The sequence below is a fragment of the Colius striatus genome, chromosome 16 (assembly GCF_028858725.1).
Source record: "Colius striatus isolate bColStr4 chromosome 16, bColStr4.1.hap1, whole genome shotgun sequence".
In the NCBI taxonomy this organism is placed as follows: domain Eukaryota; kingdom Metazoa; phylum Chordata; class Aves; order Coliiformes; family Coliidae; genus Colius; species Colius striatus.
Genome location: NC_084774.1, coordinates 9,227,447 through 9,296,153, shown reverse-complemented (window position 1 = coordinate 9,296,153; position 68,707 = coordinate 9,227,447). Strand labels below are relative to the sequence as shown.

The 68,707-nt window shown below is 56.1% G+C and overlaps 4 protein-coding genes across 4 annotated transcripts; 2 read left to right on the top strand and 2 right to left on the bottom strand.

The window, feature by feature from the left end:
- The first annotated feature begins 6,965 nt into the window (after nt 1–6,965).
- Nucleotides 6,966–11,053, top strand: SOX18 (SRY-box transcription factor 18). Its single transcript, XM_062009331.1, has 2 exons — nt 6,966–7,595; nt 9,333–11,053. Exons 1-2 carry the CDS (start codon nt 7,193–7,195, stop codon nt 10,181–10,183), a joined length of 1,254 nt encoding a protein of 417 aa, XP_061865315.1. The 5' UTR covers nt 6,966–7,192; the 3' UTR covers nt 10,184–11,053.
- Nucleotides 11,054–28,527: 17,474 nt separating this feature from the next.
- Nucleotides 28,528–29,904, top strand: LOC104554921 (ammonium transporter Rh type B-like). Its single transcript, XM_062009447.1, has one exon. The coding sequence runs from the start codon at nt 28,528–28,530 to the stop codon at nt 29,902–29,904; it is 1,377 nt and encodes a 458-aa protein (XP_061865431.1).
- A 6,074-nt stretch (nt 29,905–35,978) lies between these two features.
- Nucleotides 35,979–41,399, bottom strand: C16H20orf204 (chromosome 16 C20orf204 homolog). Its single transcript, XM_062009446.1, has 5 exons — nt 41,220–41,399; nt 38,155–38,289; nt 37,936–37,998; nt 37,688–37,840; nt 35,979–36,822 (listed from the first exon to the last, which is right to left on the bottom strand). The coding sequence occupies exons 1-5, from the start codon at nt 41,397–41,399 to the stop codon at nt 36,667–36,669; spliced, it is 687 nt and encodes a 228-aa protein (XP_061865430.1). The 3' UTR covers nt 35,979–36,666.
- A 1,405-nt stretch (nt 41,400–42,804) lies between these two features.
- On the bottom strand, nt 42,805–65,982 carry PRPF6 (pre-mRNA processing factor 6). Its single transcript, XM_062009126.1, has 21 exons — nt 65,840–65,982; nt 63,899–64,067; nt 63,069–63,187; nt 62,230–62,308; nt 61,166–61,342; nt 60,228–60,383; nt 59,459–59,553; nt 58,576–58,732; nt 58,215–58,377; nt 57,607–57,725; nt 56,742–56,960; nt 55,076–55,198; nt 54,136–54,257; nt 52,789–52,927; nt 51,703–51,822; nt 50,338–50,514; nt 49,384–49,517; nt 48,873–48,964; nt 46,847–46,961; nt 44,748–44,874; nt 42,805–44,040 (listed from the first exon to the last, which is right to left on the bottom strand). Exons 1-21 carry the CDS (start codon nt 65,908–65,910, stop codon nt 43,888–43,890), a joined length of 2,826 nt encoding a protein of 941 aa, XP_061865110.1. The 5' UTR covers nt 65,911–65,982; the 3' UTR covers nt 42,805–43,887.
- Between the last annotated feature and the right edge of the window lie 2,725 nt (nt 65,983–68,707).

The window sequence follows — 68,707 nt, the reverse complement described above, 5'->3', positions numbered from 1 at the left end:
TGTTCAGGGCAGTTTGGGGAGGGGGTATGTCACAGTCCTCAGGGTCCTGAGCTGCAGATGCAGCACGTTCATGCTCATTTCCCTTCCTTTCACATCCCCAACACAGCACCAAAAAGCAAAAGTTGTTTCTCTTCTTGCAAGGAGGGAAATCTCTCAGGCCCTTCTCTTTATTCTTAGTATAATTGTTGTAATTATTGTTGTCATTATTATTATCCTTCTGTCTCAGGAAAGAAGCACTCTGTCAAAATTAGCCTGATACATCCTGCCCTTTGCCAGGGAGGCTGCTGTCTCTGAAGGGCTCAAGGAGATCTGAGTTGCCTCATGCTCTGCACAGCACATGGGGAAACTGGCACGGAGCCACAGCAGGGTCTACATCCCTCTGAGCCAAAAACCCTTTCACTTGGGTTTGGCACTGAGGGTTTCCCTGTCTATGTGATGGTGCCATTGATCTCAGCAACATCCTCACCCTTGCTGCTGAGTGCTGAAAGCCTTGGGGATGCAGAGAGGTGGCCACGAGACACCCCGTGCAAGCAGATGGGCTGTGTGCTTTGGTGAAGGTTAGTGCTTCCAGACATGCTGCAAAGGGCTTCTCTTCCTCCAGGTGTTCTGCAAAGGGTTCCTTTCCCTCCAGGAGCTCTGCAAATGGTTCCTTTTCCTTCAGGGATGCTGCAAACAGCTTCTCTTCCTCCAGGCCTGGCTGGGGTGATGCTCAGAAACCAGGCAACTGCCTCTCCAAGATCCTGTGAACAAATTGGCCAGCGTTTGGAAAATCCCAAGCAGAAAGCTCTGGGTTCAGAGGCTGCAGACAAAGGGAGGGGAGGAGAGAGAGGAGCATGGAGCAAGCAGCAGCCAGCAGCCAGCTGCCATCTGCAGCAGGCCGGTGAGGTAATGCCTCACTCTAACTTAAACCATGTCAGGAGCCACAGCAGCTCTTGAGAACGACAAAGCTTTCCCAGATGGAGATGTCCTGAGCTGCTGCATCAGCCCTCCCGAGGAGGGAGAGGATGGGAGACCCTCCTGCTGCAGCAGCAGGGCTCAGAGAGTGCAGCCAACCACCCCCTCTCCTGCTCACCTGCTGCTGCAGTTTCATTTATGGAGCAGAGAGGCAAGAACCAGCTCGGCTGTGTCTCATCATGTTGATGAGATCCTGAGGACTGAGATTCAAAGCAGTGGAGCTGTCACTGGTGTTGCCTCCCTTCATTCCCCTCCTCTCCCCTGCTTGCAAGCGAGTGTCCCCCGTGATGGAGCACAAGCCCCTGGATCTGTGGTACATTCTGACAAACGATGCCCAAAGAGCAAGGGGAGAGCAAACACCTCTCAGGGCCCAGAGGTTGGGAACTCACAGAGCAGAGTCTCAGCGAGAAAGGTTTCTGCAAAAGAGGGGTCTGTGCTTTCCCTGGGGGGCTCATTGGCTCCCAGCAGCCACCAGCACAGCCGTTGCTGTTGGAGGAAAGCGAGTGTCACAGCCACCAAGGCCACTGCAGAGCTGCTGCTGGCCACAGTGCTCATGGGCACACATGGCTGCAGGGCCACAGACGGGCAGCCCCAGCCCACCTCCCACAGCAGAGCCAGGCTGAGAAAGCCTCCTAACTGCAGTTATCCTTTCCCCAGCACCCCAGAGGAGGTGGGGAGCAGCGAGCCTGGGCACACTGGAAGAGCAGGATCCCGGTTCCTGGCTGCAGCTCCCGCACAGACACCAGCGAGCGGCTTTCGCTGCCAATTCGGGTGATGGAAGCAGCGAATAACCCCGGCGTGCCCGGGCTGTGCTGCCAGCCAGCTGCTGCTTCCTGGGAGGATGCAGTGCCACAGGCAGAGCACATTTTCTTGCTGTAGTTGAGAAGAGAAACGATGCCGATCAGAGCAGCTGAACGGCAGCCAAATCTGCTTCTCGGCGGCTTTTCTACACTCTGTGTTCATGTATTTGGCATGAGCAGTTCTGCATTGAGGTAATTCATTAATGCTGAACCAAAAAATGTGTTTATTGGAGTCTTGAAATAGTTGGTAGAAGTGTAAGACTTTCCTTCCTGAAAGCCTGGGCTCTCTCTGTGATGGGAATCGAGTCGGAAAGCGACGACCGCTGCCGGGGCAGCAGCTCCAGCCGTGTTCATCGGCATGCTCAGCCCTCCCTGGGTGCCTTCCACGGAATCACAGAAGCATTTGGGTTGGAAAAGACCTTTTAAGATCACCAAACCCAACCACAAGTTTGGTTGGACCACAAACCACTGAGGTTCCCAGCCTTAGCCTGGCCCTAAGCGCCACGAGCGGGACGTGCAGCAGCTTGGCTCACTCTTGGGATGTGAGGGCTGCACCCCAGGATTCACAGGGAGCAGCTTGGGGGGATGATGTGGCTGGAAATGCAGCCCCCCGAGCTGGTGGGCTCATCACCACAGAGCCAGGGGCGAAGGGAAGGGGAAAAGGAGGCAGGATGGCCTCGGTGAGGAGCAGGGGCTGCGGCCACTGGCCAGGAGGCTGCAATGGCTGTGCCTGCACTAACAGCTTTTTCGGGTTAGCTGTGGGTTTCGCTGCTCACACAATGGGGATTGCTGCTGTTGTTCCACTCACAACCCTGTATAAACAAGGCTGACCTCTGGTTATTGAAAAGAGCTGAAAAAGAAAGACAACTTTCCCTGCTTGCTGGGCTGCGGTGTCTGACCGCCGGGCTTGGCCGGCACCGCGCCTCTCAGGGACCTGCTGGCGTGGGTGGCACTGAGGCAGACAGCCACAGTGGCCTGGGGCACCTTGCCACTCTCCTCCGTGCCCTTCACTTGTCAGATGGAGCTGGAAGCCCAGAAAAAAGAGCAAATGAGCAGCAAACAGCTGAGTTGGCCGTTCCTGGGGCTGGGTGGGAAAGGCTCCGGTCCCTGGATGGGGACATGAGGGACGTGTCACCCTTGCACAGACACGTGGCTGCTGCTGGGATGCTCCTCACACCCATGCTGTGCCAGGTCCTGGCTGGCTTGCTCAGCTCTTGCCAGCTCTGCCTGACCCACTGAACTATTTGTGGAGGAGGAAGCCGGGTGCTGAGCTGTGCCCTGGTAACAGGGAGCATTTCCCAGCAGATGACTTCAGCCTCCTGCCGGGCTCACACACAGCCCCAGCCCCGGGGGCCTTTGCTCTTCAGGAAGCGCCTTTCTTTGGGAAGCCTTTGTTCCAGTGAGGCCACAGCCCCAGGGCAGCAAAGGGAGTCTCTCAGGGTGCCAGGGGAGCTGCCAGCCTGGGAGATGCACACAGGTGCCCCCACACTGCAGGAGGAACAGCCCTGCTCCCCTCAGCACCCCCTGCAAAGAGCCTGTGCTTCAGTGTGTGTAGGTCACATCCAGCCCACATTGTTCCAGGTCCCTCTGTGGTGTGGCCCAAAGGTAATTATTAGCTGTAATTAATAATGGGGACTGTCTCACTCAGCACAGCACAGCTCCAGCCCCACACTGGCAGCTGCACAGTGATTAATCCTCTAGCAGTGTGAGCACAAGGAGAAGGGAGGCTGGTGTGTGTGTGTGAGCGAGCACTGGCCACTGAGCGAGGGTCCAGCACCCACACCCAGGCCCAGGGTCAGATCCTGCTCCTGCCCCTGGCCCCCTTCCTGCTTTCCACCCTCTGCAAAACAAGAATAAAGGGCAATTTTCCCACCACAGCTCAGGGTTTGCTGTGGCTGTGCTGCAGGGACCCTGCCAGCACCCACCTCTGCAACCTGGATGCCACCTTTGGGGCTAAATCCCTTGGATTTGGTTGCAGGGGCTCCTGCCTCCACCCATAGCCCTCAGCAGCAGAGATAACCTTGGGGCTGAGCCAGCAACCCTCACTCTTACCTTCTTGCCACCCCCACCTCCCCCCTTGGAGCCCCCAAATCCCCGAGACCCCTCGGGACAGTCCAGAGGATGCCGCATCTATTTTTAGGCAGCTGGGAGCTCGGTGTCAGACCTGGCTGGGAGGAATAAGCTACAGCCAGAGGCACAGGCTGGGCACAGGGAGGGAAAATGCCTTTGTGCTGGGGACAGGCAGCAAAAATGCCTTTGTGCTGGGGAGCCGAGGCTGTCCCCGCCACGCTTCCTCTGCTAGGTGTGGTGCTGGGATGCAAGGAAGGGAAGCCGGGGGCCGGGGTGGGGGCAGCGAGCAGCCAGCCCAATAAAACTACAGAGGGGGGGTGAAAAAAAGGGAAAATGATGAAATACACAAGTGCTGAGGCTGTGTGACAAGCCAGGGTCCAGCTCACCCAACACCAGGCACAGCGAGGAGGGCACAGGGTCACTGGACTTACCCACCATGGGATGGCCAGCGGTTCCTCCCCACGCTGCTGCAGATGTGGCTGCTGAGGAGATGGGGCCAGGGTGTCACCAGCTCCCAGGGCCACATCCCCAGGTCCTCAGGGGAGTGGGGGAAAAGGAGGAGTTGTGCTGTGGGTATTTTGTGTGTGTCCCCTCTGGGAAAGCCAAGGTGGGCACAGAGCCCACCCAGTTCATCCCCACACCCTGGTGAGTGCTGGCAGTGGAGAGGGAGAGCAAAGGGATGTGGCACTGCCCACTCAAACAGGCAGTGTGGCCTCTCTGTCCTCCTCCTGAGCTTGTCCAGGCATTGTGGGGGCATGCACTCAGCTATATTTGCACTTGGGCATTTTGGGGTGCTTTACACACTGCTCCTTCCCCCCTCGCAGCTCCCCGTCCCCCCTCTCCCCACTTTGCATCTCTCATCCCTCCTCCATGCCCTTTCCTTTCCCCCTCCACCACCCTCCCCATCCTGGGACATGGCACCAACAGCAAATTCACTGCCAGGCAGTGTCCTGGGGTCAAAGCACCCAGCTTTGCTCCATGGGCAGAGGAGATCCCAAACTACCCCAGTGCCACAAGGAGAGCAGCTCTGCTCTGATCCCTGTTCCCAGACCAATCCTGCACAAGGAAAATGTCCCGAGCCCGCTGCCAGCCCCTGCAGAGGAGTCCTGTGCTCGGGGCACTTGCTCAGAGCACACATGGCTGGCACAAGGCTCTGCATCTGCCTGCCCCCAGGCAGGGTTTGCCCCAGCTCTTAGATTCGTTTCCAAGGCAGGGGAAATCTGAGCTGCCCCTGCTCATCCCCACCACATCCCAAATGCCAACTGGTGGCACCAGGTCCAGCTCTGAACCTGCCCAGAGGCCAAGGATGCTGCTGGGCCCCTGAGGGAGGCTGGGGAAAGCACCACGTGCTCGGACAAAGCCCGGGACAAGGGCCAGGATCAGGGACAGGGGGATATTCCTGGGATGTCCCCAGCAACTGCCCACACCAACTACCCCAAAAGCTGCCCATTTCACCCCATATGCAGCTGGGAGCCCCCCCAGTTCCCCCAGCACCCACCTCACTGCTCCCAGGGCTGGGGCACAGAGCCAAAGCCTCCGGCAGCTCAGAGGCTCAGCTCCGGGTGGCCACACACAGCTGCTCCTCCTGCTCAGCGATGCTGCAGCACCTTCCTCAGCTGCAGGGCCGGGGCAGGACGGGGCAGAGCTCAGAGGAGGCTCCTCACAGCCGTACAGGCTCTCCCAGGGACTGCTGCTGATCTGCTCTTGCAAAGTAATCCTGGGAGGCTCCAGGAACGTGGAGGAAATGCAGCCTGAAAGCTCTGTCACTCCTGAGTGCTGCCTGAAGAATAAGTGAGACAAGGGCTTTTTTGTGTTATATTATGATTATTTCTTTTTCTTTAGGCCTTTGTTTTGTTGAGGGTTAACAGCAGATCAGCTTTTGTCAAATCACTTCCAGACACACAGAAACCATGGCATGCAATACCCCACGGCTGCGAGGAGGCTGGGAGCTGGGCTCTTGCACAACCCGGTGCCCCAAGTCTTCCTAACGCTGAGCTTCACATTTCTTGGGCACATCCAGAGCTGGAGGGAGCTTGGAGGTTGAGACCCGGGGCTGGGGCATCTTTCACACATCAGCACACTGGCCCAGGGGGTGTCAGGGAGCAGGGACAGTGTGCAAACAGATCTCCCTGCTTGCAAACGGGTCCCACAGAGTTCCTAACTCCTCTGTGCCAAGGGCAGGAAGGACCTCCAGACCATCTAGCACGGCTCTTGGCACTGCCAGTCCGTGCTGGATGGCAGCTGGGTGAGCAGCACAGTGACCTGGCAGCAGGGGACGTGCTGCCCATGGCTGTGTGCTGCGGGGACACTGCTGTGCCCACAGCCCGTGCGGCAGTGCCACAGCCCTGCAGCCTCAGGGGCACAGCTCCCGAGGCAGGTTTTAGCCGTGACCACCCAGCTGCTGGTGAACCCACAGTATCCTCAACAGTCCCTTGAGCTCACAGGCTGGAAACACGTTTATTTTCATGTCAACAGTGCTTAAAATCATGGAGCCATTCTCTTCCCAGCACTGATATTCCCAGCAGAAAAAGGCTGGGGGAAGAGGGCTCACTCCTGCCTTCACTCCAGGGCTGCTCCTGACCCGGGACAGGGAACGCTGGCCAAAACTCTCACACACACACACACACACACACACGCACGAAATAAGCCACAAGGAAAATAAACGCAAAGCCCCAAGCATCCCTGTCCTCCTGCAAATGGGCAGCCTGACAGGCAAACCTAAACACTTCTCCGCCTCGGCTCCGGGGGGCTGCGGGAGGCACGGGCAGAGTGTAAGCAGCCAGAAAAGGGGACTGCAAAGAGCAGCGGGGAGGGGAAAGAAGAGGGGGAAAAGAAGGCAGCGGAAAAAAAACCTAACAACCCTCCTTTTTGGAAGGAAAAGAAGCGAGCAGCAAATACACCGGTCCCAGCCCGGCCCTCCCCGGGTGGCTCTTCCTGCTGGTGCCTGGGGACGCCCCCCCTTCCTCCTCCTCCTCCTCCCCCTCATCTTCTCCTCCTCCTCCCCCTCATCTCCTCCTCCTTCTCCTCCTCCTCCTCCTCTCCCTCTCGTCCTCCTCCTCCTCCTCCTCCCCTCCGCCCCGCTGATTGGTCCAGCCCGGCTATATTTTGCCCCTTCCAGCCCAGCATCATCCCAAAAGTTTTTTTTGGGGGGAAAGGGGAAAAAAAAAAATCTAAACAAAATAAAAGAGGAAAAAAAAACCCCAAGAAAAGAAACCAAAACAAAGGCAGGCGAGCCCGAATCCCCCCGAAGCGGAGGCGAGCGGAGGGGCTGCTGCTTGGCGGCTGCTGGACGCGGTGGGACGCGGCGGGACTCGGTTTTCTCTCTCCGGCACCCGGTCGGGTCGGACACAAAGTGCTGTCCAGCTGGAATGAATATATCTGAGTCTAACTACTGCCGAGAGGAGATATCGCAACCCCGGGGCGACTGTTCATGGGTCACCGCCGCCGTGCCGGCCGCTGAGCCCGGGCTCGCCTTCCCGCGCCCCCCGGGAGCCGCCTCCCCCGCCAGCCGCACGCCCAGCCCCGAGCCCGGCTTCGCCTTCGGCCCCGGCCCCGGCGGCGCGGCCCCCGGCGCGGCCCCCAGCCGCACGCCCAGCCCCGAGCCGGGCTATGGATACAGCCCCCCGGCCGGTCGCCCCGAGGGCAAGGGCGGCGAGGACTCCCGCATCCGCCGGCCCATGAACGCCTTCATGGTCTGGGCCAAGGACGAGCGCAAGCGGCTGGCGCAGCAGAACCCCGACCTGCACAACGCCGTGCTCAGCAAGATGCTGGGTGAGAGGGACGGGCTGCGGGAGGAAGGGGTGGCGGTGCGGGGATGCGAGCTGCACGAGCGCGGGGCTGGGGGGAAGCGGGACTATGGGGCTGGGGGTGCCGGGGGGCGAGGCTGGGGACGCGGGCTGCGAGAGAGGAGGGTTGGGGGATGCAGGTGTACAGGGATGTGGGAGTTATGGGGCAGGGGACGCGGGAATGCAGGGGTACGGGGCTGAGGATGAGGGCTGCAAGAGTGCAGGGCTGTAGGATGCAGGGCTACGAGGCTGGAGATGTGGGTGTGCAGGGCTGGCGGTGAGGGGATGCAGGGCTGCGTATGCGGGCTGCAGGACTACAGGGCTGTGGGATGCAGGATTATGGAGCTGGAAGTGCAGGGATGTGGGGGTTATGGGTCTGGGGATGTGGGGATGCGGGGATGCAGGTCTAGGGGTATGGGAATGCGGGGGTTCAGAGCTGAGGATGCAGGAATGTGGGAGTACAGGGCTGGGGACGTGGGCTGCAGGTTTGCAGGGCTGTGGGATGAGGGAGTAGGGAGCTGAGGATGAGGGGGTGTAGGGCTGGAGGTGTGGGCTGTGAGAGTGCAGGGCTGCAGGATGCTGGGGAATGGAGCTGAGGAGGCAAGGATGTCGGGGTACAGGGCTGGGGACATAGGGGTAGGTAGTTATGGGGCTGGAGATACGGGCTGCAAGAGTCTCAGGCAGCAGGATGCAGAGTTAGAGAGATGTGCTTCAGGGGAACAGGGTGTTGGGATACAGGGCAGGGAGTGTGGGATACAGGGGTATGGCACATTGGGATCTGCACTGCAAAGATACAGGGCTGCAGGTTGCAGCCTGCGAGGGTATGAGGATGGGGTTCCAAGGATGGGGTGCTGTGGGGTGCTGCGGGATGCAAGGCTGCAGGATGCTGAGGGATACGTGGCTGGGAGGTTAGAAAGCTGTGGGATTCAAGCTATGAGGATATGAGGTGCTGGCTGAAGGCTGCAAGGATACAGGGCTGTGGGACCAAGGGCTGTGGGATACGGTGTTAGGATGCGGGTATATGGGACTGTGGGATATGAGGATACAGAGCTTCACATCCACAACATGCAGGGAAAGGGGGCTGCAGGATGCAGAGACACAGGGCTGTGGAGGACACAGCTGCTGGGATGCAGGATATGGGGATACAGGGCTACAGGATGCGGGGTGCACGGCTGTAGGATGCGGGATGTGGGAACATGGGAAGCAGGATATGGGCAGACAGAGCCGCAGGATGCGGGACTACGGGAAGCAGGATATGGCCAGATGGGGCAGCAGGATGCAGAGCTGGGGGGCTGTGGGGTGCAGGGACATGGGATTCAGGATACAGGCTGTAGGAGTGGGTGACTGGGGCTGCAGAGGAGCGGGGCTGTGGGTGCAGGATGCAGGGAAGCAGGCACGGGGACGGGGCTGTGCCGAGGGGCAACGGGAGACAGAATGTCCAGTCCCGGCAGAAGGGTTTCCACAGCCCCCCGTGGCTTGGAATCTCCATTCTCCTGCTGCACCAAAACACTGGGCACAGCCTGAGCCTGTTGCTGGGACGTGGGAACAGCCCTGCTCAGGCTTCCATTCCCTAGTCCTTCCTCGTTCCAGCACCAGGAACTCGCTCAGGTGTCAAACCCTCCAAGCCCTTCCCAGCCCAAGGGCTCCTCTCCCCGGTGTCCCCACGCCCGGGCAGGGCCGGGTGGCCGAGCCGGTGTCACAGAGCTTTGCTTTCCCCTTCCAGGCCAGTCGTGGAAAGCGCTGAGCGCCAGCGACAAGCGTCCCTTTGTGGAAGAGGCAGAGAGGCTGCGAATCCAGCACCTCCAGGATCACCCCAACTACAAGTACCGCCCAAGGAGAAAGAAGCAAGCCAAGAAAATCAAGAGGATGGAACCCAATATCCTCCTGCATAACCTTTCCCAGCCTTGCAGTGACAACTTCAACATGAGTCACCATGGCGGCAGCCAGCCGGGCCACCCCCAGCCTCCCCCGCTTAACCACTTCAGAGAACTCCACTCCATGGGGTCGGATATTGAAAACTATGGCTTGCCAACTCCTGAGATGTCTCCCTTGGATGTCTTAGAACAGACCGAGCCGGCGTTTTTCCCCCCTCACATGCAGGATGACTGCAACATGATGCCCTTTCGTGGCTACCACCACCATCACCAGATGGAGTTTCCCCAGGAGAAGTGCATGGGGCGGGACGTGGCGGTGCCCTACGCGCAGACCCCCTCGCACTTGGCCGATGCCATGAGGACTCCCCATCCCTCCAGCATATACTACAACCAAATGTGCTCAGGAACTCAGAACGGGCTTTCAGCCCACCTGGGTCAGCTGTCTCCTCCCCCCGAAGCCCACCACATGGAGAGCGTGGATCACTTGAACCAAACCGAGCTCTGGACAGACGTTGACCGCAACGAGTTTGACCAGTATTTGAACATGAGCAGGACTCGTCCCGACGCCTCGGGACTCCCTTACCACGTCTCCCTGTCCAAAGTGACTCCTAGAAGCATCTCCTGTGAGGAGAGCAGCTTGATATCCGCCCTGTCCGACGCCAGCAGCGCCGTTTACTACAGCCCCTGCATCACGGGTTAGCTCGGCCCCACCGCCCGACGCTCGCACCGGGAGAGCCCCGACTCTCCTCTAACACCAAAAAAAAATAGAAGCCATCCTCCTTTTAACCACGAGCTCCATCGTATTTAGAGTATCTCATTAAATGCATCGCTTTCTTTGTCTTTGTTTGTTGTTGTTAACTTTGGGCTGAACTCACCGATATACCGTATAACCGTATAACACAGCTAGCCGCCTTTCCCGAGCGCTACCCCGCCTACTCCCCGCTCCAGCCCTGCCAGCCTGGAGCTCTAAGCTCCCAGCAGCTCCAAATGAGCATTTTGGGGGTCGTGTTGTTTGTTTTTAAACCAATCCTGCCTGAAACAACCACCAGCAGAACAGAGCCAAAGCAATCAGCTTCCCCTAACCCAAGGGCAGGCAAAGGGGTGGGGGAACCTTTAGGAAGGCTTTGCCATTAACGAGTCGGCGCCCATGAGGGGTGGGCTTTAGGACAGTTTTTACTGTATTCTCAGCAATATATTTTAATTGGGCAACAAAAGTATATTTTTACTAAGCATTTTTTTATATATATAAAATGGTATTTAATGTCTTTTCCTTTGTGGGGGTTTTTTATTTAGACTTTTTAAAGATACACCGAGGGACATCCACGAGATCGGAAGCATTTATGTAGCAAAGCTGGATTAAACAACAAAAAATGGGGGAGGGAGGGGAGGGAGGGGGGAAAAGGAAAAGGAGATATTTTGTGCAGACTAACGACAATGTAAATATTGTGGAACAATCGACTGGAATTTTGTACAAAGCAGAAAAATACGACTGCAAACACTTTTATTGTCTCGAGCTGTACGGAGAGCAAACTGTTTTATACTGGTTAATTATTAAAACATCTTCATATAATTGTTCCCATCTTCTGTGCTTGTTGTGTGAACACATATTTTCCGCAAATCCATGTTGCCCCAACCATTTCCAGATTGCTGTATCCGTTGATTAATGTTTTGACAACCTGGCAAATGTATTAATTTCCAGGCTGCCGCCCTCCCCGGCAGCCGCCTCGGGCCCCGCCAGCGGCTCCAGGGATGGATGGGATGGGACAGGAGGGGATGGGATGGCTGGAGGTTGCCCTGAGATGCTCGATGCACAACAACAACAACAGAAAAGCAGCTGTTCTCACATTGAAGTATAATAAACCATGAGATAATCCTCCCCCCAGACGAGCTTTGGTGTGGTTATTGTGCCAGCGCAATGGGGCTCGGTCCCCATGGCTCACCCCGTTTTCCCATGAAACACCTTCTCAAAAATAGAGCCCAGCTTTGCTGTGGTGCCTCTGCTCTGAGCTGGAAGAAAAACCATGTGCCACAACCCTTCTTCCACAGCCCTCCCTGGCTGCTCCAGCAGCCTCTTGCCAAAGCTGGACCTTGCTCGGAGCTGCCAGTGCTTTGCCAGAGCTTCACCCCCCTCCCCCCCACAACACACCCCAGGAATCACTTAATGATTTACAGTATTTGCTTTTTCTGTTCAATTTGAAAAGGCAAAGATGACAATGTGTTGCATAAAACCCTGGTGGCATCCGTTCCTTGAACGCTGGGTGATTTAAACCAGGCTGATATCACCAAAAAAGGCTGCTCAAAAAAAACCCCCCAGCAACTGAATAGAAGAAGAGGGGTGGGTGTATTTTTTTTCCCCTTGTTGTTGTTGGCAAAGAATTGCCTTTTAGGGGAAATGGATATTTAACAAATGACATTAATTTTCAAGCTTCTCCTAAATTAAACTCACATTAGTGTGAACAGGGCTCAATCCTGACTCACTTCTCTTTGGTTGGTGTCTAACGTGAAGCGCTAATAAACGGGACGGTTCTAGGGGCTGGCGACGTGCTCCCATGGAAGGGCCAGGAAGACACTCCATTGTCTGGCCATATACAGTATGTTAAAAAAGGGGGGGGGAATACATGGAAAAATGATCTCACTACCTACACGGGAGGGCTGGAGGGTGCCAGAACCCAACGCCACAGCAAACAAACACGCCACCAAATGAGAAGCATCCTGTGCCTGTGCTGCCGATGACTATGAAAGGAAGCAGCCATCTATAGGCTCCGTCCCGCTCCCCAAAGAGGGAGGAAGGAGGTAGAGGAGGAGGGTTGGGAGGAAGAAAAGAAAGCCCTGAGCTGTTTTCCAGCCCCTGGATTCCAGGTAGCTTGCAGGCGAGGATGCGATCGCTTCCTGCGCCGGCCCTCGCCCCGCCAGGCTGGGAGCACACCATGGAGGAAATGTGAAGTCATTTCTCTGCAGCACAAATTCTCCCCCTTTCCCCACAGCTCGGGCTGTGCCAGCTCGCCTCTGATCTCAGCACACGGCCAGAAATCCTCTGGCTGCTCCTTTGGCCGTGGTTCCTTGCTCCGGAGCGGTTTGGGTTGAGCGTGGCCTGGGTTGGGTTGTTCACCAGCACCGTCAGCATGGCTGGGCACGAACAGGAGCAAGCCCAGAGCTGCCACACTGCTGGGGTTGGGGGCAAGCTCTCATTTCATACCCAAAGCTGCCACCACAGGGCTGGGGAAGGTACAAGACTGAGAACCATGAGGTGATGGATGGTGGCTCCCACCTGCGGAAGCCTCACATTGAAGCCACAGCTTCACACAACCCACCCAGCCACAGGACACTCAGGAACCACATTCCAGCTCCCCTGGTCCCTCCATCACTGTGTGGCGTTTGCCAGCCAAGCCCTGGCTTGCCTCGACACAAAAGCAGGCAGGGCCCCGCCAGCCCTCCTGCCTCACTCAGCCCTGGGTGTTTTCAGTAATAATAAAGCCTAATTGCAGCTGAGGCAGCAAACAATGTGTGGCTGCCCCTTCTCACTGCCCAGCCCTGCCCTGGGTCACGGGGAAAGGAGAAAGAAGGGAAAGGAGAGAGGAAGAAAACAGGAGCGTGGGTTTGGGTCAGATAACAGGAGGTGGCAGCTGTGCCAGAGCCCAGGGCTGCAGCCTCTCCTCCCATCACTTGGTGTTTCATACAGCTTTCTTCAGCTCAACTTACTGTTTTGACAGCAAATTTGTCAAGAAGAGTCCCAAAACGGGGCCGTTGCTCCATCCTCACTGGTACCAGGCTGGCAGTGGTTTGGGCAGGAGCCTTCCCACAGTGTCAGAGCTGCAGCATCGTATTTATTCACGGCCAGGACAGGATTTGGACCTCTCCAAAGCCAAGGTTTGGCTGCTCTGGCTCTGTCAGGAGCTGGGCAGACCCAGGAAGGGGGGACTGGCTCCTTGACAAGCTTTTAAGCAAGCTGCTAATTAGCTGTGTTGCATTTGCTGCTAAATCAGGTATCTCCCAGTTTCACTGGGCTCTGGCAGTTCGTTTTGCTCAGCCTGAGGTTCATCAAGGCAAACCAGGGGTGGAGGTGGGATGGGCTGCTCCAGCTGTGCCCTGGCAGCTCAGCACTCCCTCAGAACACCTGGGACACATCCTGCTCTGCTCAGGCACCGGGGACCAAACAGCAATGTCAGTCCCTCGTTCTGGGAGAGCCCTTTTGTTTTGAACATCAGCTCCTTTCCCTGCCCCCATCCCCGTGCAGCCGCGCCGGGGCCAGGAAACCATCCACCCGCAGTTTATTTCTCTGCGTGCCGGTGGCTCAGGTGTGACGTGGGACTGGAAATGGACGGGGCTGGAATAGTTTGGGGATGATTTCACTGCCGTTATGGCTCAGGCTGGAGCTGTTACTACACAGCTCCTTCCGATTTTTATGACTTAATCTCTCCAAAGCTTGGGGCCTGATGGTTTTGGACTGGGGAGGAGGAGCAAGGGGCTCTTAGCAGGTCGTTACAGCAGAAATATGGAGAGGGGGTTTGACAGGTATATGTAAAAACTGACAGAGCCATCCTGCAGCTTTCCTGGGCTGGGAGAGGGGGGGTCACTGCCAGATCCTGCCCCCTCCATGCCACACACCATGGCTGCCAGGCTGGGAGAGGCTGGGGTGGCATGAAGAGAGCATGTGTGTGTATGTGTGTGTGTCCATCCATGTGTGTGTTACTCCATGTGTATGTCCATCCAAGTGTGTCCATCCATGTGTGTGTTACTCCATGTGTGTGTCCATCCAAGTGTGTGTCCATCCGTGTGTGTTACTCCATGTGTGTGTCCATCCATGTGTGTGTTACCCCATGTGTGTGTGCACATCTCTGTGTGTGTCCATCCATGTGTGTACATCCCAATGTACCTGTGTGCAAAGGTGTGTGTGTGTGTACATCCATTTGTGTGTGTGCATCTGTGTGTACATGCAGCACTGTGTGTATCCATGTCTGTGCATCCCTGGCTCTTCATGGGCACACATCTGAGTGTGTGTGTGTGTGTGTGTGCACCCCTGCCTGGGTAAACATGTGGGCATGTCCCTTTTTGTCTAGCAGCATGTCTGCATCCACATGTGTGTCTGTGTGTCCATGTGTGTGTCTGTGCATGCACATGTGTGAGGCTACATGTGCATCCCCATCTCTGTGTGTGCATCCCTGTGCCCACATCTCCATGCATGTGTGTGCACATATCCTTGTGTGTGTGTGTTTCACTGGAGGTTCACTGGTCAGGTTTATAGACATTCTGGAGGGGTTTAACAGCATTATAGAGTACTCAATGACATCACCCAGCTATTAGAACAGTGTGTGCCAGCTGCCTGGCTCACCAGGGGCAAGTGAGACCCATCAGGGTGGCCAGTGGCAGCCTCAGGGTAGCCCAAGCACACCAGATGTGGGGGGGAATGCCAACACCCACCCATGAACACACAGCCCTGATGAAATCATCCCACCTGGATGTTACAGAGGAACCAGAGCTTCTTGGTCCATTTTGGGTGCTCACCATCAACATCTCTGTGACGAGAACATTGGTGGGACCAGGAAGATGCTGCCAGTTCCTCCCCTGTGGCACCAGGCAGCTGCTCTAGAGCCAATGATGGGATGATTTTATCTTTTCTTTCCTCTTTTCCACCCCCCCCCAAAAAAAAGCAGCAAAATAAAAGAAGATTTATGAAAACCAAACCTGTTGGTGGGAAACAGCTCCAAAACATTTCCTGACTCGAGAAAGAGAGCGCTGGAAAAAAACAACTGTCCAGGTTTTTTTAGCTTGGGAGGAGAAGCATTTGGAGGTGTCACAGCTTTGTGTGGGGAGGTTAAGCGAGGGGAAAAGGTTGAAATGCAAAGAAAGCTTTTCAATGTTCCCAGCACGATCTTTCCTGCCCGAGCAGAAGAAAAGTTCCCAAACCTTCCCCAACTTTCTGTTTTGCCGCCCAGTTTGGGAAAGGAAATGGTTGGAAATCTCAGTGCTTCTTGCAGGACAGGAAAGGCACCATTTCCTCCAGGGCTGTGCAGAGGAGGGTAGGGGGGATGCTGGATGCTCTGCCCAGCTCTGCTCTCCCGTGGGTGCCCAGCAGCAGCAGCAGCAGCAAGCGCCGGGTGCTGCCAGGCACCGCTGTGCTGGCTGCCGTGGGCAGGGGAGGGCAGCTGCCTGCAGGGATTTGGGGCTGTGGGATCGTAAATATTACAAGTTTTGTGAAAGAAAAAAAGAAAAGAAGCCAGCAAGGGGTCCTTAATGTGCCCTGGAAAGTCTGCACAGCCTGGGACTGTTTTTTGTTTAACATTTCCCTTGATGGGAGGTTCAGGCTCTCCATCGCTGGCCGAGCTCTGGCTGTGGTCCCACAGCTCCTGGCATCGCCCACAGCAGCCTTGGGGCCTCCACCAGCCCCTGGCCCCACAGCCCCCGACCCCACACTGGCTATTCACTCACCCAGTGCCACAAGGGATGAGGGTTTGGTCCTCACTGCATGAGTTGTGGGGGTGTTTGAGGGCTTGTTGTCCCCACTGGCTCTCAGCAGAGCTGTGCCCCACAGATGTCCATCAGAGCCACTTCGTGCCAATCTTCTGAGCTGAGGCAGCAATGCTGTGGTGCATCCAGAAGCCAAAGGGTCATGGAAAGGTTTGAAGTGCTCTCCAGAGGTCAAACTCAACCCAACATAACCCAACACAACACACCACCACCAATATAATGGAAACTAACCCACCACAGCCAACACAACCCAACCCAGCACAGCCCTGTGTAACCCACCTCAGCTAACCCAACTCAAAACAAGCCAGCCCAACCAAAAGCAACCCAGCTCAGCCAGAGGCAACCCAATCTAACCTAATCGACCCAACCCATCCTAACCAACCTTACCCAACACGACCCAGCTGACACTTATCAGTACCTACAGGGTGGGTGTCAAGGGGATGGGGTGACACTTTTTTCTGTAGTGGCCAGCAACAGGACAAGGGGCAATGGACAAAAGCTGGAACACAAAAAGTTGCACTTAAGGAGAAACAACTTTGGTTTGAGGTGAGGGAGCCCTGGCCCAGGCTGCCCAGGGGGGTGTGGAGGCTTCTCCTTGGGAGGTTCCCAAACCCACCTGGACACATTCCTGTGCCCCCGATTGAGGAGAACCTGCTTTAGCAGGGACTGGGGCTGGATGATCTCTATGATTCTATCATTCTAACCTACCCCAACCCAACCCAACCAGCCTAATTCAACCTTCCACACAAAGCAAATCTCCCCATCACCTCCTGCTCAGCCCAGCTCATCTCTTCCAGGGCTCTCTGTGGAAATCTCTCCCTCCTCCTGTGCTCAGCAGCCCCAGGGGGGGACGAGGCCAGCAGGGAGCTGTACCACATCCCCCCCCCAGCAGCACAGGAGCGTCACAGAGCGAGGCTCGTGGGGAGAGCCAGGCCAGGCCGCGCGGGGCCGTTCTGGGAAGCCATCCAGCCATCCGCTGCAGAGACGAGGCTGCCTAAAAATGACTCTCCTGGCTCCTCTCCACACTCCGACCGTCCCATATGGAACAAATGTACATTTTCCATCAATTGTTTGTATTTTTCATTTAAAGAAAGAAAGGGGAGGTGGTGGGGAGGGAGAGGAGAGGGGGAGCTGGGGGAGGGAGAAACAAAAAGGCAGAAAGCAAGAGGGGCTATCCATATATCCGAGGCGTCGGTGACAGCAGATAGGCCCCAGCTCAGAGAGGGAGAAGCACTGGCCAGCGTTCAAGAGCCTCAAAAGTATGGTATGAAACAATAAATTTTCAGTGTGTTTTGACATATTTGGTGGTCTCTGCCTCACGGTTAATGAGCAGTTGGTCCACGGCACGGGGGAGCCGCACAGCTCGAGGTGGTTGGCAGGCTCTGTGTGTGTGTGTGTGAGGGATGGGGAGGGGGGTTGGTGGTGGCCAGCCAGGCTGGAGGTAAGACGTAGAGGTGGTCCCAGTATGTGTGTCCTGAGGGAGCAGGGGCATGGGGATGTGGCCCAGGGGATGCTCTGAGGATGGGATGCTGCGGGCACCGCGGCGCCTCGGCACCCGGGGGGGATGAGTGGAGATGCCAACTTACAGGAAGGAGCCTCAGGAGGTGGAGTTGGGATGAATTTGGTGGGGGGAGGACGTGCAACGCAGCAGCCGTGTCCCAGGGCAGCATCCCTCAGCGCCACAGACCTTGGGCAACCTGTGCTGGCATCTCCAGGCTGGGTCCCAGGTCCCGTTGGCTGTGGGAAGACTCACAAGCTCCCACCTCCCCATCACCACGGGGAAACAGCCCTAGGGGCCGGGAGCAGCGGCAGGAGAGGCGAGCACAGCCCTCCCACGTCCCACCCCCCGTCCCCAGCCGCTGTGCCAGGCTGCCCAGCTCCCCCCCCACCCGGCTGACAGGGTTTGATCAGAAAGATGGACATGAAAGTGGAGCTTGGCTCTGGTTTCTCTCTCATTCAGAACATTCAAAAACTATTAACTGTGGTGGGGGTAAGCGAGCAGCTGGTTTTAATATCGTGCTCTTCCAATTGTGTTGGGGTTTTTTTCCTCCTTCCCCCTGCTTTTCGCGAGCACTTTAAGTGACATGGTTACATGTATTTGATTAAGAAGCTGTAATTCAACGAGTGCGTTCCCTTGTACTGCACCAAACGCCTTAAAGACACAGCAGTTATTTACGGTGGTCTCCTGCTTTTCCAGCTCTGCCGAAAGACAAGACGACAGAGAGGAGGAGGGGGGAGGGTTTGGAGAGAGGCTGAGGGGGGAGGGTTTGGAGAGAGGCTGAGGGGGACATGAAATCCCTCTCGGCTTTCCCAGCGCAGGGACCACGACCGGATCCTTTCCTTGGCTGAGAGGCTCAGCCTGCTGTCACCAGCCTGGTCCTTGGGGCCATCCACTGGTCCTAACGCCACAAGCTCCTCTTCCAGGTCCCCGAGGTCGGGTCTCAGCTGCTGGGGGCTGGCAGAGAGGGGACAGAGCGAAAGGGGAGATCTGGCTTTGTCCCACATGTTGCCATCTCGCCGGCAGCAAGATGCTGCAGGACTCCCTGGGGTGGGGAGATGTTTTCTGCCCATGCCCACTCCCTGCCCACACGAGGATGCTGCCAGCCCCAAGGAGCCCATCCCAAGACAGCAACTCCTTTTCCTAAGGAGGAAAAAGCCTTTATGAGGTCCCAGTGAGGAGCCGTGGCTAGATGCCACCGAGAGCCCTGGTTCGTCTCACATTAACCCCAGCATCTCCCAGGGCACGGCTGCAGCCTGGAGCCACGCTCAGCTCCACCCTGACAGCTCCTCCACTTCAAAAATCATGCCTTTTACCCCAAAAAGGTAGGTTTTAAGCTGCAAAGAGGTGAAGAGAGGGCTGAGGGAGCTGCTCTGCACCCCCTCAAGCACCACAGTAACCCCATCTCCCTGCACCGCTGGTCCCAAGGGGCCATGGCACAGCTGTGGCACAGCCTCTGTGCCCCATCCCATGCCCAGCCCCGGGCTGGCTGCTCTGCTGTGGCTTCCCCCGGCCTCCCAGGCAGCCGTGTGCCCCTGTCTGTACGTGTGTGTGTAGGAAGCAAGGGAGAAGTCACTGAAAGCATCTCCACCCCGAGATACACGTGTATTATACACAGTAAAAACCAACCCAGCAACACCTGCACCTCACCTGCCCCAAAACCCCCGACGTTCAGCCCTAGGGACATGGACATCAAACCCCAGCATCACTCAGGACCACCCTGGGGCACCCAGGAGTGGGGGTCTGGGACCCCCGGCTGCCGGCGTTGCTGAGCTCTGGCTTTTCCTCGGCTCGCTCCTGCCCGGGGATCACCTGCAGTTCGCTTGATTTATGAACGGAGAATTTTTCAAGCTCCGTTTCCTTTCCATTGTTGTTTCAGTTGCTGCGCTCGCTTCCGCCCGCCTTTGACTAACTCCTGCCACGCTGCGAGCGGTGAGAAAGGCAGCGAGTAAACACTCACACTCGGCCAGGGAGCCGGGGGGCAACAGCCCCATCCCTTCCCCAGAAGCAGGGGGCTGCAGGGCTGCCCACCGGCCAGATCCCACCTACGGCGGGCGGGAGGATGCTGGAGCTCGGAGCGAGCGGAGCCCGAACGCGGATCCCTCTTTAGCCGCGGCTGCGGTTTGGGACGGGGGAGCAGCATCCCAAACCCTCCCCCCGCGGTACCGCCCCTGGGAGGTGGCGGTCCCGGGGGGATGCTGCTCTCCCACGCTGCAGCTTGAGGAGGGTTGAGGCGGGTGGTTTTACGGGAGGGACCCTAAGAAAAATGCCTGGGGGGTGGTGGGGTGGGAGGCAGGGTCCCCCCAGCCGGGGCTTTGCTGTGCCGCGGCGGTGCTGAGCTGTGGTACCCGGCTCCAGCCCCGTTCGTGTGCCAGGGTGATGCCCAGGTGGAAGGGAAGGGGAAGGCTCCTGTGGCCCACCGCAGCGCTGAGAGGATGCTCTGGAGGGAGCTCGGGCTGATTTATACCCTTAAAGAACGACAAAGAGTAAAAGGAAAGCAAACCCATCGGCAATCTCAGCTGAGCCCGGCACCCGCGTCCCCAGCGCTGCCACCTGCCAGCCCCCTCCCTCACAGCCCCATCGCGGGTCAAACCTCCCCAAAGCACAGCCCCCCGGCTCGGGCACTGCCTGCGCCCATTGTCCTGCCCTTCCTCCCCGCGCCCCGGGGCCGGGGGGAAAACAGGATGCTCTCGGCAGCGCGCTGCTGCGGAAATGAGACAAACGGGCTGGAGCGGCGGCGAGGACGGCGGGAGGAAGCGGACGGGATATTTGGAACCGACGGCGAATTCTTGGGCTTATCTCTGCGCCGCAGAGGCTCAGGAGTCCTTACAAAACATCGCCCAGCTGGAGTGAGGCCCGTGGGCAGGGATGCGGGCTCGTCCCCCTGCCGCCAGCCCCGGTACCCGGCTCGGCGGTGGGATGCTGGGGCTGGGATGGGGTGGGGGGAAGCCTGCCCGGTGGCATCTGTGTCCTCGGAAGGGACCTGGCGCCTTGCTGTGGGGTGGGGATGGAGATGAGCAGCACCTGGACTGAGTGGTCTCCAAGTTACACATCCCATCCTTCAGGGATTTGGGGACTGGGGCACCCCCCAGCATCCCTAAAGCCTGAGCAAATATCCTGCTGCTTTATGAGCCCCCAGGACACTAATCCCACCCCTTGCCCATGGAGAACATGCCCCATAGAATCATAGAACCCTTTTGGTTGGAAAAGCCCTTGAAGCTCCTGGAGTGCACCCCCTGCCCTCACCCTGCCCAGCCCAGTACTGACCCACAGGCCTCAGCACCTCAGCCCCACGGCTTTGGGATCCCTCCAGCTCCCTGGGCAGCCTGGCACAGGGGCTGACACCCCTCTCAGGGGAAAAGTTCTTCCCACCCCACAGTCTGCCCTCGGACACCTCCAGATCACCACCTCCCCTTCCACCCCCACAGGCAGAGCTGGGATGCAGGATGCTGTCCCACTCCTGTCATTCCCACCCCACAACCCCACGGCCCCCAAAAGCACATCACCCACCCACAAAGGGTTACAACCAACCCAGCTTGCTCCCACTTTGCCCCTCCAGCTGCAGCTGGCTGTTTTGTTGGGTTTTAATTCTTCTTCCTAACAATGTGGTACTTTGTATTCAGCACATTGGGAAAGTGGGTCTGGGCTGTGAGTGCCCAACCCAAAGGTGAAGGTTTCTGCAGCTCTTCCTAAAAGCAGGCAGGGGAGCATCATGCCAGGGGAGCTGGAGCTGCTGCCAACACCCAGGGACCCAGTTTGGGGTTTGGCTTGGTCACCCTTCGTTTGAGAATTAGTTGTGAGCCGTGGGGGCAGCTGGGGCAGCCCATGGTCAGCATCTGCATGGCATGTGGGGACCCTCAGGACGAGGGCACCCAGTGTGGTGGTATCTTTGGAGTCAGAGAGCACTGGTGATGCCCACGGCCAGGACCTGCCAGGGAGGGCTGCTATGGCCAGCAGAGATGAATTTGGTGTCTGGGAGGGGGCCAGAGTGTGACGGGTCACCCTGGCAGAGGCTGAGACTCCTCCTCTGCGGGGAGGAGGACAAAGGATGGAAGCGGCTGCCCAGTTGCAACACATCCCCGGCGAGCACAATGGAAATGCCATCCTCCAGTCTTGTGAAACAGGAACCTCATATGATCTCGCTGAAGGCTGAGGACACTCGTGTAGGTCTGAGCGTGATGCTCCCCGAGCTCCTTTCTCCACTGGCGGGGGGGGGGACGGCGACGGCAGGGACACCCCCAGCCCAAGCTGCCACCTCCCAACCCCGGGACACCCCTGCAGGAGGAAGGTGAAGCTCAGCAATCCACCCCAGGGCCAAAACACCCCCAGATTCCCCCCCTAGCCCACTCAAACAGCATCCCACCGAGGCACAGGCATCCCCAGCCCCACCGAGCATCCCCCTCCTACCCCACCAGCCCCTCTCCAGGACTCCTAAACAAACTTTGTTCTTGCTTTATGCTCTTGACCCCTGATTTAATTAGACCCCTGGTTTCCTGCCTGTATGAGAAATCACTTCCCCGGGCAGGTGGCTGCGACAGCGCCGGGGCTGTTGTTGTTTTCTTCACGGGCGAAGGGGGGGGTTGGGAAGGTGGTAAATGGGGGGAAAAGAGTTTGTTGTTTATTTTTATATTTACAAAGCGCAGCTTTTTCCTGGTGCCGGGCATCGGAAGAAGGGGCAGGATGTGACCTTCATCCACCTCCTCTTCGCTCACACAATGCAGCCGCGAGAGCCGCGGCCGCCGCCGCCCGCCCTCCTCATTGTCCCCCCGCGCCCGACGGGCACCTCCCGCGCCGCCACCTGGCGCCCGCTGCCCCCTCCTCGCTTCCAGCTGGATCCTTCATCCCCCAGCACCCCCCTCCCGGCTCCGCACACCGGGGAGATAAAGGAAAAATGGTTAAAAAATAAAAGGGGAAAAAAACCCACCCCACCGCAGGTCGGTTGTGGGTTTCCTCTTTGGAAAACAAACGGGACACGCAGCGTGGGAAGGAGGGAGAGGGGTCCCAGAGGGTCCCCCGGGAGCCTCCCCTTCTGTGGGGGGTGGCCAGGGTATGCTGCCCCCTCCTTCAATCCATGTGAGGGGCAAGTGAGCCCTTTGCCCCTGTGAGTGGGGCAAATGAGCCCTTTCCTCCTTGCACTGTGCAAATGAGCCCTTGTCCCCTGTGTGTTTGGCAAATGGGTCCTTTCCCTCAGTGCATGGGGCAGATGAGCCCTTTTCTTCTTTGAGTGGGGGAAAGGAGCCTTTTTCACCCCAGGTGTGTGGCAAACGAGTTCCTTTTCTCTGTGAGTGGGGCAAAGGTGTCTTTTTTCTTCATGCATGGGGCAAATGAGCCCTGTTCCCCTGTGAGTGGGACAAAGGAGACCCTTTCCTCTGTGAGAGGGGCAAATGAGCCCTTTTCTCGTTGTGAGTGAGACAAATGAGCCCTTTCCCTGCCATGTGTGTGGCAAATGAGCCCTTTCCCCTCTGTTCATGGGGCAAATGAGCCCTTTTTCCCCATGTATGGGGCAAACCAACCTTCCTCCCCATGCAGCTGCAGCCCTGGGCACTGCAGGCAAGGGGGAAAGCGCAGACCACCTCTGTTTCCCCCACTCTGGATCCTGGGGAGCAGGCAAGACCCCCCCAAACCCCAGCAGGGACTCTCACAGGGGTGCTGCTCCCCACCCCCATCTGATGCTCTGCTCCTGACTCCATTTGTTTCTGCAAATCAGCATCACAGGGGCAAACATCTGACATCCCCCCCAAACCAACGCTGGTACTGCTGGCATTACTGTCCCGAAGAAAGAGGAACTTGCTGTGGTGTTTTACAGGGACAAAGGGTCTGTCACCCAAGAGCATTGTCTCCAACTGGTCCCTCCCCTCTGCTCTGGAGCAGCTTGAGACCTCAGGCCAGCCTCGCCCAGGTGGGTTGAGCAGGGATTGGCACAGTCATTGTGAGCCTTGGGCACTCTCCATCACCACGGTGTGCCACAGCTCTGCTGCAGCCCCAAAGCCCAGCACAGCAGGCTGGTGTGAGGTTGGCATGTCCCAGTGCTCTGTGGCAATGAAACAGAGGCTGCTTCTGGAGCAGAGGATGGTGCCAGTGTGGGCTTGTGGCATGGCATGGCACAACAAGGTACCAGGACAAGCCTCACCCTTGCAGAAACACAACCCAGAGATGCCAACACCTCAGGACCACTTTGGTCTCAACCCACCCCTGCATGTGAGAGCAGAGCTGGGCAGTTCACCAAATGCTCCTTTCACTCACCAGCATCCTGCCAACCTCTGAGCCCCCCGGGCCCCATCCTGCTCAGGACCACAGGCAGGAGCAGGTGCAGCCTCTCCAGAGTCCAGCACCCATCACCCCAGCCCAGTGCCCTACCCCAGGACCCTCACCCAAGCCCCCCACTCCCCGTGGCTGCCCACCTGGGCAGGGGCCGTGGCAGCCACGCTGCTCGGGGCGGGCGGTTACGGCTCCGTTTGGCATCAGCCGCTTCCATCGGGCTCCGGAGGGGAGGGAGAGACCAAAAGGAAAACTCAGCTCAGGGCCATTTAATAAGTTCAGCGTTACGAGCTGGGGAAAAGCTGTGGAACACACAAGTGGTAACGCAGGATTAATCTTTCCTTTAGTCTTGGGAATTATGTTTTCATTAATCCTAATTTTTCCAGATGTTTCACTCCTTATACCCCGCTCTTCAAAGCCTCTGTGGCTGCAGATTCTAATGAAGCCATGAGAACATTTTAAAGAGAAAGATTCAAAGCTTCAATTGCTTCCTTTTTTTTTTCCCTCCCCCCCTCCTCCTTCTTCTTTTTCTTGGGGGTTTTTTGTTTTGTTTTGGGGTTTTTTCCCCCTCCCCTCCCTCTCTCCCTTCTCTTCCCCCCGGTTGGGCTGTCGGGGAGTTGCATGTGTGTGCGGTCCCAGCGCCTCCACATGTTGTGTTACACAATGTGCTAACAAGATGGAGAAGGCCACTCGGCCCATGTGATGCCTCGGTGACGTCTGTTCGTCTTTGTGTGTCCCCCCACCACCCCCCTTCCCTGTAGGACTCAGCTGTGAGGGGCTGGGGGGGAGTGTGGAACTGACCCCCCCCTCACTGCCTGACAGCCAGCACCGGGGTCAGGGCTGGACCGGGGTGTTTCAAATGCTCGTGGTGCTTCCTCCTGGCTGGCTCAGACACCAGGGCTTTAGGGAGGACCTACGGAGAGGAGCCAGATGAAGCTCCATGGGGCTCTTTCTTTAGGGAACAGGGAGTTTTGGGGTGGTCCAGGCTCAGGAGAGCAGTGGTGGGGAGATGAGCGATGCTGATGCTGAGGGGCGCTGCTGGGGGTCCCTCCCTACTGTGCAGAGCCTCGGCTGAGCAGCCTCTGGCAGCCCCAAGGAGACAAAGCCACAGCTCCCTTTCCCTCATGCCCAGTTTTTGGGTCCCCAGCACATCACCACAGGCTGGGGGCCCTCAGCCACCCCAAACCTCACACCTTCTTCTCTGGCCAACCCCAGCCCGGAACGGCTGCAGGATCTGGCTGAGCTGAGCTGAGCTGAGCTGAGCTGAGCTGAGCTGGGCTGAGCAGAGCTGAGCTGAGCAGAGCTGAGCAGAGCTGAGCTGAGCTGGGCTGAGCATCCCCTCCTCACCGGGAGCCCCGTCTGACGCAGGAGGCTCAGACCAGACGATCGGAACCATCCTCCCGCTCTGCAGCGCCCGGGCTTCAGCTCCATGGACTTATATGGCCTGTGAAACGCGGTGGGAGCACGACCAACGTCTGGAAATCCAGATATGACTAGATCCCTTCATTAGTAATTTCTTGTACATGACTTTCTAGACCATAGGGATTTGTTAAATTTGCAGGAGTGTTTTCTCACAGTGCCATGGGCTGGCTGCTGCCAGCATATATTGGCTCAGATCTGTCAGATCCTGTTGCCTTATATGACCCTCGGTTAATTCAGCTTTTTCTTTGTATCCAGCCCTCAGCGGGGAACTCCTCTAGCAGGCTCAGCGTGGATCATGCTAAAATGGTTCCCCCAGTTCTCCTGCCATAAAACTACTGCCCACACAGTGAAAGGGGGACGTGGGGGGTGGAATTCAATGCTCCCCTCCCTGCCGCCCCGGCCCTCGCCAGATGCTTCCTCCATCCGCGCTCCTTCGGTGCCCAGAGCAAACCCTCTGTGCCTGGAAAATGTTACTGGAGGGACACAGCAACTTCCCCCCACCCAGCCTCAAGTCCTGGCAGTGAGGGCAGCAGCATCCCACCAGCACACCCTGCACCCCAGGGTTAATGATTCGCTGCCCTCGGGGCTGCTCTGGGCCAGGATGGGGGGACTTTCACCTTCCCATCGACCTCTTGAAACTTTGACCTTATTTTATAGGTGCCATAAAGGTTGTTTTTTAATCTGCACCCAGGGCTGAGTTTCCCCCCTCTCTGCACTGGGGTCTTTGGTCCGGGGAAGCGCTTGGGCATGGCTGCTCTTTGCACCTCGTTGGGTTTGGGAAGTGGGAAGGCTGAGAGGGGTGGTTGTTCTCCCAGGGCAGGGGCTGGTGGTACCCAACAGCTCAGCACAGGAGCGTGCTGGGGGGTGTCCTGGTCCCTACCTGTGCCAACATGGCTCAGCCCCACGGTGGGAGAGATGTGAGGGGCTGCACGTGATGCCCTCCACTGGCTCCTGTCCCTCTGGAAGCCAGGATAAGCCTCCCAAATCCTCAGGTGCTGCAAGAGCAAGGTGCCCAGGTGGACAAAGAGCATGTGTCCAAGGACATCCCACTGAGCCTGCAACTCCCCATTGCCCCACAGCCATGATAAGGAGCTGTGGCACCTCCCAAAACACCCCCAAGCCCAGCAGCCCCAGTGTGCCCTCCCTGCCCTGACCTCCCTGTATCCCCACACCTCTGCCCTTTCCAGATCCAGCTGGATCCAGGAGAGGCTTTTGACATCCCAAACCTCCCAAGGTGACTCTTGTCCTCCACAGCAGATCTGGCGGTGCTGGGATGCTCCAGGAAGATGTATCTCCTCCAACATCTTCCTCCTCCTCCTCACAGGGGGCACTCAGCCAGAACCTGGCAGTCTTTGAAGCACTCTGCTTTTTTCTCTTTTAGCATTTGTTTTAACTTCACCTTAAAAAAACCCCTCAAACTGAAGCTGGAAGGGGAGTGCTGAACCTCTGTGGGAGCAGGAGGGGAGCCAGAGTGCAGCACCAAGCGAGCACACCGGTGTCCAGCACCTCAGGGTGAGCCCTACACTCACTCATGTGTGGTTCCCTTGCTCAGACCAGGCCAAAACGCTTCCTCCAGCTCTTTAAGACCTTCCCAGCTCCTCCATTTCAGATCTGCTCTGAGCATCACCCAGGGGTTTCATCTTGCCTGCCATCAGTCAAAGAGGTTTTACTGTGCCAGGCTGTCCCCTTGAAAATCCCTTTGGCAAAGGGCTTGGCATGAGGAGTTGAGGGACTGAAATCACCCTTTTTATACCAGTAAGGGGAAGGGGAGGCTTTGCCTGCAGCTCCTCATCCACCATCCTCACTGCTGGCAGAGGTGGGAGCTGGCAGAGGCTGTGGGAGGTGGGTCGGGCTGTGTTCCCAGTATGGGCACAGGCAGGAGCAATGGGAGTATCCCATCCCATTCATCCCATCCCATCCCATCCCATCCCATCCCATCCCATCCCATCCCATTCATCCCATCCCATCCCATCCCATCCCATCCCATCCCATCCCATCATCTCACCTCATCTCACGTCATCTCATCTATCTCACCCCATCCCATCCCATCCCATCCCATCCCACTCCATCCCATCCATCTCACCCCATCTCATCTATCCCAATCCATCCCATTCATCCCACCTCATCCCATCCCATCCCATCCCATCCCATCCCATCCCATCCCATCCCATCCCCAGCCACCCCTGGAACACCAGACAGAGCCGTATGGCACCGTGGAGACCTCAGCCCCACATTTCCTTGAGTGAAGGATCCCCGCAGGAGCATCCACCACCACTGCTACCACCAGCCACGTGTCATGGATGTGTTACACAGCCAGAGCCTTCCAGGTCCCACCCTGCACACTCCTGCAGCCCTCACCATCCCTCCAGTGCAACACAACCCTTCCTCAAACCCTTCCTCAACCTCCCCAAAGGCGCTGCCTCCCAAGCATCTCCCTCCCCCTATACGTTGCCTCCATTTCCAGCATCTTTGGGTTGCAAAGATGGCCGGGGAGGGTTTGGCAAGAGGAGCCAGGAGCAGATTATCCAACAATTGTTTCCCATTTTGCGCCCTCGCCTGCCTCATCCTCCAGTAACAATGACGAAGAGCGGCGCGGAGCCAGCGCCCGCGGCAGGGGTGTTGAGATCAGGGACAGCACAAAAATATCTTCTCTCTGGAACAAATATTTACCAACCCTTCTGCCTTTTGTTCTTGTGGTTCTCATATATTATTTCTGCCTTTATTTTTTTTTTTTTTGCTTCCAGACATTCACTGGCAAAATGTCACAGTGAAGCAGCAAACCCAGAAACCTCGGGGTAGCTGCTTGGCTGCTCTGGGCTTTGTTTTTCTCGTGTGCTAATTGTTAATGAGTTTCCAGCCATGGAAGCCAACGCTAAACCTGTGAGAAAAAGGAGTTTCGTGGCCCTGATGGTGAAGCTTCATCTAAATCCAAGGTCTTGCCGGGCAAAAAGTGCATCATCTCACCAAGGTGGGGGAGTGATGGAGTCTGAGCCATCGCTGGGTGGGCTGTGGCAGAGAGGGCGATGGAAGGGTCTGAGCTCCCAGTATGGTGCTGAGGCCTGGTGGGGTGGTCCCCACTCGCAGGTGGGGATGGGTTAAAGGGAGGTGTGTGCCCTCCAGTTCATCCTTCTCCCCTCTCAGCCTCATGGCAGGTTTTTCATGTTTCCCTTCAAAATCACCCCCATCCCCACATCCACTTTTTATGGCGGCCAAACAAGAGCACGTGGGTAATCGATGGGCGTTGTGTTTAAAGAAGGGAGAGAGGGGGGAAAAAAATCCCTCCTCTTCTGGCACATGGACTTCTATCTTTGGTTAAAAATTAACTGTGGCCATAAACCCTTGTTTTCAGGAGCAAGTGGAGCTCAGCCCAGGAGCTGCCTCCTCCGCTGCTCCGCTCAACGATGGCCACGCCGCCCCCCGCACGGCCCCACCGCCTCCTGCCCCTCTCCCTGGGGTTCTTCCAGGGTGCCCTACTCCTCTTCTTCGCCTTCTTCGTCACCTATGATGGGCCCTCAGCACGGCTGGAGGACGCCAGCGTGGTGGCCAACCAACTCTACGGCACGTTCCCCTTCTTCCAGGACATCCAGGTGATGCTGGTGGTGGGGTTGGGGCTCCTGCTGACGTTCCTGCCTCGCTATGGGCTCAGTGTCCTCACCCACAACTTCATCCTCTTTAACTTCTCCACTCAATGGGCTCTGGTGCTGCAGGGTTTGCTCCATCACTTCCACCATGGCCAAGCCCACCTGGACCTCCACAATGTCCTCGCCGCCGAGTTTGCTGCCGTGACGGTGCTCATCTCTGTGGGGGCCGTCCTGGGGAGGACCAGCCTCTGCCAGCTCCTCGTCGTGGCCACCTCTGAAGTTGCCTTCTACCTCATCAGTGAGTGGGTCATCATCACCCAGCTGGGGGTCCTGGACGTGGGGGGGACCATCACAATCCACGTCTTCTCCTGCTACTTCGGCCTCGGCGTGTCCAAAGCCGTGTTCGGGGCGGCGCGGCAGCCGGCGCACCCCAAGGAGACCCCGACCCCCCACTCTGACCTCCAGTCCCTCGTGGGGATGCTCATCCTCTGGGTTTTCTGGCCCAGCTTCGTGGCTGTCCTCTGCCAACCAGGAGATGCCCAGCACCGTGCCATCCTGAACACCCTCCTGGCCATGAGTGCCAGCGCTGTGACCACCGTGGTGGCCTCTGGGCTGCTGGAAGGCGACGGCAAGCTCAGCGCCAGCCACCTGCAGAACGGCAGCCTGGCTGGCGGCGTGGCCATCGGCGCGGTGGCCAACATGGCTGTGCCACCCGTGGCCGCCCTGGCCCTGGGCAGCCTCTCAGCCGTGGCCTGTGTCCTTGGCTTCAGGTTCCTCACCCCGCTGCTGATGAGGAAGCTCACGCTCCAGGACCAGTGCGGCATCCACAACCTCCACGGCTTGCCCGGTATCCTCGGTGCCGTGGCCAGCGCCGTGGCTGTGCTGGTGGCACCCGGGGATGCCTCCAGGTCCCACTTCTCCCCCGTGTCCCCCACTGGGGCCAACGCCAGCCAGGTGGGCAGGGGGCAGGGCAGGCAGGCGCTGTGCCAGGCTGGGGGGCTGGCAGTGGCTGTCGGTGCCTCGCTGCTGGCCGGGCTGCTCACCGGCACCGCGCTGCGGCTGCCCTGCCTGGCCCGGCCGCCCGAGCGGCTCTGCTTCGATGACTCGCTGTATTTTAAGAGCCAGGCTCAGGCTGAGAGCCCAGGGCTGTGTGGCACCACTGAGGAAGGAGCTCTGGCTCTGAAGGAGAGGGTTTAGGCATCAGCACATGTGCAGCCATGGCAAGGGCTGAGGGACTGGCTTGGGTTGGTCCTTTCTGCCCTCATCACCCATGGAGAGCAGCAGGCAGGAGGTGCTGCCTGTGCCCACTCCCTGCCCCATGCTCAGCTCTGACTGCCAAGGACATTGCTGGGGCCAGGGCAGTACCATGGCACCGCTGCCTCCTCTGTCCTCCCAACCCTCCAGCTGTGAACCCCTCTCTGCCTCCAGCATCCCTCCATCCTGGCAGGAACCAGACACACTTGCTCAGGGTGTCTTCCCAAGGATGGCTACTAACTGGGACCAGGGGCACTGGCACCAGCTCATCACCACCCACAGTGTCTTCCCTGACCCACGGCTCCCACTCCTGTTCAGGACTCCCCTGCCCACGATGGGCAGCACCCAGTGAGGGCACCCAACTCGCTCCAGCCACAGCATCAGGCTGAGGACTCAGCAGCCACTGCCTGGAGGGTGAAAATGCAGCGGTGTGGTGAGCTGAGCTGAGCTGAGCTGAGGTGGCCCCAGGCGAGGGATGTCACAGGCAGCTGATAACCTTCTGTGGACGATCTGCTCTCCAGGACCATTTGCAAAGGGAGGTGCCGCCTGTTTTTCCACCAGCACATCGAGCAGCGATGAGGACGCAGCTTGAGCACAGCCAGGAGCCCCGGGGAGAGCCGGGATGCAGCAGGGACCCACATCCCTCAGCACCCTCATGCCACCCGAGGCTGAGGCTGAGAAAGCTGCGCCGGCGTCCCGAGATGCTGCAGGGCCCCAAGGAAGAGCAACGGCTCCATCCCATCCATCCCACCCCACCCCAGGCATCGAGCTGCTTCCATCCCACAGAGGACAAAGCCTGCGGTCCATCCCCGGCATGTGGCAAGCTGCGCGCGCGGGGCCGCATCCTGCCCGGAGAGAGGGGCTGTGATTCACATCCCCCCCCCCGGTGCCGTGAGTCAGCGCTGCCCCTGCACCGCCCCAGCCCGCTGCTGCCACACAATGGCAGCGATGCTGGGGGGCTCCCGCGGGGGTCCGGCCAACCAACCCTCCCCCCAGGGTTGATGGGGCTCTCAGCCAGCCTGGGGGTCCCCGAGCCCGAGCAGCGGGAGGGGGCTGGACCCCCTGTGCCCTGCACGGCCCCAGGCGGAGCCGCCACGGGGAAGGGAGCGAGGCTGGGGAATTCACCCTCCAATAATCACAACCAGGCCCAGGGGCCCGGCGGGACTGGGGAGCTGTTGGAATAAAATCTCACCGAGCTGTGACAAAGGAATCCTGCCCCACAGCCCGGCACAGCCCGGTGTGGGATGCCATGAGCTGAGCAGCCCTGTGCAGGATGCCATGATCTGAGCAGCCCGGTGCAGGATGCCATGGGCTGAGCAGCCCGGTGCAGGATGCCATGAGCTGAGCAGCCCTGTGCAGGATGCCATGAGCTGAGCAGCCTGATGCAGGATACCATGGGCGGAGCAGCCCTGTGCAGGATGCCATGGGCTGAGCAGCCCTGTGCAGGATGCCATGGGCTGAGCAGCCCGGTGCAGGATGCCATGGGCGGAGCAGCCCTGTGCAGGATGCCATGGGCGGAGCAGCCCGGTGCAGGATGCCATGAGCTGAGCAGCCCGATGCAGGATGCCATGGGCTGAGCAGCCCGGTGCAGGATGCCATGGGCTGAGCAGCCCGGTGCAGGATGCCATGATCTGAGCAGCCCGGTGCAGGATGCCATGGGCTGAGCAGCCCTGTGCAGGATGCCATGAGCTGAGCAGCCTGATGCAGGATACCATGGGCGGAGCAGCCCTGTGCAGGATGCCATGGGCTGAGCAGCCCTGTGCAGGATGCCATGGGCTGAGCAGCCCGGTGCAGGATGCCATGGGCGGAGCAGCCCTGTGCAGGATGCCATGGGCGGAGCAGCCCGGTGCAGGATGCCATGAGCTGAGCAGCCCGATGCAGGATGCCATGGGCTGAGCAGCCCGGTGCAGGATGCCATGGGCTGAGCAGCCCGGTGCAGGATGCCATGATCTGAGCAGCCCGGTGCAGGATGCCATGGGCTGAGCAGCCCTGTGCAGGATGCCATGGGCTGAGCAGCCCGGTGCAGGATGCCATGGGCGGAGCAGCCCTGTGCAGGATGCCATGGGCTGAGCAGCCCGGTGCAGGATGCCATGGGCTGAGCAGCCCGGTGCAGGATGCCGTGAGCTGAGCAGCCCGGTGCAGGATGCCATGGGCTGAGCAGCCTGGTGCAGCCCAGTGCAGGATGTCACAGGCTGAGCAGTCCATGGGGCTGGGAGCCAGCTTGGGCCCCCATTCCCAGCCCCCCCAGGAGAGCCTCGGTGTCCCCTCGTTGGAGCCGTGGTGCAGCCGGTGCTGAGCCGGGGTCCAGCCCGGCCTCTGGCCGCTGCCGGGCTCCTGCTGGGCACTGAGAGCTGCCGGAGCCGGCACCCGCCTGGAGAGCTGCGATACCATCAAGGCCTGGACGGGCACATCCAGCCTCGGTGCGAGCTGAGGCTCCTGCTGAGCCAGGCATCCCAGCCCCGCTGGCAGCCCCCCGTGCCAAGGCCTGTCAGCTCCCATGCACAGCCCCGGCTCCGGCGTCTGCTCCAGCTCCGGGGACGAGGGCATCCGGGGCCAGACGTGGGGGCTGCAGCCACCCCCTGGGGAAGCAGCTGGGGATGGGGCTCATGGGCACAGACCCACAGTCACATGCACAGACACGTCCTCAGGGGCGTGTGCCCGTGCACACACACGTGCCCATGCACAGGGACGCGCCCAAGCGCTCACACACACTCACGAGGCTGCAACCGTCTCGCTGGGGCTGGAGGTGGAGGAGTGGGGCCTGAGCTGCCTTCCAGCAGCCCCCAGCCCTCCCTGGCACAGACACAGCCTCCTGCCACGCAGCTCACAGCACCCACGGGCAGCGGGAGCACCCGGAGCCGGGGCTTGGCGCATCCTGCCTCTCGATTGGCACGTCCTGGCACGGGCACCCTGGCACAGGGCCGCACAATCTGCTCTGCAGATGCCTCCAAAGGACCCAGGAAGAGGGAGGCTCAGCTCTTTCCCTCTGCCCAGACTCAAGCACACAGGACCCCAAGGCTGGGGGTGCCAGGACCCACCCTGGGCCGTGCCACAGCTCCGTGCAGCCCCACTCCCACCGTCCCCATCCCCTGGGACCCGCCGCGCTCCATCCGGAGCCGGGCAGCGATGCCGCTGGGTGTGCCACCCCAGCCCGGCTCTGCCGCTCCTCCAAACCAGCCTCTCTCCAAAGGAGGGAGCAGTAAAATATTCAGCAGAGCCCCCAGCGTTTATCACACCATAAATCTGAGCTTTCAACAGCTTTATGATGCTGCAGGGAGACGGGAGAGAACAAAACACTGCTCTGCTTCTTCAGGCACAGCCTGCGTGTGCCAGTGCCCCCAGCCCCGCTGTCCAGGGGGATGGGGACCCAAGCAGGGGGATTGTGTGGCTGAGGACCCCCCAGATAGTGTCCAGGGGGGTTGCTGACAGCCTGAGATGGTGACAGCTTTGCTGCAGCCCAGGGGCAGCTGCGTTTCAGTGGGTCAACGATGATGGAAAGGGGTGAAACAGGCATCTGGCATCGGCTCTGAGGGATTCTGGTGGCCACTGTCCCCTGGGCAAGGTCCCTGGGCATATGGTACCCCAATACGGTGCCCTGTCACGTCCCTTGGGCACAGCCCCGCGGTCCAGAGCCTCGGCAGGCTGGGCTCTGCTGCTGCCTCGGAGCTCAGCCCTCAGCCGGGCTGGGATGCAGCACAGCGGCCCTGGCAAGCATCACCGGCGCCCATCCTCATCCCATCCCCATCCCCGTGCCCCCGCAGCCCTCACCGCCGCCCCCCGGCTCCCGGCGGGCCCTGCCGGGACTGCAGCACCCGCGGGGACCGGAGGAAGCCGCGATCGTGCCGTTTGCCCGGCGCTCGGCTGCAGCCGGCAAAGCACCAGCCGGGGGCACACGGCCCGGCGCGGGGGGCGAGGGCATGGCGGGCGACCCCCACCCCACGCACCCCACCCCTGTGTGCTCTCACACACGCGTCTGCAGCCTTTCCCACACGCCTCGTCCTTCCCCACACCACATCCCCGCGGCCACGGGCCGGGCGGGCTCGGGCAGGGACCCCGCGTGAGGTGGGGGCTGGCGGGGGGCTGGCACGGCGCGGGGAAGAGCGGGGAGCACGGTGGCAGCAGCTGCTGGAGCCACATCAGAGCAGCCCCCCCCGGAGCAGGCAGGAGCTGCCCTCGAAGGAAATGCGCTCACTCCATGTGCTGCACACTTGGGTTCACCGCGCTGCTATTTTTATGTGACTTTTCAGGGCCCGTTTCCTTTTTCCGGCTGTTTTCGCTGTGATTCCACCATCGCTTCGACCTCGCTCTTCCCCCCTCCCTCCTCCTTTTTGCCTCTTCCTTCACTCTTTCCTTCCTTTCCATGCGCTCATTCCTACCATCCCCACCGGCATCCCTCTCCCCCCCCATCCTTCCTCCCTCCTGGGGAGCTCACGGGACGTGTGCCAGTGCCCAAAAACCCCCAGGAACACCAGCACTCGCCTCCCACCGCCACTCAGGTGCCAAACTGGCAGCACTGGGCACAAGCTCCCCCTATTCCCTGCGGCTGGGGCGGGCGCTGGGGCAGCAGCACACGGTGATTCCCTCCCCTGCCGCTGCCCCTGAGGGGAAGGGTGAGGTTATTGCTCGGGTTTATCTGGGAAGGTGCTGATGGGTGGGTGGAGGGAAGGGGGGGACTTTGCTCCAGCCTCGCTGCAGAGAAAGGCAGGGAGTGAGTCACCCTGTCCCCAGCCACCGTCCTGCTCCTGCCCGGGCACAGGCTGCCAGGGCGTTGGGGTCACCCCGATGGGATCCTCAGGCCTGTGTGCAGTGTATCGAGCACCAACAGAGCTATTTTGGGATGCTGGGGGGATGTAGGGGGGGTGTTGTAATATTTGGGGTTGGTGGTTGGGTTGGGGAAGGGAATAAGAAGCAAAACCTGAATCTAAACCGGTGCAAATGCCATTGTGGAGGCAAAAGGGCAAGAGGAGGAGGATGGACGTGGGAGGAAGGAGCCCAGGCATGCTGAAGATGGTCTGGGAGGTACATGATGGCAGCACAGTGCAGCTCCAGGAGGGCACTGGCACGTGAGGAACCGTGGCTGCTGCCCTATGCCATGCAGACAGCATCTCCTGAGGCCCACGGGCCTGATCATGCTCAACGCCCACCCCCGCAGCTGGCGGGACCCCCCAAGAGCAGCATCCCCAGCCTGCACCCCCTTCCTCTCACCCCCAAACCAAAGCACCCGTCCTGATCCACCCAACCAAGGATCCATCCTGCCCCCTGTTAAACACCACTGGCCCCAGGGCGTGTGTGTGGGTGGGTGGGTTTGGGAGTCCCTCTCCTACACCCCTCCACAAGCCGCTTCCCACCTAGGGCTGATCACAGCTCCCTGAGCGCCCCCTGCCCTCCCCTCCCGGCACCTCCCCGCCTCCGGCACCCGCGGAGAACCGTCCCCTCCATCCCCACCAACGCGCAGGGGTGGGGGTCCCGCTCTGCAGCGGCCCCTCCTGCTCCCCCCGCCTCGGGACGCGGGAGGGGCCGGGGCTGGGGGCTGCTGGCGTGGCCGCGGCCGCGTCCCTGCCCGCGGGTCCCGCTCCGCTCAGCGCACACAGCCCGCTGCTGCCACCTCGTGTCCTCCGCAGCCGTCCCCCGGCCACGCCTGGCCCCGCTCACGGCCGTGACAGCGCCCGTCTGCGTGGAGACGGGATGGGGACACTGAGGCAGGGGCACAGCGCCAGCCCCTTCCCTGCCCGGCTGCTGCTGCAGCGCTGCCCGCGGCTCGGGGAGTGGGGATGGTCCCCCAGAAAAGCAGCTCCTGCAGCACTGCCCCATCCTAAGCACCAGCAGAAGTGTGCAGGATGGGGCCCCGTGGGGTGATGCGGGCCCAGGATGCCACGATGCCCACCGCTGCTGCCCACTCCTCCCCAGGCTTGCCCAGCCCCTGTGCCACACCAGCCACCTCCATGGCACAAGAGGCCCTGGGTCACCAGATAAAGCTTCCAGGGAAGGAGATGGTTTATTTCTGGCTTCCCAGAGACTGTTTGCCACCCCGCAGGGGAGCAGGGACCCCGGCTGAGGCAGTGGCAGAGCACGGTGATGGGGGAGGATGCTCCTTACTTCACCAAACCCCACGTCCCTTGGGGCCCAGCTCACCAGGGCTTCTGAGGCACAAGCAGGGCATAGTCTCTCTGCAGCACTGCCCACCCCCGAGCCTTCAGCCTGGCATTTTGGCCCCTATCCCCAGGTGCCCAGTGATGCACCCCGGCTTCCCCATCCACATGTGCTCTGCGTGTCCCAGCGCTGCACCAGGGACATGTGTCCCTCTCTGCAGCCCGACCGCCCTCAGGGCCTTACAGATGCACATCAGTCCCTGTTCCAGCAGAGCCCTTCGAGCCACAGCCCTACGTGTCCTCTTTCCTGCCCCCCAAAAAGCAACCGTTTGTCCCTCAGACAGCAGCCGGAGAGGCGGAGCCGGGAGCACCGCGGCAACCCAACGCCTCGCCTCCTCCTTTGGCACCTCCCTTCCGTCTCCGCCGGCTTTCTCTGCTGTTCGCATCCATCCCACGGCCAACCGAGCTCTCCAGCCCCCAAACGCATGCACCAGGGCTGGAAGGTGAGGATGAGGAGGTGAGGATGAGTCCAGCTCGGGCATCCTCCCGCAGCCGCTCCGCCGCTTCCCGCCGTGCGTTCGGCTCAGGTTTCCCCGGGCTGGGGAGGGCAATGTCCCTAAGAGGCCCGGGGGGCACGGCGGGGCGAGTGCAGGGCGTAGAGCTTCTCCCAGCAGGTCACCAGCCTCTCAGCCTTCCTCCCGATCTCCCGCAGCTGCTTCCTCCTGCGGCCGGGGCCCCCGCGCCGGGGCTGCGCCGGGCTGTGCGCTGGGCTCTGCGCTCGGAGCACAAACACCCGCCCTCAGCACCACACCGGCCTTAGCGGGGACAAAGCCAGCGCCCGTGGGGCTTGTGCGGGCAAAGCTGCAGCCTGGGCTGGCCAAACTGCCCGTGGATGAGCTGCTCTCCAGGACATCTCTCTAGCATGTGCTGTTGGGTTCCCAGAGCTGACCTTTCCTCCTCGAGCTGGCAGCATGCACCCCACAGCACCCACAGCCAAGGCAGATGGCCAGGTCATGTCTGCAGGCACCTTTCCAGAGCAGCAGCACCTCCATCCCACATCAGCAGACCCCAGGCAGGATTAGCCCCGGCAGTGAGGGAGGGGATGACCCCAGTACCGTCCAGGGCCAGGCAGGGCCAGGAGCCTCTTTGCTGCCCAGGGTTTTCCCCGCTGGTTAATGAGCTGCTGATGGCCACAGCAGGGAAACCTCCCAGCTGGGGTTTCCCCAGCACAGCCCCAGGGATGCTGGGGGAGCCCAGACCAACCCTGTGGGAAGAAACCCCAGTTCTTGTCTAAGAGCACCCAGGAGCAAGAGCAAGACTGGGAGAGCATCCCGTTGGGATGGGGCTCTCTGTTCCCATCAGCTGTGGCAGTGTGGCACAGATGGACCAACCCACTTGGGGGCTGGTGGTAAAAACCAGACAGCTTGTCCTGTGATGCCACAGCTGGATTCCCCTCCCTGGATGATTTAATGCTCACAGGGATGTGCCATCAGCATCCTCCAGCCACAAACCCAGCGTGGACCTTCATCTCTCCCAGGATGCTGCAGACAGGCAAGCAGGAGAATGCACAACAGGGCAGGCTCTGCAGGCAGAGCCCCTGGGCTACTGGGGTGACTGGGAAGGGGCAGGGCTCCCACCTTGCTGAGTTTCCTGCAGTTCTCCCTGAGCACAAAGTCAGTGTTCCTGGCCACCTTCCACACCGCCAGCTCCTCGGGGCCGCGCAGGGTGCCGGCCGCCACCTCCCGCAGGGACATGCTGATGTTGTAGATGGAGAGCAGGATCTTCTGGTCCTGGAGAGGAGAAAAGCACGTGGGGAAAGAGGCTCAACAGCTTCCCGGGGACTCAGCCCACACGATGGCCCAGCCCCTGGTCCCTTGGTGCTCACCTTGTCCGAGCGACAGGCCGGCCCGGCCCTTCTGCTCCTGTGTGCCGACCCACTCAGGTTTTTCTGGAGAGATACAGCAAGATGAGGCACCCCAAAGCATCCCTGACTCCTACACGAGGCAGGAATCCCTCCCCACATCCCCAGCAGGGCCACATCCAGCTCAGCAGCGTCCCCTGGGGTGTGGAGCCGGGGCCTCGTGCTGCCCCAGCCCCTGCTCACCAGGTTCTGGATCTCGTGGAAGAGGACGGCGCGGTACTGCCGCAGGATCCTGGCGATGCTGCACCTCTTGCCTCTGCTGAGCACAGCCACGAGCAGCAGCAGCACAACAGCACAGGACAGCGCCCGTGGGAGAATCTGCATAGAAGGGCTCAGTGTCAGCCAGGGATGAAGGGATGCTCCGGGCTCTGCCACAAAGCCCCATCAGGCCTGTCCACTGTCCCTGAAGACGTGGCATGAGCAGGAGGGGGCTCCACTGTGACCTCTGGCAGAGGACATTCTCCCAGCCAAGCTCTGAGAGCAAAGCCCTTGAGAAAGCGCTCCAGCTTCAGTCCAGACAGTGCTGCCCGTGGCACACTCCGAGCTCTTTCCAGCGCCAGCAGCTGGGTACGTGGCACAGAGGTCTGCAGGGTCTGTCCCAGAGCTCTCTGTCCCAACAGGGTCCCCACGAGCTCCTCAGCTTGGGGCATCTCAAGGCCATACCCTCACCAACCAAAACCCAAGAGGAGCAGAAACAGATGTGCCCGGCTCTTGGGAAAGGAGCTAGAGATGGGGAGCCACCCAGTTCCCCACCACCAACTCCCCCCTCCCAACCTCCACACAAAGGGCTCTCAGCACCCTCTGCAGGATGCTCACCGCGGCCCCCGCAGCACAGACGCACTGATGCAGCGTTTTAGCAGGTCCCGTGCAGCCCCCGCCCGTCCCGGGCTCGGGTGCCCTCCCCCAGGAGCAGCACAAGCGTCTGCTCTCACCAGCGCGTCCCGGCTGCCTCCGACCCTTCCCGGCAGCGCCGGACCGGCCCCGGCGACGCGGGGAAACCCGAGCGCTGACATCCGAGCTGGCGGCGAGCAGGGGAGGGGGCGGCCGGAGCTTCCGCGGGATGAGTCCCGGGGCTTTGAAGAAAAGCCAGAATCACCTCAGGTGACCGGGGCTGGGGATATTCGAGCAGCCTCACAGCAGCGGGCTGAGGATGGGAAGGCTGATGCAGGCACAGCATCTGCCAGGAAAGGAGCCCGATGGCGCAGCGCTGGGGCCTCATCCTGGCACCGCGGCATTTCCATCACCTCCCGTTTGCACAAGTCCCCCAAAAATCCCCCCTCCCCTCCTAACCCTCCCCCCGTGCCGGGTGTCAGGTCTGGGCAGGCAGAAAGCAGCTCAGCTCCTTCCAAATATGTAACCCCCATGTCGTGGTGTGAGCAAGGAGGAAGGGACAGGCAGCTCTGCTCCGAGCCCCAGCTCCCAGCTTCACTGCCATCCCAGCCACGGCTGGCTCTCAGGCTTGGCCTTTTGCTCAGAGAAGCCAGAATGCAGAAGTTCCCTTGCTGAAGCCCAAGCCTGGGCAGACACTGTCCATCCTGCCCTTGGGTGGGTACATGGAAGGTTTGTTTGGCGTCTGCTCCATGCTCCCTGATCTTCAAAGGGTTGGTCCTGGCCTCAAAAGGACAAGGAAACCTTTCCTCACCTTCCCACTCCTGCAGCTCAACAGGAGCAATGAGGGTTTAACACGAGGTGTCACCTGGGAGCAGGAGCACGTGTGAGGAGATGAACAGATCCACGTGCAGCCCATACAAATCCCACCGGGCTCTGCAGCTTCCTCAATCACCTCACGCCTTCCCTGCTGGGAAGAGCCCTCCTGGGCTTGCTTTGCTCTCTGCAAAGCCCCAGAGAGATCTCTCCCCAGAGGTGATCCAGCAGAGAGCAGGGGTACAATCCTCAGGGACACCAAGGGAGAGCACAGCTTCCATGGGGACACCCTGGCCAAAGTCTAAGGGTTGCCCTCAGGAAGCCTCCCCAGCCAGGAAGAACAGGCCCTGCAATTTTGCCATTAAACTGGGAATGACTTCCCTGAAGTGCTAATTAAACAACTGGGACCAAATTCCAGGAGAAAGCACACCATTTACAGCATTTCCAGGCAGCCAAGTCTGGCACTGGCCTCTCAGCCCTTAGCATGGAGGAAGCACTGCCTGCAGCTAAAACAGCTCAAGGAGCAGCAGGGTCAGGAGCTCAAGGGGTGCAGGGAGAGCTTCCCACCATTCCCCCCAAAGGGTGCAGGGAGAGCGTCTCACCATTCCCTCCAAGGGAGCAGGGAGAGCTTCTCACCATCCTCCCCAAGGGAGTGCTGAAGCTGCAGTGACAAGACAGTGATGTGGGAAGAGATGAAGCTGGCAAGTCCCTGGCTGGGAAGCTGCTTCCCACCCTTCACGATGGAGGAAGAGGAGTTCAGTGGATGATTTGGGGTTATTCCTCCTGGCCTTGCTCCCATCCCTGCAGCAGCAAGCTCTAGGGCTTGGCTTGTCCCTGGGGAGGGCTGGCAAGCAAGGAGCAGCCTGGGGAGCGTAGGTGCAGGATGGTCAGAGCCTGCACTGCCTGGCAGGGAAAGCTAATCTCTTCCTCAGCTCTAATCCTCCAGCAAATACCAGGAGATAAGGGAAATCACCATTATTGATAGAGCAGCTCCTGGTGACACTCACACTGGCCCCAGTCACCCAGTGGCGATGCCAGCCACCTGCCCAGCAGCCACACTGGGATCCTCGGGTCCTTCCAGCCAGCCAGACTCTGTCCCCAACACCCTCCAACCCAGAGGGACCCTGTCACCACCCCCAGAGTCACAGCACCCACCGCAGCCCGGGCAGGGACAGACCCTCTGTGCTCCAGGGGACCAGCCCCAGACCGCCCAGGTCGCAGGTCCCAGCCCCAAGCCCCATCCCAGCCGCAGCAGCCCGGCCCCTCTGGCCCAGCCCAGCCGCACCGAAGCCCCTTCCCCATCCTGACCCAGCCCAGCCCCGTTCCGACTGGTCCGAGCGCCCTTCCCGGCTGGACCAGCCCCTTCCCCGCCGGACCGGCCCCTCTCCCTCCCCGGCCCAGGACCAGCAGCCGCGTCCCGACGGTTCCCCAGCCCCATCCCGGCCGCGGCCGGCCCGTCCCCCCGGCAGAGCTCGGCCCATGCCGGCGCTGCGGGACGCGGCGGGGTCCCGGGGGAGGAGGGAGCGGGGGAGAACCAGAGCACCCTGCCCGCAGCACCCCCCAAGCCCCGGGCGGCGAAGGGGCAGCGGCCCCGGCGCACTCACCATGAGCCCCGCGGGAGCCGAGGGCCGCCGGCCCGGCCCCTGCGCCGCGTCCCGCTCCGCCGGGGCCCGCGGTTTGAACTTGGCTCCACGGTGGGAGGGGACGGGCCCGGCCGCCGCGGAAGGCGAAGGCAGCGACGGGGGGTGGGAACGAGCCACGGCGGGGGAGCGCGGCCCCGGCATCGCCGCCCGGCTCCCCCCCGCAAAGCCCGGCGGCACGGGAGGCGCACCGAGCAGCCGCGGGGCAGAGGCTGCAGGGGGAAGGCAGGAGGGGCTGCCTCAGCCCCCAAGAACCCGGCCCCCCGCCTCGCTCTGGCGGAACCGCGGCGCGGGAGCGGGGCAGGAGCTGCTGTAGGAGCCCAGTTGCAACGTGTGGTGGTGGCTGCAAGCACCCTGGATTCACCCACCTGCACGCTGCCTGCCTGCAGCACAAGGGACCTTGCAGAGCACAACCCCACAGATGACCCACGGCCCCCTGGCAGCAGCCAAAGCTCCCCTCTTGCTTCCCCTGTGAGTTTGGATCAGGCTCATCAACCCCAACCCAAGCCCAGAAAACAGCGCTGACACCCTTTCAGCTGCAATGGGAAAAAAATGAACCGTGTGTGTGTGTGAGGAGGAGCTGAAGGAAAGGGCTGGATGACCCAGCTCTCCTCAGCTCAGCAAGAACATTCCTCCCTGGGAAGTCCACAGCACCATACCCCTGCAGCCACTGCCCCTAGAACTTGTGTATCGAGCTGTATATAAGGCTGGTAGGTGCCACATCCCATTGGTGCCACATCCCATTGAACCAACATAGCAGCTCCAACTGCCCTTCCCCAGCTCAGCTCCACAGCCAGTGCAGGAGTGAGGGCAGGAGTTTGGGTACAAGGGGCACAGCCCTCCCCAGCACTCTGCCACACCAGGGACACCCTGTTCCCTGCCCCAGGCTGGGGGATACAGAGCCCAGGAGAGAGGGAGAGGAGAGCAGAGTGAGAAGAGCAGGGGCCTGAAGGGTATCACACACTGAAAAGCACTTGGTAACAGTCTTTTCCTGCAGCTTTTGGCTCAGTCTTGAAACCCTTGTGCAGCCATGTTCCCTGCCCACATCCTCCCTCTCTCTCCTGCCCACTGCAGGGATGGCTCCATTCTCCTCCTCACTCCCCTCTGCACAAGCCCACACACACAGAGGACCCCAGCAATGGCAAGAAACCCCTGAGCAAGACTCTGAGCTCCCCAACACTTCTCACTCACCTCGGGGAAACTACAACTCCAGGGGCCAGGCGTGCTCTACACCCTCCTTAACGAGCTCCAAGCTTCAAGCACAATCACCAGCTATTTGAGAGAAAGGACAAGAGCTGCTGTTACAAACCCAACACAAAAAGCAGGCTTTTGCTTCAACACCAACCCTTTGTCCTTCAGTGTTAAAGGCCAGACTGGCTTTTTGGCAAAGGTTGTGGCACTCCTTGGCACAGCCACCACTGGCAGATGCCTTCCCTGAGTGCTGGGAGCCTGATAAACTCAGAGGTTTCTGCTATCACACCCAACTCTTGCCAGCCAAAAGGCAAGACCACACTCAAAAAAGAATGAAAGGAAATAAAACAAACCAAGCTGTATTTTATACATATATATATTGTCTAAACAAGTGGGGTAAGGGCTTTTCTCCTCCAACTAAGCACATCATGGAAAGCACACAGAGACCCAGGTACTGTTGCTAGAGCCTACCACATCAGATGACCACTCTGCATCCAGTGATCACAACAAAGTCAGGGTCTGAGGGGTCAACAAACAGCTCACAAGTGTAGAAGACTGAAGACAGCTTACAAAGGGTCCCAAACACATAGCTTCTCCTCTCATGGATTTGGGTTTTTTCCACCCTGCACTTGACAAGAGTCATCTTCAACATCCCAGCCAGGAGCTGTGGCCACTGCACAACAGCAGAGTCTCTCAGTGGCTCTAAAGAAAGGTTCTTCTTTCAAAAGGGCCTTCAGGGGTTGCTGGAGCCTGCTTTGTTGCTTTTAAATACTGCTGTGCTTAACGAAATCAGACACCTGGAAGAGTGAGGTTCCACCATGTACATCTAAAAAATGGAGGACAAGGCCTGTAAAAATATGCTCTTGGATGTCACAAACTGCTGGAGCTGCTCAGCTTTGAGGAAGTTTCCAGGCTGGGCTGCAGGCTGTGGCAGAGAAGGGCAAGCTAAACCAGCCTTGGGGCACAAAACCAAAGAAGAGGCCAGCCCTTCCCTTTGGCTGCTGGTCCCACACAGCTCCACTCCTTCCCTTCAAGGACATTCAGCACCAGCAACAAACCAGGGAACCAGGTGGGTGAAACACTACAGAAACAGCAGGACAGGGAGGCATGCTGGGGAAGAAACCCAAGGAAGTGCTCAGGGCCAGACTTCCCCACAAGCACTAATTAAAGCCTGTATGTACAGGAGGGGTTCAGGCACCAAGATGGAAAGGACAGCAGAGCTTCACGAGGCCACTGGTGCCTGTGTGACAGCAACAACGATGCCTGGACGTGCTGTGCAGGAGGAGGAGGAGGCAGCTCTTCTGTTTGGAAGGAAGATTTTTCACATCACCAACCCGTCTCTTGTCCTCCAAAATCCACATCACCCGAAGGGCAGGTGCACCAGAAGCAGGTAAGTAGCCAAGTCCTAAGGGGTGACTTCTGCAGCTGAAGCCAGAAGACTCTAGAAGGTATTTTTAAGCTTGGCAGCCACAAGCATGAGAATCTCCCCAATCTTCTTCTGCCAGTTCTGTATGTCCTTGGAGACATCACACCAGAGCTCCCCATGGCGAGGCTCTGCGTTCTCACAGCGCTTCCTCACCTCCTCTTGTTGTTCCTAGGGGGAAAAGACAATTTGCAAGTCTCTTAATGGCCTGGTTTGTTCCAGCAGAAAGCCAATAATCAAACTACTCACTCCCTGATTCAAAGACCAGAGTTTATGGTGGGGTTTTTGTTTGGGTTTTACAAGGCAGTACAGAAGCCTGGGTGAAAATTCAGAGGCAGCAACTCTTTGGCCTTGCTGACCAAAGTGGCTGAATTACTCAGGGCATGTTTTAGCTGCACTAGGGAAGCTGCATTCCTTCACATTACCACCTGCACAAGGTTTGTCAAGTGAGAGGTCTCTCTGAAGTCAGGAGATAAACACTTCCATCATTTCAGTAACACCAGGCAGTAAAAACTGCCGTAAGAGATTAGAAGAGGCTGTTGTGGCAGCTGTGTACACGTGCAACCTGGACTCCATGCTGTGAAGAAACAGGAGTAGCTCCCAAACCAGTGCTTCAGCTGCAGGGAAACCTCCTGTGAGACAACTTGCACTGGACACAAGATTGATTTCACACATTTTTTGCATGAACTAGCATGACTGGGGACAGCAAAGCAGCCTGAAAGACAGCTTAGCTAATGACAGAGCTTTTTAACCCCCCCTCCACAGGCCTGTGTGTGCTCAGTCATCAGCAGGCGTGACGCTGCAGCCTCAGCCATGGGCCGTGCAGGCCAGTGAATCCTGCTGCTTCCCCTGCTCCCTGTTCCCAGAGACACACTCACCTCTGTGCCATGCTGGAGCTCAAACTTGTAAAAGAAAGCCCAGGCATCCCCCAGGTCAGAATCTATCTTCACTGTTCGGTGGAACCATTCTCTGGCCTTGGTTATCTTACGCTCGCTCCAGAAGAGCCTGTTGAGGAAAGCAAAAGTGAGTCACCAACAGCCTCTTCAGAGGCAGATGTCCATCTGCAAGCACTTCAACTTAAAAGCTCTACAGACACATCAACTCTTGGTTCTCCCAAGAAGGAAGCAGCAGATTTTGGAGACATTTGCTGACTGTCCTTCCCCTGGAAAGGGAAGAGAGAGGAGAGGGTCAGAAAGCACATCCACCGCTTCCTCTGCGCTCTCCCTGCAGAGAAGCAGGTTGGTTTGGCCCCAGGAAGAGGCAGACCCTCCTGAGGAGGGAAGCATTTACTCTCCAGCTCAGCCTTTGCTGATTGCTTCATTTTCCTGTGCCAGATTTGGTATAGAAGGAGACAAGATCATGTGCCTACACCTATTTCCCCTCCTCCAATTTCTCCCTATTCCAAGTCGATTTTAGCATTTCACAATTAAACAACCGACAACTGCAGGAAGCCAGAGCTGCATGTGGCCAGGGCTTCACCTCTCCAGCCCCACCTGATGAGGAAAAGCAACACAGAAGCTTCCAAGCTCCAACCCCAGCCTGGCAGCAGCCCTACTGCTGCCATTTCACAGAGGTACTCGTGGATTCGGAGATTTCTCCCCAGTATTTAACCAGCTGAGTCAACAGCCTCTTGGTTTCACTCCTTTGCATTAAAGAGTTCATTTGAGCTAGTGAGGTCTTTATCAAATCAGACAGCCATCCCTCATAAAGAGCTTAGCCAGTCATAAAATTATACAGCTTATGTGATTGTTTTTAAGCCCTATAATACCCTTGATTGTTCCATGTTAAATAAACTGTGATTGAGAAGAGCACGAACGACGAGAGCAGGGGCTCAACACCTGCACCGTCTGTTTGCAGCAACACACTCCAACACAAGTTTGTCACAGATGTGTGACCCCCATGGTGTTCCTGCACCTCCATGTCAGCTGTGACAGGAGGTGGAAGCTGTTTGTGTTGGGATTAGCTGCTAAACTCTCCGAGGTTGCAGCACAAGGGGCCTGGAAGCAGGTTCCACGAAGCAAAAGGGAGCGTTTCCCTCACTTGCTGCTGAAGCTGATCAAGGCAGCTGTCATTATCTGGCAAGACCCAGCGTGGCAGTCACTGGAGTGTATCCTACAGTTTTCTTTGGCTTATAAAAGGGTTGTGAAAGAATTGGGCAACTGTTTGGGCAAAACGCTTCCTGCATTAACCTCTTCTGGTATTCAGGAGGGAAAAACCAGTTTGTTCCAACCCTGGCTGCTGTACAGCTCCTCAGATCAGAAAGGATCTGCCCTGACTCAAGGCCAATAGTGACTTTCCATTGCTTGAAGCCTCAGCACTGGATCTCGATGATAATCCCTAGTAGATTATGTTCCCATTTCAGAGAAGCAAACTCCAGTGTGACTGGTGGTCTGCATTCCAGGAAGGGCCACAAGAGAACTGACATAGTAGGAATTCACTGGGGTGGGGAGGAAAAAGACCACAGCAGCACAGAATCTAGCTCAGGATTAAAACCAAATCTGACAGGATCTAACATGGAGAGTAAAGATGGAAGAACACACAGCCAGCCACATCAGAACTTAACCAGCAAAAAAAGGTCATTATCTTCACAAATACCCAAAACACAGCCCATGAAACTTCATTAAGGCAAGTTCATCTGAAAGAACACTGAAATCCCCTTCAAGGGACAAGAAGATGGCAATTCTCTGTGCCAAAAGCCAGCACTGGAACAGGACTGTGTGTAACTGGCTTGTCTGTGCTGCAGTCCCAGACCCACCAGAACAACTGGAGGGCAGGGTGACACCCCCTGCTTTGAATCAAGGGAGAGATTTGCACAGTTACTAGGAGACAGCTTGAAAGCTGTTCCTTGCTTTTGGGCTTATTAGAGCTGCTGCAGCCAGAGTCACACAGTCATGCTGGAGTGCACTAATTCACCATGGGTGCAGCCACACAGAGAAAAAGGGGGTATTTTTAACTTTCATCAAGAGCAGGAACTCACTTGGCCACAGCCAACAAGACATGTGGGTCATGTTCACACTTCTTGAGAGCATCCACACTCTTGGTCTTCCGTTGCGGTCGTGCTTCCAGGAAAATGGCCTCTGACCACAGGATTCCTTCAACAGGACAAGCAGGAAGGTTGTTTAGTGTCATTTCTGTGATCAATCCTCCCCATCCCACGAGGGCCAGCACCCCTTAACCCATGCAGCCCTACTGCCCTCAGCTCAGTGGCTCTCCATGCCCCACATCACCCCTCCTGCATGGATACTTCATTCTGCACTCTCTGCTTGTTCCACGCTGGACCCTCAGCTCTGGTTGTCCCTGTAGGGTAATGTGGCTGCAGCCCCAGTGCTCCCAGAGCTTGTGAGGAGACACTGCCAGCAGTGGAAATGGGGAGGGTAACTCAGTGTTTCAAAAGGGAAAGGTATCTGTTGGTTAGGGTGGGAAACTGCAGTGGTAGAAGCTCCAGAAGGTGCAAAATACACCTTGGAAGCAGTTTGAAGGGTGCCAGAGAGTACCGAGGTCGTATTGATGCTGGCTCTCCACACTGACGATGAAGGACAGAGTATGTCCAGAAAAGCTGGGCTTAATCCCTAGTTCCTTTTGCTGCCAAAAGCAAGAAAGGAAACATGCTCTAAGGAGCATGAAATCCTCCTGTCAGACAACCCTACCTGCTGCTCACTTCAAAGCCAAGCCCAAGAGCTGGTGTGTCTGCCAGGACTCGAGAAAGCGCTCTGGCTTCCCACAACCCGCCATGGGAGCACACGGGAGCTTTGAGGACTGCAGCAGGACCCTTCTCCTCTTGCTCTATACATATAGGGTCAAACCACAACATTCAGACCTCTGTATTTCAGTTTGGCTCTGTGCAGCCTGCCTACATCAGCCATAAGCAAGCAGGGATTGATTCACAAGGGGTGAATGCAAGTCTCTGGTGTGCAGGATCCGAGTGAGTCCCTGCAGGCTTTTATTCTGGTGTGGAGAGTTTTAAGATAAGAGCTGGAAGGGATTTTACTTGAAAACTGAGATCTTGCTGCCTATTTCCATAGCAACAGGCAGATTCTGTGGTGGCAAACATTAAGCATGAAGTCATTCACCAAACCAAGTGGGACTTGGGTGGTATTGCTTTGGTGACCCACTCGCAAGGGGAGCAGCTTGCAGGGAGTTTGTCCTCTCATAAAAGTCACTTCATTCCTAATTATTTCACTGAGACTTAAGCAGCCACCAATTAAACACCTTTCAAAACCTAGCCTGAAGGCAAGCTGAAAAGGACTACTACACTTTGTAGTTCTGTGACATCCTCTGTCCAAAGATGTCAACATGTTGAAATAATTAAGGCTTCCCACAATTCTGCACAAAAATAGGGAAGCATTCTGCACTTTCTCCTCCCATCCCAAGAGGCAAATGTTTCCACTGCTGGTTAGAACCAACTGACTTCCATTCTACCAACTATTTGCCTTTTCTTAAATGAGTTAAAATAACCAGACTCCAGATTTATGGTATACCATCCCCTAATCCCAACTGCAACTGAAATTTGCTGCCAGCACAAGTTCTTAAGCACACAGTTGGTCTGCACAGGCAAACCACCAGGAAGTCTCCTATCTCCAGCTGTATTCTGATGACAGAGGGGAAAAAAAACCCCACTCTTTCTCCTGAACTTCCAAACTACCAACCCTTGAGAGTCTTTCTTCAGTCTTAAAGCTTGGCAGACTTCTACTAGCTTCAGAGAAAAGCCTCCCATAACCAAGGTGCTTTCCCAGGAAAGCTGTGAACAAACCATGGACAACAGAGCTAGTAATACAATGGGCAGTGCAGTAAAACAAAGACCAACCCAGGGCCTCTGTGGTGTGAGGCAGCACAAAGCAACTGGGATTATTCACCAAGACTCTCAACACTTCATTTGCAGAAGGACGACTGATCCCTCTCCGAAACATGGTGTTCCCAGAAAGGACACCTTGGAAAAAGATGTGTCTGCATCATCTGGGCAAAACAACTGTGTTTAAGATAGAAAGGAGATGCAGCTTGCTTACCTGAATTGGGGCATTCCTGCAAGGCCTTGGCCATCAGAGTATTTGCAATATTCTTTAGCCCAGCTCTGTACTCCAAGCGCACAGACTCCAGCCTGTAAGGAAGGGATGCAGAGATTTATGGCAACACATTCACTGTGCAGGAACAACCAGCCAAAGCACATGAAGGTCAGTGGAAACTGCAGCCATGTGCCCATAGTCTCAGTGTGTGTAGGTGACTGACAACCTCCCATTCTTCTCTGGATCCAAAGCAATCAGAGGGACTGTAACAGCAGTCCCTGGGTTTTCATGCTCTGGGCATTACAACTGTTGGTCAGGAAATAATTAGTCCTCAGCTCCTCAGAGCAGCTACAGATTAGTCAGGATCACCAAAGCCTTTCTACTAGCCAGATAAAAGTTGTTAATCCAGGAGAAGCTCTAGGACAGGCACTTCAGTTCCAGAAGATGTGAAAGAGCAGGTCTGAAGCATGCAATGGCTTTGTAGCCCAAATTCAGTCACCTCCACACAACTCACCAGAGGTCTGGATTCTTTGGATTCTTTAGGCGAGACTTCTCCAAGATGGCTCTTGCTCTAGTCAGCTGCCCAACCTTCTCCTCCAGCCTGGACAGCAGAAGCCACAGGGGGATGGAATGGGGGCACTTCTTCAACTGTTTGAATGAATACAGTAATATGTGCATTTGAAAAAAAGCCCCTTGGAACCACTATGGAAAACAACTTCCCTCCCCAAATCCCTCTGGAGAGTTGAGAAAAAGAGATACAAGTTGATGACGTTGCCCAAACTTCTCCTAATCAGTCTTAGAGGACAAAGTGTCTCCTGCATCCAAAACAGTCCAGTACATCAACTACAACTGAGCTATCCCAGCAGCAAGAGAAAAAATACTACCCCCCCTTAAAAATCCATCTAGAATCTGTGCTCCATCTGAGGATGGAAGCCCCCTGTACATACCCAAACCACAGCCAACAGTGTGGAGAACAGGCTGCCTTCAAAGCCTCAGGGGTGACCAGGTGACTCCATGGCTGGTTACTTTCAGCAGCATTCATACCCAAGGACACCAATTACCATTAAAGAGAGGCACGAGTGCCACCTCCTTTTACAGCGTGTATCCAAGAGCTCCTCAGGAGGCTTTTGTTTTAAGAGTTCTGCTGTAATCTTTTATAGCTCTTAGAGAATCCTTGTGTAAGTTCTGTCCTGCCAGTGAGGAGTCAGGCACACAGCAAACTCTCTCAGGTTTGCCTGGGTCAAACTCTCTCTCAAGCACCATTTACACGTGGATACTAGGGAAGAGAAGTCCCTGCTGCTTATTTCAAGTTCCTCATTTTTGGGGGGGTTGTTACTGTTTTAACCCATAACAAGAAGAGAAATCACCTCTTGGGTTAGTCTGGGACAGAGCTCTCTCCATTTTGATTCCAAGACAGCCACGTGTCCACACCAGCAGGATAAAGCAAACATGCCATAACACATCTTACCCCTTGGTTATAAGCCTCTCGTGCTCTCTCTACCAGCTCCTTTTGTTCTTCAATCTGTCCTTTCATCATCCACAGTTTGGGGAAGTCCTCATAGTGCCTCAGAGCTTCCTCACAAAGCTCCTGGGCTGCAGCAATGTTCCCAAGCACCCATTCTAACTTCACAGACTTCATGAAGACCTGGAGAAGGAACCCAAGCAGTTTATCACCACCAGCCATTGAAAAAGCCATTACTCTGTCAAGGCAGTGGGTTTCCACTGTCAGATATTCATCAGTGTTATTGATTAGCCAGTTTCAAGTGAAACAAATTAAAAAACAATACCAGGGTTAAATAATAGTGAGAACAGATAACTCTGAGAAAGGTAAATGCAAATATCAGAGGAGTTGGAACAGTGTTATTAACCTCCATCTCAGCTGTTAGAACACTGTTTCAGCTTTAAGGGCCCAACCAATTAACAAACTTGAGCCTGCACAAGCTGATCTCCTCAGAGCCAAACTACCAAGACCACCTGATTCTTTCTTACAACCTCAAGTGGCAACTGTTGTCCAGCTGATTGCAAACTGGTACATCTATTTTTCTGCCCCAAATGCCTTTCTTTGGGCTACATGTGGAAGTTACAGCTGTGAGAAATACATTACAGATCAAAGGCTCTTTGATCCCCGTCCTTCCCATTCCCAAACTCCCTTCACCATGACTTCACAAGAGAGGTATCAAGTCTGAGAGCAGAGCTTCAGCCCCAGCTGCCAGCTGGAGACAAACTCCCTGACTAAAGAGGAAGAGGACAGTTTAAATGATTGAGGATGAAGCACGAATTGGCTGAAGGGCAGGGGACGGACAGCAAATCAACTTCTCCTTTGACTTGGATGAGTTAAATTGGTTCTGTATGAAGAGCTACAAACTGACAAAGTTTATCATAGCAGAAGCAGCTCGAGAGATAAACACAGGAGTGTAACTTCAAAGAACAAGCTGGACCAGAGCTGTCTTTAGCACAGGAAGCACAAGTGAGCCTTCTGTGAAAGTATTTTCTCTCTCTTTTTTGTTCCAAGGCGTGCTTTTATGCAACATCAACATTATACAAACAGCTGTAAAATGGGAATTTCCTGACTTTTGCCATTTGTGTGAAAAAAAAAAAACAAACTGAAAGCCTTCACTTGATCCTGCCCCTTTTTATTCCCTCCCCCCATCACGCCGTGACTTTGTGTCGCAATTGGCTGGAGGAGCCGCAGCCAAGCGGCCACACGGCCGTGTGCCAGGGAGCCCTCCAGGCCACCACGGAGCCCACAGAACCCAAGGAACATCTCCTTCCATCTCAACTCCCCCGTGGCCCAGAGGTCTCACAGCCTCTCCCACCCCTCACACAGCCCTACCCTTGCAGTGGGAGCACTGCTGCGAGCTTTTGCCAGCAGCCTCCTCGCTCGTTCGTATTCATTGTTCTCCGACTCGAGCTTGACGGCAGCCAGCCAGATCTCCTCGCTGTTGGGGTTGGCCTGCAAGAACACAGTGACAGACAAATGCATACAGTGAATCAACAGCAGATTTAATCCTTCGTTTGATCCAGATTAAAACTGAACTCAGAGCTTTGTCAATCCACACTGGGGGTTTTTTTTCTCCCCCAGTTGAAGCTCCTCCCGATCCTCTTTGACCTTTGAAGTTTATAGAAGTTCTCCAAAACAGATGCACAACACAAAGATAGATGCCAGTTTAGAAGTTGGATGCTTCTCAGTTGTTGAAAAGCATTCCTGCTTGATCTTCTGAACTTCCAGTTTAAGTACTGAAAAGATCCTAGGGCCTGCCACAACGAGACCCTCCTTTTATTACCCCTCAGCAACAAAACCTGAAGCTTCAATTCCCAGCTGAGGTCTGTGAGCACTCCTCCAAGGAAAGCCATTCCAGTGGCAACCACGTCAAGAAACTATTCAGGATGGTAATAAAAAGAATCAAGAACAGATTTAGGAAGTCAATATCTTTCACCTTCCATCTCAGGACCTGTAATTTGGTTTTGACACCTCTTAGCTCTGAAGCCTCATTCCCAGTGTTGGAACTGCACCACTGTGCCCACCTTCCTTTCAGCTGCCAGCAGACAACTCCATTTTGCTGTGGATTTGGTGGGTTTGGTGCCAGCCATAAGAAATGCAGGAACCTCAGTGATTAGGGAAGAGCACTCCCCTTTTTCCTCAGGGGACAGATAACCCAACACAAATGGGTTGTGATCCATGACTGGGCTTGGTGGGAGTTGCCTGAGAACCCGCCGTGGTACTACCAAAGGAGTGTTTGTACACTCTTGCTTCCAGCTTGCTGTTACCTTCCAGGAGAACATTTTGCTCCATAAAACAATCAAAGAACAGTGGAAGCTCCCAGGACTTTTAAAGGCAATCAGGTGTTGACAGAAAAAGCCTACTTTGTGTTCTTTACCAGTCATACTTAACACCATCACACAAGTCTAACATACCCACCTGGAAAGCCAGGGCCAAAATGCTTCTGGCTGCTGGCACATCTCCTGCCAGCCACTTGGATTTGGCTCCCATCAGCCACAGCACTTCTGCTTTGGGACAGTGAGCAACAGCTCTCTGCAAAAGAGCCTCCAAGGATTCTCTGAGACAAGAAAGAGCAAGTTAGAGTCACTCAGAACACCGCCACAGGCGAGCTCTCGCACACCATCGCCACTATCACTCAGTGCTATAAATATTGTTGCAAAGTCCAACGTTGTAAACCTTGATAAGCTGTTTCATAACAAGGAAAGGGTGGGGTCTTTCTTTTTTTCACAAGGGTTCTGGAATCAACACTCCACAAACGACTCATTGTTCAGACACCTTTGTCTGATAGACCCTGCACACAAACAGCTCATTTGTCTTGGAAAGAGTCACTTTTAACAAACCTCAGGAGAAACTGAGGAGCTTTCTCAGAGTTATTACATGCCATTTTTTCTCCTCCTCTGGCAAATACACTTTTTCAGGTAGAGCAAGGGGCTTAAAAAAACAACCAACCACTGGGAAACATGGGAGAACAACATCAAAAGCAAAGACAAGAGAAAACAAGAGGCTTGAATGAGGGAGAACTCAGCCCCTGCAGCCACTTCCACACCAGGGCCTCGTTGGATTTACTAAGGGTGATTCCACATGTGTATGTGGTCTGCTGCAGAGATTGTTTGCTTGACACTAAAGTTTCAGAGATGTCAAGTTTTATTATGAGTAAACTTCCCAGGAGAGGCCTGAGCTGTGACAGTGTAACACCAATCCTAACTGAGGGTGTGATACACACGCACAGACTAATCAGAAAATGCCAGAGGTGCTCTGACAACTCCAGCACTAAAGTGGTTTAGCTGTGAAAATTAAACACATGCTGTATTTCTGGGTGATCTAGGTCTTCAAGACCTGCCTGGACATGTTCCTATGCCACTTGATCTAGGTGAACCTGCTTCTGCAGGGGGGTTGGATGATCTCTAAAGGTCCCTTCCAACCCCCACCATTACTCTATGATCTGCATTCTCTTTCTTCCTCTAGAAATGCCTTCTCAAACATGACTGGTCCTACCTTGCCTACTCATAGCTATTATTACAAAACAATCCCTACTGCCAAAAGATCTTTCATGACTTCACCAAACCCAAAGATGTTCTGCGCACAGCAATAACAAAGCAGCTCAGACCTTCACACAATGCCAACGACTTTCCACCAGCTGAACTAACTCTGCACATGCAACACAACGCTTCAGGAATCACCTTGTAGCTCTTCCTCCTCCCTAATTTCCACCCTCCCTGCAGTAAAGGTGAGCCCCAGCAACCCAGGGTGGTGCAGCAGAGGTACCTTGTCCCGTGGTTCTTCTCGAAGTACGCTGCCCGCAGCCACACGCTCTTCTTGCTGGGGAACACTTGCAAGGCATAGGCATAAATTGCTCTGGCACACTCCAGAGCATTATGGGCAACACACTAAGGAAAAACAGATCAGAACTAAGTCAGTTTAGGGCTGCATTGAAATCAAGTGCAAGAAAGAATTCCACGAGCATAACTCCACACAGAACTCGGTAACACAGGACCTGGGGCACCATATGTAACAGAACAGTATCAGCTGTTTCAAAGGAAGCAGGGAAGACATTTCCAATGTCCCTCTATCAGAGGGTAACCATCACTGTTCTTCCTGTGGGACTGCCACACACAGGCCAGCTTGAAACATCAGTGAGGTTTTGTAGAGGCTCTCAGCTTTGTACTTGGTTTTTTATAGGCAAAACTGTAAGTGCCACAGCACGCGCCCCCCCGCTGCTGTAAAGCCCATTTCAAGGCCACTGAAGTGGGCATTTATTCTTTTAGTGCACATCCAAACTACTCCCCTAAAGCAAAGAAAGCCTGGTAAAACTTTTACTCATTCCCCTGTCCAGTCTCACATTAACTCTTGAGCTACAACATTTATGACTTGAAACTCAACTCTTGATTCCTTTAACCAGATCATCCATCTCTCATGTCACACCCACACATACCCCAAAATATACCCCAAAATACACCCCAAACCCAGCAGAGAATCTCTCATGATACCAACTTTTTGGTGAGTAAAAATTCCAACCTGAAAAAAAGCTCTAAGTGCAACAACCTCAGGAGAGGCAGATTGGCCCAAACCCAGGCAGGTGCTGTGGGGATCATTTCTGCTGGCACTGATAAGGAAATGGCATTTCCCAGGCTCTGGTTTCATTTTCCCCCCAATTTAGAAGTGCAAAAGCAAACCCAGTGAAACCCAGTATCACAGCAGGACATACACTGTCTGCATCTTCCATCCAGGTGTGCTTCCTGTCTTCCTCCTCAATGCCAATCCCAATGACAGCTCTCATGATTGCCTGGCATGTGGCCACGCTTCCCGCTTTGTCACACTCCTCAGCATCCTAGAAACAAAAGCAAAGCTCTGCTCAGTTTGAGGAGTCAGCACAAGAAGTTAGGATCCTGCACCAGCAATTCCTCACAGGCAAACAAAAACATTGTGGGTTGTTGCAACGTTACAAACAACTTATTACTCAGAGTTATCCTGACACTAAGTGGTGCTGTTGCTGTACACAGGATGGATCTCAAGGTGGTTCATTAGCACAGGACATTAACTGCATCCACTGAAAAGGACTCAGGGTGACAATGTGTGACCTGCCTCACCTGAAAAACCTCCTCTTACAGCTCTGCTGACCTGCCCTGGGATGCACCAAGCAGGGACTCAGCCAATTAAAACACACAGGGGTTTGAGAAGGGAGAATTGTAACATTAAACCTTCTTTCAGCTTTGAGTTGACTTTTTAAGTGTCAAAAAGGGCTGAGCAGTAACTGAATCCACCCTCAACCAGTGCTCAGTGAATGCTGCAAAGGCTCTCTCAGAGTATGTAAGGTGGAGCTTTCTGACAAAGCTTTCTGAAAGCCAAGCGTGTCTTGCTTGTACTTGTTAACAGATCTCTGATCAGGTAACAGGAATGGAAGCTCTAGCACAGGAAAGGAACTCGAGAAGGCAATGATGCAGAGGCTGTGCTCTTGGGGTTTTTGAAACAGAACTGGAAATTAACCTTTAACTGGTTTATTGCTGTGAAAGTTACAGTTCTTCCAGGTGTTAGCAAGGACATCCATTTCATATTAAACACTTCCTTCATGCTCAAGGCTCTTTCAAGAGGTGTGCCAAGAATATTTTGCTGTCTTGACCCACTATAAGTGATTTCAGCAGCAAGCTGCTTTAAAGACATGCTTAAACAAAGCACAGGTCATATTCAGGAGGAAAGGGGTTCTTCTAACCTCAACACAAAGCCATTTAGTTGGCAACAGTCTCTGAGGTCTTGACTCCAGAAACTCAGGCAATCCCAGCCTTTGAATGTGATCAAACCACTGCCAACTCCCACAACTTTTTGCTGCTTTTGAATTACAGAATGTCAAAAACATGATGACCTGGAATGAAGCTGCACAGAGGTTGTGTTTTGTAAACATCACCACACGGTATGGTTCCAGGCGGCAGTTGTGACCCCTTTGCACCACCTCGGGACTCCAAGTCTAGAAAGGACTATCTTGTACCTGCTACACACACAGTATTTGTACTGACTTCTTCCAACACTACCTGCAAAAACTTCTTGGGCAAACAGATACCTCTGAAGCCAGAAGAGACACAGGTAAAAAAAAGCCTCTGTCTTATAAGGCAGCTGCTGCTTCAGCTTGAAGCTGGTGATGTTCCAAGAGAGAAGTAAAGCAGACACTCCTCAGCTCAACACATACAGTGTTACCCCAGGGCATCACTTATGGCCTTGACTTTACTGACCTTTTGAGCCTCACCTCTTCTGTCTTCACAGGGATCCCCACAGACAAGCCTAGAGCAAAACTCTCACCCTTACCACACCTACCATCAGTAGCCTTCAAGAGTACAACCCAAAGAGCTCATCCAAGCCTTTAACCAAGACCAAGCCAATACCTGTATCCACTGCTCTCTGTTGATTTCCACACCGTTGGCCCTGAGAGATGTGATGGCTCTGTCAATGATTTTCTCCACCATCTGGGTGTTTCCATTGGCTTCCTCCAGCTTGGCAGCAGTGATCCAGATGTGCCGATCCGTCGGGATGTTCTCCCGCGCCTTGTTAAGCACCTTCCGAGCGTTCTCGTACGTCTCCAGCCTCGCCAGGGCGAGCCACAGCTGGGAGGAGATGCATTTTGGATCAGAACAAAGAGATGACAACGCTGCTGGATGGCAGTGACAGCCTCAAGAGATAACAGCTTTATGTTCTTTGATGCTGCTTGGCAACTGTCCTCAAACAGCAGAGGCAGGCTGCAGAATGCCAACGCAGAAACAGCACAAAGAGTCTGCTACTGTCCTGAAAGCTCAGCCCTAACCACCTCGGGATATCATCTCCATTTGCTGGGCTGCTGCACTCATTTTCTGTCCACACCACCTTTTAAACAGCTGAATGTTACATTCTGGTTCAGCATTTCAGTAAGGGGCAACTTAATGTTTGAGACTCCCCGGGCTATACGTATGCTTGTTTGCACAATCGGCGAGGCACAAAACATGACCATGGCTAATTGGCTACAGCAGGCACAGCAGTACACTGGCACAACTACCAGAACAATCACACAGGAAAATGAGGCATGTAATAGCCACCAGACAATTAACTCTGGAGGAAAAAGCACGGTCCACTACTCATCACATCCTCCTCATTGTGGCACAAAGCGTAGGGGAGAAAACTCCCGCTGCACTCCCCCTGCCTTTTGTTCTGAAAGCTCCACTGCCAGCCTGGAGTGGGATGGAGGAGGTTGCTTTAGTTCACTTGTCTAAATCTTACTTCAACACTAGTTGGACAGCACTCCACAGCCCGGCTCAGCATGATCCTGGCATCCTCAGGTTCCTCCAGCTCCACGGCTGCCTTCCATAAACGCACCGAGTTTGGAACGTGCTCGAGGGCTGCAGAGGCAAAACAATTCCATCAATCATGAGCAAGCAGTTTAGCACAGAGCTGTATTTTTAAAAGACAATATATCACAGGCCTGTTACAGATGAAATTTCCTGAAAGAGAAGGGAACTGTACTTACATTAGCTCTTGCTTCAACAATGAGAAACATCAGAAAATGAAAAGCTTACTGAGTCATTTTAATTGGAAGCAGGTTTTGGAGAGCCAAGGGCTTGTTGCCTGTATAAGCTCTAATTGCATCCTCCTCAGTGAAACACCTAGCTGAACAAAGCCTCCAGTGTCAGCAAATGAGGATCCACTTAAACTTACAGACACATCTTGAACAACTGATGCAGGTTGACCTGCTTCTGCAGGGAGGCTGGACTAGACGATCTCTAAAGGTCCCCTCCAACCCCTACCATTCTATGATTCCATGAACTCAAGATGCAATACAAACAAGAGGGAGCTCAGACTCTGCTCCCTGAGCCTACAGAAGCTCTCACCTTTCCTGAGGACACGTTTCTTTGCACGGATGTCCGTCTCCAGCTCTGCTGCTCTTATGTAGATGCGGACGGACTGCGGAAGGTGCCGGACAGCTTGGGCCACAACAGCCTTGGCTGTGTCCCCAGGCTGAAGCCGAGCAGCTTCTAACCAGACATCTTCACTCTGCCAGGAAACAGAAACACATCAAAACCAAGGATTTCAAATTCGAGCTTCTAGCTAAATGTGTGTGGGAGGTTAATTCTGCAGCTAGGGAAGCTGCATCAAAAATAGCCTGACACAAGCTTAACAGGGAGATGCTTGTAACCACAACCCTTTCCTACAGTCCTGCAAGGATCAGCAGGGAAGCAACACAATGCTGACCTTGGGGCACATCTCTGTTCCTTTCATGATGAGATTTCGAGCCACTTGGAGCTTGCCAGTGACCTCCTCCAGCCGGGCTGATGCAATCCAGGCCGGTGGATGGTGAGGATTGGTCTCCCGTACAGATTTCAGGAGCAAACGGGCTTTCTTGATATCACTAAAGGAGGAGAAAAGAGAGGCAGGGAAATTTTCAGCACATTAGCAGAGTTCTCCTGAAGGAGTAAGTGCTTTACAATCAGATTTTCACAGCAACACTCTGAGTCCAGTAACTGTGACCTCAAATGTTTTTGTACTGATGGCACAAAAGACATACCATCAAAACCAGCTCACAAATGCACGCAAACACAGCAAGGGCACAGTGACAACTGGTAAAGTATTAGAGTAAGATTCTGAGGACTTAAATCTTGGGAACTTGCAGTCAGAAGCTGATGAGCACAAGTGTTGAATTCAATAGAACATTAGCATCAACATTCACACATCCCTTTGGCTTAAAGGGCAATTCCTTACGAGACAGGTGTAAAGCTTCTGCTTAAAAGAGGTTTTCAGAGGTTGTCAGTCAAGCCTAAATTAGCAGTACACAAGCACAACTAATCAGGCTGTTTCCTGGCTGGCAGCCAGTCACACAATGCCATCACTCTGGCATATCCAGGGACAGAATCGACACAAACCCCACAACTGAGGCAACCAGGTCAGATTCTAAATACACCAGTTGAAAGACTAACACCAGACCTCATGTTAAAAGAATTCAGCCTCAAAAACTCACCTAGTATCTTTCACTAATTAAATGCTAGCTGAAAGCCACCTGCCCAGACAGATTTCCATTTATGTGCAGCATCACAGCCATTACTAAGAGGATAAATCAGTTAATCCTCCTTAAACTTACTTGATATCTCCTCCGTGTGTGGGGATCATGGAATTCAAGTCTGTCAAATATCCTTTTGGGTCCACTACAGTCTGGCCACTCACAGAGTCTGACACCTGGAAAAATCAAGTCAGCACTACTGAAATGAGTGTCCATACCCCCCAAGCCCAGTCTGCCTGCACACAGAACAGACTGCTGCTCAAGACACTGCTGCTCTACTGAAAAATCCTGGACATCCACCACGACCAAGGAAGGAGGGAAACACAAAGCCTTGCTTTATATATACACGAGTTCAACATAGAAAATGTACTACTGAGGAAAGTCCAGAAGATAAGCAGCTTGGCTTTCAGTCACCAAGAGGTCTTGCAGCCCAGCCAGCTAAAGCTCATCTTTTTAGTTTAAACCAGCTTCAGATGAGAAAAACAGATCAATAAAAAAAGTCACCAATTTTGGAGTAGCACTTGCTATCATTTTGTGCCATATCCCTACCCAGGATGGAAGAGATGCTTCCCTCGGGAAAGCCACCAGTGCTGGTGGCCCAAAGCCCCTCTCTGCTATAACAGGGTGCTCTGTTCTCCCCACATGATTCAAGTTTCTAAAGGACAAACTTGTTGTTTCTCAGGAAATTCTGAGATTTGGGGAAGGGGGGTACAAAATCATTTCCCAGTTGAGCTGCTGGTTCTGACACTCAAGAGGATTAAAAGATGTTTCTAAGACCAGGTCCTCAAACAGCAGCAGACCACCAACCCCAGGTATATCTGTGACAGCTCCTGCCTTCCAACATCCTCACCTGGCTTAGCCTCATATCCATCAAGGTGTTCCTGGCTTGGCCAATCTTCCTCATATCCAATTCTCCTGTCCCAGGTGTCATCAAGCCTGGTGTCATTCCTCCTGGATATGGAGTATTCAAGCCCCCTGGATATGGGGTATTCAATCCACCAAATTGCTAAAAACAAGAGCAAGTGAAACACACTCTTAACATCGTTCCAGGAATTTCAAAGGTAATTCATGCTGCTGGCTGATCTGCTCTTCTCCAGTGGCTACAGGCCAGAGATGCCCAAACCCCTTCCCTGAATCACACAACACTTCTCCTGCAGGCTTAACAATTTGTAGGTAATTACTCCAGTTGAGTCAACTCAGGGAAATAAGTCAAGAAAGTGAAAAATTTGAGCACAAGTGTCTAAATGTAGCATTTCTAAACAAGAGTATCTTGTTTAGACATTCAGTGCCAGTTCAGGACCAGGCAGTTGTTCCTGTGACTGTATGATCATTGTAGCCCATGGCCATGTATCATAAGCTAAATCCCTTATTTTTCAGTTGGCTGCAAGGCAAATAACTCCTGACACAACTGCTCCAGGGCTGAGCGATTTCCACTACTGCAAAACATTGTAACAGAAACAGACATGGTTATGCTCACCAAAACTCATCCCCACCATTTCACAGCCAGTGAAAAGGGCAAGAAACACCCATTCCCATTTTCAACACAAGAATCCATCTTCCCCTGTCTATCCTTGAGTATTCTGGAAGCAAGTGTGTCCTGAAAGACTCTGCTGAGCACAGGAATTTAACACCCAGCAATCCCTTTGACAGACTCACAAACTACACCAAGTCTTTTGGGCAAGTATCCCTCTTTTCCCTCCAAATGCCACTAAAGGAACACACAGTTGAAGCCTCATCTCTGATTACAGAGTCCAGGTCACGTCTTCCTCAGGTTTGCTTTGCACTCACCGTTTGGCGTGGGTCCACAGTAGTGTGGTTCTCCCCTGACTGCAAATGCTTTGCAAAGAAGCTGTCAGGTACAGGAGTCAGCTTCTCATAACGAGGATTCCTCTGACGCTTGTTCCTGGCATCACCAACTTCTGGAATGCTGAGCCACTCCTCTTCTGTCACCTCGGCGAGCTTCCGCTGTGCAACAGGAGTTGTCATCATCTACTTGTTAATTGCTCTAATTCCTTACTAGCTTTTTGGTTTGTTCTTGAAAGAATTCAGATCAATTAAAGACCTAAAGGTCCAAGATCAGATGTTTTCCTTTGCTAATCCAACGTAGATGTTTAGATGCATTTAATTAGAGTTTGGGTTTAGCCAGACCGAGATTCCAAATCAGTTTTGTTATTCAACTCAGTGCTACAAATACTCAGATTAACCTCAGTGCCTGCAGTACTGAGCAGTTTCTTACTCATGATTAGACAACAGCTTAAACAACACATTTGACTTAAAAGAAGGTTTAGAGTCAGGAGGTCCTGCTCAAGCCCTTCTCCAATGCCAACAAGTTACCAGTCCCTCAAAGACAGAGGCACAGCATCTTCTCAAGAGCTGATGTCAAGTTGCAATAAAGTGAGAACCAAAAGGCCCATATCAAAATTTGCAGGAATTTCACTGCTTTATGTATCCCCAGAAAGGGGCAGAATCACTGTCTTCTCCCACATCCCCACACAGCAGCTCATCAGCACCCACTCCCACCATCCCAGCATAGCCCATGTTGCTGTGTCGTTTACTGCAGGTTCCATCCCCACTTTAATTTTAACCAGACAATTACCAATTACACTGTCTGTAACTGTGCAACTGCAACTGACTGAAAATTGCACTACAGCACTCCAGAGAGCTTCAGAGCAAGAGGATCCTCCACACCCCCAGCTGCCTACTCCCTCATTTATATTCCCAACCAAAAGCAGCTCTAACCTGGAGAATAACAACACATTCGTTTGCTAAAACACAAAATCAGAGTGGATGCAGAACATACATCCAGCTCTCACAGGTCATAAAGACAGAAGTCACATTTCAGGCTTCCTTACTTTCAAGTCTGAGAACTGCTGCTGAATCTTGGGGCGCTCCATACGGTACTTCTCTATTTCCTCTTTTTCTCGTTGCTCCCTTGGGAATAAAAGCACTGAGGTTAGGTACCAAACAGCCTAAAGCCTTCCAACTAAGTGTGGATACAAAGTTGATATGGAATCATAGAATGGTAGGGTTGGAAGGGAACTTCAGAGATCATCCAGTCCAACCTCCTTGCCAAAGTAGCTTCCACCTAGATCAGGGGGCACAGGAACGTGTCCAGGTGGGTTTGGAAACCTCCAGAGCAGGAGCCTCCACACCCTGCGTGGGCAGCGTGGGCCAGGGCTCCCTCACCTCAGCACTGAAACAGTTTGTCCTTATATGTTTAAATGGAACTCTTTGTGTTCCAGCTTCTTCCCATCACCCCTCGTCCTGTCACTGCATACAATAGACAGAAGTGCTGCCTCAACCTCCTGACACCCATCATTTAGATACCTGTCAATAAGAATGAGCTCCCCCCTCAGTCTCCTCCAGACTAAACAGCCCCAGGGCCCACAGCCTTTCCTCATTAGGAAGATGCTCCAGTCCCCTGGTAGTCATCTTGGTAGCCCTGCACTGGCCTCTCTCCAGCAGTTCCCTGTCCCTCTTGAGCTGGGGAGCCCAGAACTGGACACAGGACAACAGATGAGGCCTCAGTAGGGCAGAGTAGAGAGGGAGGAGAAGCTCCCTCAACAAAGGTACAACATTAAATGTGCCCAGCAGACAAGGACAAAATCTGACCTTGAAAGTGAAAGAGGTAAAGCTCTAAAACACAAACTAACTAGAAAACAGCCCATGTCAGTGTTGTAATTTCTCCTACCTTCTTTCCTTCCTACGTTCATCCATCCTCTTATCCAAAGCTGCATAAATAGCATCTGCTTCCTCATCATCTTTTTCATAAGGACCACTGGAGAACAGGCTGCCTGCATACCCATTGAACTGGGGATGTGGAGAGACAGAGAGGGGAAAGAAAAGATGGGAAAAGAGAAATGAAAACCAGTAGTATCCTCAGTTTAAAGCTCCTGTTTTGTTCCTGCTACAGGCAACGATCACCCAGAACAAGGAAAACGTAGGAGCAGGGTATTTCTACCAGCATTGCATCAGGCTAACACACCCCCAGGGTTTATTCTCCCACACCATTGCAAGAGCAAAACTGATGGAAAATTGCTGCTCTTAAGCAATGAGATCCCAGTATAGAAAGGCCATTTTCTTCCATTAAAAGAAAAACAAAGAAGCTACTGGAAGGAAACCAAAAGAATAACATTTAACTAACCAACGTGGGGCCGAGACACGAGTCAACACAGGCCACAGAGAGAAATCTGTGTCAAAGCACGAGAGCTGAGATGGCATTTGTGCAGAAGAAAACCAACCACACCCCCCTCAAAGTGCTTAAACTCATGGATCCCTTCCCAAGGCTCTGTACAGATAATTAACCCACAATAGGTGGAACAATGCCACCAGAAGAATCTGCAAGCACTGTGCCACTGAGGATAGAGGCCTCAACTAAACAACCAAAGAACAGGCAGGAGACAAAGAAGTGTTGCTACTAAACTAGAGGAAATTCTGACTGGGAAAGCTCAGCTTGAACGTGGTGTCAGCAAGAGAGAGCAGGGAGCTACAGGACTTCTGGGATGATGCAGGTCTCATCACCTCATCATAGTTGGTGTCATTCAGATCCTCATCATCATCATCAGCTGTCTGGTTCTTCTTCATCTGGTCCCCCACCGTCCTCTTGCCGGGCGGCGCATGCCGATCGTCCACGGGGTCGTTGGCATCGCGCGCGGGGCCGATGTCGGAGCGCGTGGTGAAACCCGTGGCCCTGGGCAACAGAAGCAGCAGCTCTTGAGCCTCCTCTGATCCACAGGCAGCCTGGGAAACTATTCCTAACACACACTAAAGTCACCATTCTTTAACAGTCCCTATCCCTCCTTGATCATAAAGCCTGGAGGGACAAAAGCCGCTGCTCTGAAAGAGCTTTAGCTCCCCAGGCACCGTGATCACTCCGCCCTGTGCCCAGGTGGGCTTCCTCTTCTAAACTCTGTCTCTCACTTAGACACAGTAAAACAGCTGCTCCTGGAGGCTGCAGGGCACTACAGGGGAGGGGTCTGGGCATATGGCAAGAACCCACATCCAATTGGGTGCACTCAGAGGATCCCAGGATGGGGGGGTGGGAAGGGCCCTGCAGAGCTCCCCCAGCCCAACCGCCTGCTCAAGCAGGTTCTTCTCACTCAGGGGGCACAGGAATGTGTCCAGGTAGGGTTGGAAACCTCCCAAGAAGGAGCCTCCACACCCTCCCTGGGCAGCCTGGGCCAGGGCTCCTTCACCTCAGCACCAAAGGACTTGCTCCTCCTGTACCAAGGGAATTGTTTGTGTTCCAGCTTATGCCCATTGCCCCTTGTCCTGCTACTGGAGACAACAGAACAAACACTGGCTCCATCCTCTCAACACCCACCCTTTAAGGGTTGATCAGCACTGCTGAGGTGCCCCTGAGCTCAAGCTTCTCTTCTCCAGGATGTTCCATCACCTCAGCATCTTGGTGGCCCTGCACTGAAACTGTTTGTGTTTCAGCTTTTGTCCACTACCCCTTGTCTTGTCACTGGATGCTACAGATCCAGGATCAAGATTAGGATCACTCCAGCCACTGACAAACCCATGGAGGGTAAACATCCCCTCACTCAGCCAAGGCCAACTGCTGAGGTCCACCAGCACCACACCAGCACCACCAAACCTGCCTCTCACCACTCCCCACGCCAACAAACTCTGACTTGATGACTTCTAAGAGGGCCCCACACATAGACACAGTTACAAAACCAGGAGGGGCACAGTCCCTTCCCAGCCAGCAGCGCCAGGAGCACCCAGGGGCTCATCCCCGCTGCCGGGCTCACTCCTAAGCGCCAACCGCCCGGAGCCACGGCATGGGGGTAACACCGCAACGCGGCGCGGGGCTGCCCCGAGCGGCCGGGGAGACAGGCGCAGTGTAAGGCACGGAACGGGGCCGGGGGCCGCCGCGGGGTGTGAGCATGAGGGCGGTGAGGCCGGGCCGGGCCGGGGGCCGCCGCGGGGTGTGAGCAGGAGGGCGGTGAGGCCGGGCCGGGCCGGGGGGTGTGAGCAGGAGGGCGGTGAGGCCGGGCCGGGCCGGGGAGTGTGAGCAGGAGGGCGGTGAGGCCGGGCCGGGCCGGGGGCCGCCGCGGGGTGTGAGCAGGAGGGCGGTGAGGCGAGGCCGGGCCGGGGGCCGCCGCGGGGTGTGAGCAGGAGGGCGGTGAGGCGAGGCCGGGCCGGGGGCCGCCGCGGGGTGTGAGCAGGAGGGCGGTGAGGCCGGGCCGGGCCGGGGGCCGCCGCGGGGTGTGAGCAGGAGGGCGGTGAGGCCGGGCCGGGCCGGGGGCCGCCGCGGGGTGTGAGCAGGAGGGCGGTGAGGCCGGGCCGGGCCGGGGGCCGCCGCGGGGTGTGAGCAGGAGGGCGGTGAGGCCGGGCCGGGCCGGGCCGGGGGGTGTGAGCAGGAGGGCGGTGAGGCCGGGCCGGGCCGGGCGCCGCGGTGGGGATAGGCCTCGGTCGGGCCCGCGGGGTGCCGGGGGAGCCCGGGCGGTGCCTCACCCGCGGCCCAGCCCCGGGACGTAGCCCAGGGGCGCTGGCATGCCCAGGAACGGCTTCTTCTTCTTGTTCATGGTGTCGGTGGCGACGAGACGGCGCCGGGAGCGACGGACGCGACCGGGAGAGCGGCGGCGGCGGCGGCGGGGAGGAAGCGACGAGTTCCGCTTCCGGGGCGGGAGGCGCTGAGCAAAGCGCCCCCTGGCGGCGCGGAGGACCGCGGAGGGCGCTGGGAAGGGCCGGGGCAGCGCAGTGAGGGTGAGGAGGGTGGGGATGGGGGTCACGGCGACTGTGAGGGTGAGGATGGTGGCGATGAGGGCAGCTGGAGTGCTGAGGACGGCGCTGCTGTGCGGTCACAGCGTTTGCGGTTGTTATTAGGAGCCGAGCAGCTGCTGAGGCTGACGTGGAGCATCCCCAGGGCTGGATGCCAAGCCAACAGCCCACATCGCACCAGCAGCAGCCAGGCTGGGGTGGGCAAAGGGACAAAAGGGAGCAAGGACATGCCAGCTGGGCCAGGAGGTGGACGATATCCCCAGCCCTCGCTCCCCAGCCTGGCTCCCCCCAGCCCTTCTTGCACTTCCAAGCTCAGTTATGTCTGTGAGCACCGGCAGGCTCCTGTGCTCACCCACCCCACAGCCCAGGGGCCTCTCCCACTTGGCTTTGCCCCATGGCAGCAGCGGGGGGTGGCTGTGCCCACAGGGATGGGGTCCAACCCCTCCCTGCAGGGATCTGCACCCTCCCTCCTCCCAGAGGACCCCAGGACATTTCCTGGGCTCCTGCCTCAGTTTCCCCAGCTGGCAGCACTGGGCAGGTTTCTCTTCCCTATCCACATTGGAAGGGGGTCAGGGTTAATTTGCAGCAAAGCCTCCAGGTGCCCCTGAGACCTGTGCCCAGCTGTAACGGAACCAGAAGCTCCTCATCCCTCAGGAGAGGCTGGAGGTCACAGATCCCAAAGGCAAGGAGGAGTGAGAGGGCTGTGAAGGCTCACAGGCTGGTTTGGGAGCTGTTCCCAAACATCCCACAGCCTCCTCCAGTGCCCAGCCCTGCTTCTTGTTGCCAGCCTGTGCCAGGTTTGCCAACTGCAAACCTTAGAGCAGAAACCAGCTGCAGGGAAGACAAACAGCCCCATTTTGCATGTTAATGGCCATCCAGCCCCCAGCTGCTTCCCCTCAGTCTATTTTTGGGTTTTTGCTGGAGAAAAAACCAAATAAATAAATAAATCCCATGGCAAAGTGTCTGAGTGGCAGAGGGAGGGAAGGAGACTGCAGCATCCCAGCTCTCCTGGCTGCGTGCCCTGGAGTGAGGGCAAAGCCCATGGGAGCATCCCCAGGGTCTGACCCCAGGAGAAGGGCCCATCAGTTCTCAGCAGCTCTTCTGGCTTTGATGGTGGGGATAATAAAGGTATTGCTGTCCCAGAGAGCCTGGCCTCCTCAGTGTGCTCAGAGCCATCATCTCCTGCTGCATCTGTGCTCCAGCACATCCCAAGCACTGGGGGAAACCCAGAGAGGCTTGGCTGGGGGGTGATAAATCCCTGCCAGGGGATGGGGACAAAGGGGAGCTCATTCCCCCCAGCAGCCTCCAGTCCCTAGCTGTGACAGGAGAGCAGGGAAATTCCTGGGGAGGAGCAGGGTGTCTGTGATGTGTGTGCTGGCAGCATTGCTCTGCCCCAAAACCACCTGGAAACGGGGCAAGAAGCAGGGAGGGGATTCCTCAGCAGTGCAACAAAATGTGAAGAGGAGAAGGGGTAATGGCACCTGATAAATGGAATGCCAGCATCACAGGATGGTGGGGGCTGGAAGGGCTCTGCAGGGCTCCTCCAGCCCGAGCCTCTGCTAAAGCAGGTTCCCCTGGCTCAGGGGGCACAGGAATGTGTCCAGATGGGGTTGGGAACCTCTTGAGGAGCCTCCACACCCTCCCTGGGCAGCCTGGGCCAGGGCTCCCTCACCTCAGCACCAAAGGACTTGCTTCTCCTGTACCAGGGGAAGTGTTTGTGTTCCAGCTTATGCCCATTGCCCCTTGTCCTGGCACTAGAGACAACAAAACAAACACTGGCCCCATCCTCTCAACACCCACCCTTTAGGGGTTGATCAGCACTGCTGAGGTGCCCCTGAGCTCAGGCTTCTCTTCTCCAGGATGTTCCATACCCTGATCACCTTGATGGCCCTGCACTGGCCTCTCTCCAGCAGTTCCCTGTCTCTCTGCAACTGGGAAGCTCAGAACTGGGCATGTGAACACGATGGAACTGCCTCCAGCTGTGTGTTGGCAGAACACAGGACGGCTTATCCCCCTCAGTTCTGTTTGTGTGGATGGGGAATAACAGCCCAGAGGAATGGAGACACCAACAACAGCTACTGTTGGATGCTCCTCTCTCCTGAGTGCATGCACACCTCACCTGTGGTTTAGATCTTCCTGAGCTCAGCCTGTGCACAGCTTGCTGGGGAAGGCCAGGCTGGGCAGGGGATGCTGGGCACGTCGGCACGGATACGCACGGAATCACTCACACAGGCTGCAAAGTGAACAATAATCACTGAGACAGGAGGGAGCTCATTTACTGAGGATCCCCCTGGGGTCTGGGCAGCTCAGGAACTGGCCTGAAGCTGCTGAGGAGGGGTCAGCACAGCCCACTCACTCGCACAAAGCCGATAGCGTGTCCCCAGGGAGCGCAGAGGCAGCAGCGGCTTCTCCCGGGACAACAAACCCCGGGGCTGTCCCCAGGCTGGAAATCCCTCTGAAATGTCACAGGGCACCAAGAATCCATCCACGGGGCAGCAGCAGTGCTGAAGCTCTTGTTTCCTGGTGCCTGCACAGCTCCTGGCTGTAAGGCTGGAGCAGAAGCCCAGCCCCACACAGCATCACTGCCATGGGGTGTTCCAG

Excerpts from the sequence above, each read along its gene's own strand:
- SOX18 (XM_062009331.1), top strand. The coding sequence starts at position 7,193 with ATGAATATATCTGAGTCTAACTACTGCCGAGAGGAGATATCGCAACCC. Across the intron at positions 7,596-9,332 it reads CGTGCTCAGCAAGATGCTGG|GCCAGTCGTGGAAAGCGCTG; the intron begins GTGAGAGGGACG and ends TTCCCCTTCCAG.
- LOC104554921 (XM_062009447.1), top strand. The coding sequence starts at position 28,528 with ATGGCCACGCCGCCCCCCGCACGGCCCCACCGCCTCCTGCCCCTCTCC.
- C16H20orf204 (XM_062009446.1), bottom strand. The coding sequence starts at position 41,399 with ATGCCGGGGCCGCGCTCCCCCGCCGTGGCTCGTTCCCACCCCCCGTCG. Across the intron at positions 37,999-38,154 it reads TCCACGAGATCCAGAACCTG|AAAAACCTGAGTGGGTCGGC; the intron begins GTGAGCAGGGGC and ends GTATCTCTCCAG. Across the intron at positions 36,823-37,687 it reads ACTGCAGGAAACTCAGCAAG|AGCCCAGCGCACAGCCCGGC; the intron begins GTGGGAGCCCTG and ends CTCCGAGCGCAG.
- PRPF6 (XM_062009126.1), bottom strand. The coding sequence starts at position 65,910 with ATGAACAAGAAGAAGAAGCCGTTCCTGGGCATGCCAGCGCCCCTGGGC. Across the intron at positions 64,068-65,839 it reads GTCCCGGGGCTGGGCCGCGG|GGCCACGGGTTTCACCACGC; the intron begins GTGAGGCACCGC and ends TCTGTTGCCCAG. Across the intron at positions 58,378-58,575 it reads GAACAGAGATGTGCCCCAAG|AGTGAAGATGTCTGGTTAGA; the intron begins GTCAGCATTGTG and ends GTTTCCTGGCAG.